The sequence below is a fragment of the Zingiber officinale genome, chromosome 8B (assembly GCF_018446385.1).
Source record: "Zingiber officinale cultivar Zhangliang chromosome 8B, Zo_v1.1, whole genome shotgun sequence".
Taxonomy (NCBI): domain Eukaryota; kingdom Viridiplantae; phylum Streptophyta; class Magnoliopsida; order Zingiberales; family Zingiberaceae; genus Zingiber; species Zingiber officinale.
The window spans coordinates 18,120,204-18,181,151 of record NC_056001.1 but is presented as its reverse complement, the minus strand read 5'-3'; the positions used below and the strand labels follow the sequence as shown (position 1 = coordinate 18,181,151).

Sequence of the window (60,948 nt, the reverse complement as noted above, 5' to 3'; positions counted from 1 at the left end):
AATTTACTAGTGGAAGTCTAGTGGTTGTTTATGAGAAACATCTTTGGGCTCAATACTCCATTATGTTACAGGAGAAATTATCTGCCAATTACTTCTAAACCCTAAATTGTTTCTCCTCATCAACTGTCTTATCTAGATTTGCAATGGTGTTTAATTAAAATTTTGAAGTTGTATTATAAACTACATTATTCTTTTGATAGATAAGTTCCTTCAGATTCAGCTAACAACAAGATCAACAGGAACTACGGAAACTTGTTCGAAGAGTACAATCAGCTGGAGGCATTCTAGTGAATGGCAGTGTGGTGGCGAACGACGTTGAGTTGACCAGTGCAAAGAAGCCTCTCATTCGCTTTTTGCATACACTGGCAAAGAAAGCATATTCTCAATAAAGGTTCAGCTTTTAGCTTAAACATTAGCTCTAAATTCTTATTACTGTCAAGTTCATCTTACTATTGGAACATATTACGAGCAGAAAACAGAGTTACTGATGAAGAGTAACTGATACTCTTCTACAGGTTCTGAGGTTCGGACCAGTGTGGTCATCTTTTGTGGATGAAGTGGAGGCTTTGGTGGTTCGACGAGTTTCATTACGAATTACCATCAACAACGATTGTCTACACCACCAACAGGCGATAGCTGGTACATGATGGCATGCTTTCTCCTAGTTGGTTGAATTCCAAATTTGCCATGGCACTGCCAGTTCCGTACTTCCATCAGCCTAACACCAGTACTGTGGCTCATGTAACAATAACAGCAATTGAATTTGCCCATGGTAAAATGCTCTGAAAAGACTTCCATTTTTCTTGATTTTTAATAAACTGTTGCATGATTTAGGAAGAAGCCGACAAAATTCGTGCATCACGAGGCTGCGGGAGATAAGCATTACGACGTTCTATGATGGGCCACCGCGAGTAGTCCACTAATACGTTCGTCATGCTCCACGTGGACCACGGTTGCTGTTCAACACTGCCAAGTTCCCGACGTCCAGTCCACTAACCAGTCACTGGCCCACTGAGCAAAACGCAAAGTACGGAACTACCCCTACTTGCGATTCTCTCAATGACAGCCAACATTTTTGTCATTTCGATTGACTACCGAGTCCCGACCTCCGCCGCTGCCTCCGCTGCCCCGCTTCATCGGCCCTTTGCTTCTCTGCCTCGTTCTGCCACTCTAGTCCCGGCTACAGTTGGAACCGCCGTCTCATGGCAAGTCGCGATGAATCCCTGGCCTCCGACCTCGAAGATCCTGCCTCCGTTGCCGCCCAGCCCCTCCTACTGCCGCGCCCCGTCGCTGCCGCTGCGGGAGGCGATGCCTCCGTTACCGGGCTAAGCCCATCGACCAACGAGTCCTACTCTCCCATCTCCTACCACTACGGTCGACGCCCTCCCCGAGACATCCCGGCTCTACTCCTCTTCCTCTTCTTCTGCATCGCGACTTTCGCCCTCGGCATCACCGCCCTAGCCCGTCGGAACGCTGCCGCCTCCCGTGTCTCCTTCTATGTTTTCGACCGCAATACCTCCTCCTGCGTCCTCCCTTCCTCGAATTCCTTCTCCTCTTCCTTCTCTTCTTCCCCGTTCTTGAAGGATCTCATCTGGACCCTCGTCGTCACCTTTCTGCTCTCCGGCCCCATCGCCCTCGCAGTCCTCTGGATCCTTCGGCGTTACGCCAAGCAAGTGGTATACGCGGCCATTCCTTTCTTTATTCTCATCCCATCCTTTCTCAATATCTATTGGTTTGTCGCCTGCACCATCGGCCGCGACTGCAGCAACGCATTCCCGCTCGGCTACCGCATTATCGTCCTTATCTTTGTCTTCCTTCTTATCGGTGTGTTCATCTGGATTATCGTCGCCAACTGGCGCCGTGTCGAACTGACTGTTCAAATTGTCCGAGTGGCCGCGAATGCGCTCGCGAGCAACATCGCGCTCCTTGCCGTCCTTCCAGCAATGGGGCTCGCGCTGCTCGTCTACTTCTCTCCGATATGTGTGTTCCTAATATTCTCGACCTGGAACGGAAGGGTAGTCCCGAGGGAGGTCAAGGGAACGAGTGGGGAGTATTATAAATGCGTTTGGAAACAGGAGAGTTGGGTTCCTGCTTATTTTGCGCTAGCAATCATTACTATGATCTGGTCTGCAGCAACGTTGGTGGAGGCGAATGTATATGTAATTGGTGACACTGTTGCGCAGTGGTACTTCAACAAGGAGGGATCGAAGCCTGCAAAGAGCTTAAGGAGTTCATTAAGGTATTGATGCATCTTGTTTTGCCTACCTTGTTGCTGTTGTTGGGTGTTCTATTAGCAAACCACACACAAATTCTGGCCAAGATTTTACTGAATGACCACTTACCTAACAGGTTAAGCTATTATGAAAAAAAATCAGATTTACAACTTTACAATCTCACAAGACAAAATTATAATTTAACACTTCTCTAAGGGTAAAAGCAACTTAGTCTGAGTGTGTAACTGAATCATGGCGGACTCAAGAGAGCATAACAATGACAGTCAGTTTTTAAGAGTAAAATCAAAGAAAAAAATGAATGGGAGGTTTCCAGCTTATGATCTTGGTTTTGTCATTGTGTTAAGATATGATTGGGCAACAATTCACTAAAAAGGCTTAAGTTGTTTCAAAGGCCCAATTTATATATTTATTGATCATAGAGAAGCAAGGCCTAGAATGTAGCATATATCACCTTAATTTAAGTCCATACTTATATTGTTTAAATCAGTGCCAACTCTTGTACTTCAGTTCCTGCTGAGAATACATAGCTGTACACGAAATTCCTTCCACTACTTACAGATCTTACATATCCAATTTTTGTCCACAAAAATTTGTTAATTGTTATGTTCTTAGATAATATAGGTCTACATTTAATAGGCCTTCTATATTGTATTCAACTACCAATAGAGCTCTTTAATAGCTTTAAGTTCATGGTTCATAAAACCTCACCAATCCTTCTAATTTTCTATTATATCTTTCAGGATTTGCAATACGTTGTGGTTGTTCATTGATTTTGTTTTGCATTTGTACTTGAATACTCAAACTTAAAAGCCACATCATAAGCTACTTTCTGATGGCATACCTTTATTTCGTTGAATTGGTAGACTACAAGTCATGAGTAGGTCTTTTGAGAATGGATATAAGTATTTTATATGGTTTGATTTGGTAAAATTCTTTGGTAAATGAATTAAGAGAATTTGTAGGGTATCATTTTGTGAAGCTCGTTCCCCATAATTTAGATACCATTATATTTAAGAGCTCCTTCCAATGAGCAAGGTAACATTGCAAGTCACCATGAGGAAGGAACAATGTTTATCTTATTTTCCATCGGAAATGATATCACTGACACTAAAATTGTTTCAACATGAATATTGAAGACTCCTCAAATATCTCCCACTAAGGTAGCAAAATTTTCATTCTGAAAATTAGAACGATACTTGAGTTAATTGGTAAGTCAAACATACATTTTTTTGCTAATATATTGGACCAAAGGTAAAGTTTGGAGTTGATATGATGTGAATGAATCTCCCTATACTTTAGGTAAACCAGTCTACCTATATGTACTTAAATTTTGGTCCATTTAAACAAGTTTGCTAATGAGTGTTAGAGTTGGATTGATTATTCTACGGAAGCAGTTCATGCTTGCTGTTGCTTTCTTTTGTTCCTGAATCTTTTCTGCACCTATGCAGGAATGCCTTTGGCCCATCCTTTGGTACAGTGTGTTTTTCAGGAATGGTGATGGGTGCTGTACGTTTTGTACGTAGTATTGTAGATAGTGCAAGGCAAGATGAAGATGCTCGTGGTTTTGTGAATCTAATTTTCAAGTGCTGTGCTGAATTCTTGCTGGCAGCATTTGACTTTGTCAACAAATTTACCATAATTTTTGCCGCAATAACTGGTGAAAGCTACTGCTCTTCAGCTAAGATGACTTATGAACTTCTTAGAAGGAATCTTCTCTCAGCTGTTTTTGTTGAAACTGTTTCGACACGGATCCTTATTGGCATAATTTTTGTCCTCTCAGCATTATATGCTATAGTGGTATGTAGCCAATCTTTCTATTTATCTGTTATACAAATTTTCAATTTTGCTGATACCTAGTGATTAAGTTATATTGTTGATGGTATTTACCAAGAGTTTTATTGAATTGGGATCCCATTAATCCAACAATATAAGTAGCTAGGTAGGAATGCCCCTCACACCACCATGAACATTTTAAGAATGATGACACCTTATGTTATTAGTTGTTATTTCTTTTCATGTGTGTCGTATGCCATATTTCAATTTGGAGTGGAGGGAATTGCAGAATAATTTTTTTCAAAACTGTTACTAGTTTATATTAAAGGGACCGCATATAAAACTAAATTTATTATGTAAGTTTAGCTTTGTTACCTATAGAAGAAAGTTCCTCTCTAACAAGAATTGTCTACATGAAAAGGTCTTCTATGTCGAAGTTCCTTATGATAGTGAATCACCATAGAATAGATGAAGGTTGTGTTGCAAACCTCATGACTTTCCTAGGAACTATTGCTTAAGGCATAGACTATATTGTCCTTAATGTGTGAAGTGAAGAAGCACAATAGTAGCACAGCTTGAACATAGTTCCTATGTGGTAGAGTAGGGCATCCTAGGTAGCATGAACTCTAATAGCACCAGAAGGATTAGTTTAGGGTGGAGGCCCTTGTGTATGATCAAATAGACACTAGATATGCACCCAATGGATTGTCAAGTTGGGAATCCATGTATCATCGCTGAGATCAAATTTTACCCACTGATTAAAGACAATCTAAAATAATTTAATTATTGTCTGAAATTGATTCTTAATGTTTAGAATTGGAATCAAAATATTAATTCTTAACTAGTTGAAAAGCCCCACTATAAATATGCCAACTATTTGTCACTTCTCAGTCCCAAATAGTTGGGACACAGTTTATAATTTATCTCTTTTTCAACACTTGACAATCCAAATGTGTCAACAGTTTACCTTAGCTCATATAAATTTGCTCTACATAGACCATATTTGAGCTTAGTCGATCTAATTTACTTAAATTTCCTACTTCCTTGGAATAGCCAACTCCTTGTATGTGTAACTTTTTTGGTATCACTTTTGCTAGCACTAAGATCATAAGCTCTTATGTATCTCTGAGTTAATCATCACTTAAACACTTATATATGATGTATATCATAATTTATCCATAGTTACTTTAAAATATGTACATATAATGATTGGCCACTGGTAATCCTCAGTAAAGAATTGTAAAAAAAAGACAGTCCGGTGCACGAAGCTTCCGCCATGCGGGATCCTGGGGAAGGATCCATTGTACGTAGTCTTACCCTGCTTTTTGCAAGAGGCTGTTTTCAGGATTCGAACCCGTGACCTTTTGGTCAGCAACAACTTTACCGTTGCGCCAAGGCTCCCCTTCTCAGTAAAGAATTGTGCTAGACGAAATTTTTTGAAATTATTTTATTCAGTGATGTTCCTTCACTTGAAGCTGTCTCGACTGAACCTAGATGTTGATGAGTAGGAATTTCTATTTCCATTAACTATGTATATATTCCTATGGTTCATAATCAATTTAACCAATCCTGAAACTCTTTTATCGATCACTTCTCATCTTGGCTAAGGATTTGCTTTTAAACCAATCAATGCCCCTTAATGATTCTTTAGGATCAAAATATTGCCTCTTGCAGTTTTACCATAACGCTGCTTGTCAAAGAACCAGTCAACACTACTGTAACATAGAAATCTCTATCTGGCTACATTCATTTGGGGTTGTTGAGCAAGTCTATTATTCACTAATGAGCATCCACAGAGTTCCATAGTTTTCCCGGAAGCTATTACCTCAGTGCTGCTGGTCATGCTAATGTTCAAGCACGATTGCCAAACTGTTGTTGCTTCTTGAATTTGTCAATTTATTCAATCAAATCAATGCCTTAACTTGCACGAGTAGCTGTGAAATTAGCAGATTTTGACTCAAATTTGTTGTTTCTCCTTTCTGATCAGTTAATTGAATGCAGTAGGTCTGTTTTGCTCCATGTTTGTAGTTTATTGGATTCTTATCCTTTCTCATCGGTGCTCGATTTACTTATTGGAATAGGTCTGTGCAATTCTAAGGGCTATCAGTGCTCTGGGGGAGAACATGTATTATGTAGCAGCTCTTGCATGGCTTCTTCTCATTGTGGTGTTGGGCTGCTTCATCAACGTACTGGACAATGTTATCGACACTGTCTACGTCTGCTATGCGATCGACAGGGACAAAGGGGAAGTCTCCAAGTCGGAGGTCCATGAGGTTTATATGCATCTACCAATTAGTAGAAACCACAGGTCAGCCCTTGGCAGGCCCTCCCAGATTGCTTGACATTTTTGTCATCACACCCCTGTAAAAAGAACAGCCCTTGTGAGGACATACTGTTGCGGCTACCTGATGTTTTTCTAGTTTAAGTAGTCTTCTTCCGCTTGTATCATATGTATTTGTTTCCCAGTCTTTGACGGATCTATGCAACTTAAACATTGCGATCTTTTCCATCATTCTGATAATAATATTCTTTTTTTTTTTTCGTTTCAGCATTGTTAAATTCTTCATATTTTTGTGAAATGGTTTCAGCATCGCTAAATTCCGAGAGCAGGTAGATTCTGGCAGAAGTGAAATTTGTGTGTTTGCGTCTGTTTCGATATTATCTACAGGAGTTTTGGGAGTAAGTAATAACTCACTGCTATCGTTTGTTTCACTTGGATAACAATTATACTAACACCATTATTTAACTAAAAATTCAAAAAAAAAAAAACGAGGAAAAGTGATAAAAAATAATTTAAAAAATTATGTATCAAAAGTTAATTTAAATTGATAAGATTTGCTTTATGTATCAATTATCATATATTTTTTATCACTCTTTTTATGTAAATTTTTTTACTCCATGTATATGAAATTCATTTTTTTTTCAGATATATTACATTAAAAAGATAATCTGTTGATTTATTTTATGTTTGAAGATTGATAAAATTAAAATTTACATCTTACAATGGCTGAACTGAAATCAACTTGCAAACATCAGATGAAGTTTAGACATGAATCTACATTTTTTCCCTCATTTTGCTCTTTTCTAATTTCTCAAAATTAGTCTTTAAATTTACTTTTTAAGATAAAAAATATATTTTATTAATTTTTATTTCAAATATATAGTAAAATGAATATGCAACATATCAAATAAATATAACAAAACATTCCTGAATTAATTTAACAATTTTTTTTGCCTGTCCGAAATTGACTGTCGCTCTCGAAGATTTGTTCTCTCAGATATCATTATCAGGCCATGAGCTGTCGAGCAGAGAGAGGAAGAGGTTGACCGATCTAAATTGGTTCGCTCTTCCCACGCGTCGTCTATAAGCTTCCTTCTTCGTCTCCACCTTCCCGGCGCTCTCTCTTCCAGATTCCCCTCTGTTTCCCCCTCGCACCAGTCCAGCGATGGCTGGGGTTTTCCTATCTCGCTCCTCCTCTCGCCTCTCCTCCTGTTCATCTCTCACCAGGTCGGCCTGCCTCTTACCATCGATCTCCCCCTCGTCTCCCCCGCCTCCTCAGCCCTCGCGCCCTCCTGTCTCCTTGCCTCCCACCCGCCACCTCGCCGATCGGCGGTCTCCAATCAGCCAACGCGCCATCGTCCGCTCCTACGCCTCCATCGTCGATCGATTTGAGCGCCGGTTCGCCACCATGGGTATTCTTCTTTAAAATTGTCTGTTACTTTCCTTGACCAGATCTGATGTCCATCTGGGTGTTGTAGCGACGAGAAATTCATATGAGAGCATCTTAACGGCGCTGCCGAAGCCGGGAGGTGGGGAGTTTGGGAAGTACTACAGCTTGCCAGCGCTCACTGACTCCAGGATTGGTAAGGCTTTCTCTGGGGCTATTCTGTTTTCTTGTGTTATTGTTGGTGTATTAATTTGGACTGTTGTGGTGTTTTTTTAGATCGGCTGCCGTACTCAATAAGGATTCTTTTGGAATCAGCAATTCGGAATTGTGACGAGTTCCAGGTGACTGGTAAGGACGTAGAAAAGATCTTGGACTGGGAGAACACCTCGCCCAAGCAAGTTGAGATCCCTTTCAAACCTGCTCGTGTTCTCCTTCAGGTTTGTTCTATACGTTCGTCATCCTTGATATTTGGAAACTATTGTAATTACCGAATTTTACTAGAATTTACAGAAACTTTGGGGTTTTTTTTTGGATTATTGAGAACCTTTCACAGCAGAAGAAGTCAAATTGATATCAATTGCCTTTCTTGTATTAAGCCTGTAAGGAGGACAGCTAGGTAAATTAGAAAATAAGCCAAGAGATTGTTATCATGTTATCCAATTGAACCTATCCTGGATCCAGGATTTTTCACACATTGATGGGATTTGGACAGGTTGTTGACCAATTCATCATATTTATTACAAAAGATTAAACTTACAAGATTCATCTTTTACTTGGGCATGCTTATTATTCTCATATTTGGATCTCATGCATCCATCGCTTAATCTCCTATTCTTCCACCTATTAAGAAGTTCTAAATCTAAATCCAAAGTGGGCCTCAAAACATGTGTATGCACACACATTTGCCACACGTAGTTTGAGGAGGATTGTATTGGAAACTATAATACTAAGGAAGACACATCTTGCTTGCTAATTTGACGAGTAAGCAGATTTATCTTGCTTCCTAATCAATTGATGGACTTGCTGCTCATTTTATGTTTGTTTCAAAGTGTTTAAAAGCGGCGTGTTCATCCACAACTTTTATGTAATATAAATGACATCAGTTAATGGATTTTTTTCTTCTTCTTGTAAGTCAATACACTTAAAGAGAGATGATTGGATAGATAACAAATACTTTAATCTGTTCTTGAAAGTTCTCAGATTGTACTGATAAACTATGCTAGCTTTACTTCGGAAGTATCAAAGCTACTTGGTCTAATATTGCAGATAGGATAGATGATGATTGAGGTGATCTTGTTTTGTTTCCTGCTTATTGTAGTAAATTTCTTTGCTTTACCATGTTAGCTGACAATTGAAAGAGAACATGTATGCCACAACTTTTGTTTTAAAAATGTCTGTCAATGCAATTGGGAAATTAAAGAAACATAATTTATTTAACATTTTCATTTGTTAATATGATCTATATCTTTATGGATCTTGAATTTGTTTGTGGCAGGATTTCACTGGAGTTCCAGCTGTTGTTGACCTTGCCTGCATGCGAGATGCTATGAAGAAGCTCGGAAGTGATCCAAAGAAAATCAATCCTTTAGTAAGTGCATCTACTATTACTTAGATAATTCCTTGCATGGATCCCTTTTGTGTGGGGTATGTTTGTCTTCTTTGTTGTTAACTTCCAAAATTTATTTTGATATTCTTTTCTAGCATTCAATGGTTACTATTCCTTTTTCAAAAAAAAAAAGAGGGTAGATCCGCTACCTTAGCGGCCCTCCTAGTGTCGGCACCACGGATATGGAGGGAGGTAAATGCAGGTACACAGGTCATAGGCGCATGGTGGGGTAAACCCCAGGTCGTCAGTTCCTGAGAATCGATCCCTGACTATTACGCTAGAGATGTCATGCTCCCATTGCCTGCACTACGCCCTGGGGCAACTATTCCTTTTTCAAGAACCTACGGCATAAGATGCCAAGTTTGTACTGAATTTCCACTTTCTGAATTGAAGATATGTACCTCAGATGAGGTGCATTCATTTCTTTAGTTGACTGGTTGACTTACACAAACCAATTGAATTGAGAGCTTTGCAGTCATTTCTTTCTGATTTATAGCCTCTAAAAATGAAGAGCAAAATCATTGCATTTTAGGAATAGTAACCCCTTCTCAATATTGCCAGATTATTCTTTGAGAACTCTGGAATAAGTTTTAAGTGTAAAGTTAACATCTTTTGCTCAAATTTAACATCTACTCCTAGCAACAGTCAAACTAGGGCATGGTTGACTTGAATATTTTTTCGGTCAGAAAACTTCTCCTGCAACTGATAACGTGGACATTTGATTTATCTTCATAGCTAAAAGAAATTTTTTACTCTTTATTTTTTGGTCCATCCAATTGGTAACAACAGAATGCACAAGCATCAATGTTTTCTGAACTGCGGAATACTAACGTTATACTTGTGGCGTATGGGACAACATCATTATCATTGTATTTCTCACAACTATTTGAGGTTGACTGCATGAACCTTTAGTCCTTTGCAAACAATATCACTAGTAATATTAAAATTGATTATATCTTTTTTATCATATTGATTAATATTTTGTTTGGTCCTCATATACCCCTTACATCATCTGCACCATTAGATTCAACTGTCTATTGAGAGAAGATATTTGTCATCTTTGAACATGTTAGCATCTCAACCTATTTTCTCTCATTTTGTCTCAATTAAAATCACACCTAATTCCTTTCAAATATTAGTATTTTGTATTTTATTCTTTCAAGTACTCTACATTACCATCTTACCAACTTAGGATTCTCATCTTTGCGACACGATATTTTGTACATGTATCCTAAATCTAATAGCCCAATAGCCCAACCCATAATTTATAGCCCACCACCGTCTTACAGGATCTTTGCTACACAGCTTTTGTACATGTATCCTAATAGCCCAACAGTCCAATCCATAATTTATGGCATCTTATATTACAATCTTATGAAATTTTTTATTTTGCCTAGGGGCATGACAATCAATCACATGAGACTCTAGAAGCTCCTGTCTTTTTCAACTACTCATTTTCTATGCTATTAATTAATGATTTCTTCATCAGCATACCCTTAGTATCATTTGAAATAAGAAAACAAAATACATGAAACTATTACAACTAGTAGATAGCAATGCCCTCTATCATCCTTTATGCTTTTCCATTGTGGTCAAGCCATTCAACATATATGCCATTTTTCATGCAGATTCCTGTGGATCTTGTTATTGATCACTCAGTGCAAGTTGATGTGGCACGATCAGAAAATGCAGTGCAAGCAAACATGGAACTTGAATTCCAACGCAACAAGGAAAGATTTGGTTTTCTAAAGTGGGGTTCCCATGCATTCCAAAACATGCTTGTAGTTCCACCAGGGTCTGGTATTGTCCATCAGGTGAATGGATTGTTTTGACCATGAAAACACTATGTTAACTCTGTATTCTGTACATTATTACTCAATAATTTTCTCTTATTCCATTAATCATTATATATCTTACTAATTTTGAGTTTGGAAATGCCTTCTACAGGTAAACTTAGAATATCTTGGTCGAGTTGTCCTCAACACTGGAGGAATCCTTTACCCAGACAGTGTTGTTGGTACTGATTCCCACACAACAATGATAGATGGATTAGGTGTTGCTGGCTGGGGTGTAGGTGGAATAGAGGCAGAAGCTGCAATGCTTGGCCAGGTAAGTTTACTATGTTAGCAATGTGACACAAATATTATACACCTTCATTTTCTATCACCCTTTCTTTTCTATTCTTTTTATGTACTGCCTAGTGCCTAGGACATTCATGTTTGCATGATTCTTTGACAGATGATTTTGTTTTTATCTATGGCAAACTTGCCACAATGTACACGGTGTAAATTTCTAAATTTCAGTATCTAATGGGATAATTGGTATTTCATAGACGTTTAGTGTTTATGCATATATCTTTAAGTACTTTCTGAGATCACAGAACTATTTGAATTGCAACCAACAAAACACAAAAGGGTCTCTAGAGTGGCATTAAAGGACATGGAAAAGGGAAAAAAAATAATACTATTGTCAACTACTTCCTCTGGAATTGGGTTTTATGCTTGAAAAAGATATACGTCATCTGCATATAGGCAATTCATGATATATGTCAAAGCCTTAGAAACTTATATGGGCCTTGTTTTGGTTTCAAGATTGACTATGATTCGTCCTTCCTATAGTTGTAAGTTTCCATAGTAAGTGTATGGGTTGGATAAATTTCCCAAATATCAGCCATCTTGTTGGGACTTGGAAAACCTTTTAACTTTTTACTTGGAGTGTCTTAGCGGATGTCAATCCTTTTTGACATCCATTTTTTCCTTGATTATAGGAATATCAAACCAACCAGGCCATTGCTTGTCTGGAACCTTGATAGAGCAGCTTTAGCTGTGGAGGCCACTATTCTTTGACAACATAACAGGTTAAAGTTGAACCTTACTCTTTAGTTTCTAAGTTGCTGCAATAGTGCGATAGTGAAGAAGCTGGAGTGGTGTCTTTGAGTCTGCATAGTTAACTTGTTTTGATGGGACTTAATTATCTGCTATCCCATCCTCATGAACCTAAAAATGGATGTCTCTTAAATTTATCATTCTTTATCTAGAGTGATATAAATTGATGCATGGTTAAAGCAACTACATTTTCATATAGCTAGGGTCTTACATGTAATATTTGCTACCTAGTTGTAAATATATTTTAGGGCTTTCTTGCAGATATACCATACTTACAGGTAATATACATAAAGGCAGAAGGGATTATCCTTGAAGATAACCTTTAAGATTTTCACCTCTAACAGGCTATCAAAGTCTGAGGTTCTGAATAACCCTCTCTTCCTCTCTCTCTTAATCCTTGGTGCAATTTCCAACTGCAAGCTGCAGATTTGATCTCCATGGCACAATTCATTAAGAAACATGTTCAACTGTAGTTCTTGATTTTTTTTTTTTTTTGGCAAGAAGAATGTCGTAACTGCAACATTGATGGTGCTAATGTTTGATCTCCATGGGACAATTCATTAAGAAAATTCTCATTACCATGGTGAGGCAACAACAGGTGATAGGGCAACAGTAGGGAGAAATATGCAAGAATAAGTTGGAGAGCTTCAATTGATGCTTGATTTTCCCAGGGTCATTTGAAAGAGAGAGACAAACTTGCCACTGTATGAAGTCGTGTGGGATAAAATTCTATTATTTTAATCATAAAGAGACACCCATATCTATATGGACTTGGACATAGAACCTAATAACAAAATACCTAATATGGGGCTAAGCTATTGACTAATGCCAGCTGATAACTATTAATTCTAACGCCATGTAGATCATTTTCTTGTTTCTATTTTTGCTGACTGAAATTGCAGTTCTATGGTAGTGACATGGTTTGTTCTGCATTATGATCTATTTATACATATAAAATCACTGAAAAAAAATCTTGGAAGTGCTCACATGGTTTGTCAATGTAACAAATTTTCAGCCAATGAGTATGGTGCTTCCTGGAGTTGTTGGTTTCAAGCTCACAGGAAAGTTGAGGAGCGGTGTAACAGCTACAGATTTGGTGTTGACTGTGACCCAGATATTACGAAAGCATGGGGTTGTTGGGAAGTTCGTCGAGTTTTATGGTAATGGATTGATGTGTCCCATGACCTTTAATTTGCCTTTTCAATATTTCTAGGGTTTACTTTTCCTCCTAGTCACTCTTTTTATCCTTTATCCTACTTCACTTTTTGCTAATAATTGTAATATATGTTTTTGATACAGGAGAAGGAATGAGTGAACTTTCTTTGGCAGACCGTGCTACTATTGCAAATATGTCGCCAGAGTATGGAGCAACTATGGGCTTCTTCCCAGTTGATCATGTCACACTGCAATATTTGAAATTGACTGGACGAAGTGATGAAACGGTAATTTCCTTTTAATTTTTGTTCGAGAAGTTTTAAATGCATTCAATAATCATCTTTGTTTTTAGGTTGCTATGATAGAATCCTACTTGCGCGCAAATAAGATGTTTGTTGACTATAGCCAGGTAACTTGCTCTTGACAGTGTTAACTTTAGATGATAATATTATAGTTTGTTGTTCTGACTCAAGGTCACTTCCAGCCTCAAATTGAAAGAGCATATTCATCCTATTTGGAGTTGAAACTAGAACACGTTGAACCATGTGTATCAGGACCTAAAAGGTAACATATCTTGGAAACAAATTGAACTATTGTACTATATTGTATCTGAATATATCCTTTGTTTTTCTAACAAAATAACTTGCAGGCCTCACGATCGAGTCCCTTTGAAGGAAATGAAAGCAGATTGGCAGTCATGTTTGGATAACAAAGTTGGTTTCAAGGTATAAAAGAACAATTTTATTGTACTTTCCTGTGACCAGATTTGCCAAATCACCAATGCTGATCCCAAGTTCATATGAAAAAGATTGACGATTGAGTTATGGCCAGACAGTCGATGCAGAAATTTATATAATCTGTTCAGATAGGCTTTCCTGCATTTGTTGTTTGGTTATGTTGTCACCTAATAAGGGATATAACCTTTGCTTAGTGTCCAATTGAGAAATAAAAACCACATAGCTGACGCTAATAACTGGGAGCCTGATATTGTTGTTGCTTAGTGTTGTACTATATGCAATCTTACTTGCAAACGATAAACTTTTCTTTCAATTACTTAATCAGATAACTCATTTCAATAAAGGTTTGTGATCAGCTGAACTCTTCATCCGTGATCATGCCCTTTTCATTGATACAATGTAATGTAGTAACTAAGCATGTGACAGGGAGGGTTTTAAAGTTCTAAAGCAGACATGCAATATGATTCTTCTTGCAGATCCCCTTAATAATGCTTTCTCCACAACTAACAATATTTTTTGCGAAGAATGAATTCACATGCTTCCTTTACAATTTATCTGAGTTCTTCTTAAGAGTGGTATATTGACATCATCCTACATTTCCCTTCATGTTATAGATAATATTTCTTATTTATTCGTTAGCTATCAGACTATTCAAACCCACTAGGAAGTCTTTCATTTAAGTAACAGAAGAAAGTCATCAGCAGAATGCACATCTGTATGTCATACATGATGTTGTTCATCTTATTATTCTTCACTGTTCACTTTTTGTAGGGGCAGTCTTATTTTGCAATACCGGTTTTTATGAATTTTTATAATGTCTAGATTGAATATTCTTCTTTGGTTTTCTCTTTCATCGTATACCTACTTTCTAGGGTTTTGCTGTTCCAAAAGACTCCCAGAATAAAGTTGCAGAATTCGATTTCCATGGTACACCTGCCCAGATAAAGCATGGTGATGTTGTCATTGCTGCAATTACTAGTTGCACAAACACATCAAATCCTAGTGTAATGCTTGGAGCTGCTCTGGTTGCAAAGAAAGCTTGTGAGCTAGGCCTGGAGGTTGGCATACATTAATTATTGCATTCTATTTCGATATATGAATAATGCATACTTTCAGTTTTCCTCTCTCGTATTTGATTATGGTCTTACTTATAATCTGACTGCAGAATTATGTAATAAAATTCCAAACAAATGTCTGCTACAATTAATTTCTTGGTTTGAAAATAAGACTAGTTGATAGTCTGACACATTAGTTAATTATCATGTTTATATCACCATTGCATGAATCATGAAATGTTTTTTTGCTGCTCGGTGGGGATATCCTTTTACAAATAGCTGTCTGCTACAAGCTAGTTTGTTTTAGTTGAACATGCAACCTTTTTTAATGATGAACAAAATGTAATGCATTCATGAAATTCTTAGTTACCAGATACTTTTACTGATTTTCCTCTGCAATTTTTTTGCTAAGCAACTTAGCATGCTTCTAAAACCTCAGATTGATGTCCTAGAGACTGGGATGACTAAGATAAAATTGCATTTTTCTCTCCTTACCTTTTTTCATATTGGATTTCTGGTAGTAGTTGGTCCCAGGGTTATAGCCAAGTAATCAAAAGTATGTTTGCAGAGACTGCTTGGATTTACATCTAAGTCGACTATAAATGATTCTTTGCATTTGGTGCATTTATTTCCTGGATAGATTGAAGGAGATTGTCTTTTGTGCCCAATCCATATGATTTATTTTTTTTGTGTTATGCCGTCAGCACAGTGAAAATGCTTTATCCTTATCTTAGAAGTAAAAAAATCAAGTGGAGGGATTGGAAGAGTAAGACTCATAAATTCATTGTAGCGCTCTTCAAAGTTAAATTAAATTGATCATCTAAATATTATTGTCATTTTTTTAGAATAAAATGAAATAAATGGACAGAGATTGAATGTGTAAAAAAGTTTTGAATTCATCTCCGCACGTTTTTATGCGTACCAAAGCATTCTGAATATTTGAATAATATACTACTGAAATTATATTCAATGCAGCTGTTGATTAACCAAGGTATGGAACATTACTTTAAACCTTGGACTGACCTGACCTATGGAATTTTTCATCTCATTGACCTTCTTGTACCATTTGCACTGCCAAGTTGTCATGCTTCCCTGTTTTGGGATCTTTGTGCACATGAAGCATTCAAGTTTGTTCATAGGTACCAATACAACAAATATGACATAGAGTCATGCTTCTCAAACTATTTGGGATTCATAAATGGATTTGTTATCATCATTAACATCTCTCTGAAACGTCGTCAATATGAGCCATTAAATGTTCAACCTATAACTTGTAAAAATACAATCCTTGTGGGTAAAGTTCAGAGCATATGTAAACATGCAAAAAAAAAAATTTGTTTCCTTAATATAATGGATTCTGTCATGTTTTATTAGGTAAAGCCATGGATTAAGACAAGTCTTGCTCCTGGTTCTGGAGTTGTAACCAGATACCTTGAAAAGAGGTAGTTTCAATGATGATGCAATATGCCCGGATATAACTTCCTTGACTCCTCAAATTTGAATCTTCGATATTTGTTTCAGTGGTCTTCAGAAGTACTTAAACCAACTTGGCTTCAATATAGTTGGGTATGGTTGCACTACCTGCATTGGAAATTCTGGTGACCTTGATGCATCAGTGTCAACTGCAATATCAGAGAATGGTGATATTTTTAGTTCTCTTATTTTATATTCCACTTATTTTTCTCTTTGAGAGTAATTCTGAAGTCCCCTCCACTTCAGACATAGTTGCAGCTGCCGTCCTATCTGGAAACAGGAACTTTGAGGGACGTGTACATCCTTTGACCAGAGCCAATTATCTTGCATCACCACCCCTTGTTGTAGCATATGCTCTTGCTGGCACGGTATGCATGACTGCTAATTTCTGTCCTATTTCTGCAAAATGACGAACAATATTAATATAATGTTGGAAGCAATAATTTTTAGTTTAACCTTCATGGTGGCATTTTCTTATGTCTGTCAAATATCCCATATATATAAAGGAGAGCCTAAAGAAAGTCGCCCATAAATTCTAAATTCACAATAATCTGTGTACACAGGAAAAACAATGTTAACCATGAATAGCTTAAAGTCGGACCATTTAGGGATTTCCAATTTTTTGTTTTTCTATTTTTTTTAGGAAGCATGTAAACCCGTTTTGTGACATTCTTTCCAAAGCTGTTGAAACAAATTTTGTTATTTCATAGTGTCTCATAACATTTGTAATTTATATAGTAAAACCACCTCACACAAAATATATTTAATGATGACATAGTTGAGAAAAGTTATGAATATGAATAGCTTACCATAAATTGCATGATTATATAGAATTTTTATACTAGTGGGATAAATTTTTCAATATTAGCACTGTATTATAATTTTGATTGTATATATATATATATATATATATATATTAGTAAGAAAATTTTCAAATTATAAGTTCACATAATTTTCAAAATTTTAGATAATTTTTTAATTTAAGATTCAAATTAACCTTCAAATAAATAAAAATAAAAAGATATGATATCTAATATTAAACTTGAACTAAAGTTATCTTACGAAAAATTAAAAGATTTCAAAACCTCAAGTCATCTACTTGGAATTAAAATTAATCTCCACAAATATTGACTAAGATTTGAAAAAAAAAAAGATTTTTTAAGTAGTACAATTCACAAACAAGAAGTGAAATTTTACTGATATCATTTATCAAATTCATAAAAAATATTTAAATCGACATTTTATAATTTTATAATTTTATTAATGAATTAATTAATAAATACTATACAGAAAAACTTATCAAATAATTATTATCTTTTAAAAAAATTAATATTTAAAGAAATTTTAAATCCAAAAGGATAGTTTATTTCTGAAAGCTAAAATGTGAAACTATTCAATCAATATAAAGTTTAATAAATATAATGACTCTCAGGTAATATTTTATTTTCACTTAATAAGTGATAAATGTTGAAACAATAACAAAAAAAAAAAAAAATTGAATTCATAATTATTCCTTAATTACAAAAACTAAGTTTCAAGTATCTAAATTTCCAAAACTAATTTTTGAAAAATTATTAGATTTGAAAAATAACAAAAATTAGAATTATCTATAAATTTAAAATAAAATTGTCTCCTTTAAATTTCGATTGTTGTGCAGCATTAATAATTTTAAAACTAATTTGAGAATTTAGTATGTTTTTTATAAAATTAATTTGTAGGAATACTCATTGAATGAGTCAATAAGTAATGTAATAAAGTTAAGTTTCTAAAGTAACTTGTGTAGTGGAACTGATGTTGCAAAAAAATAAATTGTTTTATGTTTTTCATAATGCCAAATTTGAATTGAACAAAAAGCAAGCATAGAACAATTATTGTACCCTTAAAGATTTAGATGCAATTTATGGAACTGTATGGACTGCAGTATATATTTTTTTGTGCTTTGTGATTTGGGAATCCTTGAGTTGGATCAATTGGATTTGGATTGAAGATATTACCTGTCAATTTTGAATGCCAATTATATATAATTTTTTCTAATTAAATCTTTTTCTTCGCCATGATTATCCTGCTCTTGTGATTTATTTCACGTACATTATGTCCAATGGGACCTGTTTGCGAGGATCCAATAGTTTCTTCTTTTTCCCCCCTTTTCAAGGATCCAATGCATTTATTTGATATAATCATGCAAAAAGTTGTGTAAAGCAATCGTTTACTTTTGCTGGGGACATGAAACAATTTGCATTTGCTTGCTCAATGAGAATGATCTTGCAGGTTGACATTGACTTTGAAAAAGAACCCATAGGGACTTCCAAGGATGGCAAGAAGGTTTACTTCAGAGATATTTGGCCTACTTCTGAAGAGATAGCAGATGTGAGATGCTTGGTCCTGGTCCCTTTTTCCATATATAAATTCATCAGAAAGGCTTGGTGAAAATTTTGCTCTTTTGTTACTTCAGGTTGTACAATCTAGTGTGTTGCCAGACATGTTTAAGAATACTTATGAGGCAATAACCAAAGGCAATCCCATGTGGAATCAGCTCTCTGTTCCAGCAAGCACAGAGTACACTTGGGATTCCACATCAACATACATTCATGAACCTCCCTACTTCAAGGACATGACGAAATCACCTCCTGGCCCATACCCTGTTAAAGATGCTTATTGCTTGCTTAACTTTGGTGATAGTATTACAACAGATCACATTTCACCAGCCGGAAGCATTCACAAGGATAGTCCAGCTGCCAAATTCTTGGTGGAGCGTGGTGTCAACCCAAAAGACTTCAACTCCTATGGGAGTCGCCGTGGAAATGATGAGGTGATGGCAAGGGGAACATTTGCCAACATTCGCATAGTTAACAAGCTCTTGAAAGGAGAAGTTGGTCCTAAAACAATTCACATCCCCACAGGGGAGAAACTGCCTGTGTTCGATGTTGCTATGGTAAGCTATTGATTCAATGTTGTTTAAAGCCCAATCTGCACCTTAACATATTTTGCTGGATGTTACATGAATCTGTCTGTACATATGGCAATTGGTTCTATTTGCTGATGTTTTGTACTTTGCCTGCAGAGATATAAAAGTCAAGGCCACGATACCATAATATTGGCAGGTGAAGAATATGGAAGTGGAAGTTCTCGTGACTGGGCTGCTAAAGGGCCGATGCTTCAGGTACTTAATCTCATAGCTAGTCATTACTGTCAAACTGTGCATCCTCATTGCAGGTGAGGATTTTTCGTTACCACAAATGTTGTCATAACATGTGCATTGTTGCAGGGTGTCAAAGCGGTTATAGCAAAGAGCTTCGAGAGAATACATCGTAGCAATCTGGTGGGCATGGGAATTGTCCCCTTGTGTTTCAAGCTTGGAGAGGATGCAGACACCCTCGGATTGACAGGCCATGAACGTTACACTATCCACCTTCCAGACAATGTGACTAATATTAAACCTGGCCAGGATGTCACAGTCACCACAGACACTGGCAAGTCGTTCGCGTGCATTGTTCGCTTCGACACTGAGGTATAAACAAGAGTTCTAATTATTTCTTACACTCAAACAGGTTTTTGGTAGCACTCAGTAGTTGTTTCTGCTTGATGGCACAGGTGGAGCTTGCATACTACAACCATGGTGGAATACTTCCGTATGTCCTTAGGAGCTTGATCAACACCCAGAATTAGTCTATATTTACACGCGATACTAATGAGGAGCTGTTGCGGCACAATGGCATTTTTTTGGTTTTGTCATTCAATTGGTAACAATTGATCTTGCGGTTTTATCAACGCTGCCCAAGAAATAAAAAGAAAGCGGAATAGCGAGCTCAGTGCTTGAATTTATAGCACTCACGATAACTGTGTGATCATTCATTCTTTCCGATGGCTAAATTATGCATTTTACACTGGGTCAATAACCAGCAGCGGGGATAATGGTACCCGTGCGTGGGTAAACTCGATGACTGTGCTTGATTGCCTCATTAATTCCATAGCAAAAGAATTAGTCGGTCATTATTCATTGCAGTTGCAGCAAGAAAATTAGCTTAGATAAATTATCATTGTTTAAAATTAGTCATGTTCTCAGTAGCTCCAAATTTAAGTGCGAAGTTGGTTGCTTAAGCTAATATTTGGTGCAATCTTTTCTGCTGTTTTGGATCAAACTTTTGGGGTTTCTATTTACAGATTTCCTCCCATCTTTCCATGTAGTCATCAGATTCTATGATAATAAAACAATCATCAGGGGGAAGATCCAAATCAGGGAGTTGAGTAATTAAACTTTTTATTTTATGGACCAAGGTTCAATCTTGAGAATTTATTCTCTTTTCTCCGGTTGGGTTGGTTTACCCATTTCAGAAATATAACTTCTAGCATAATTAAATAGACCTAATCAGGATCGAAGATCTTTTGTGGTTTTTTGTTCATCTTTGAAGTCAGTAATTTTTCGAGTAATATGTTCTTGTAGCTTTATTTTTGAATTCCCAATAGTTTTCAGAAATTTTATTGTAGGGCTTCCAACCTTTATTTTGGTAGGACTGAGAATAAGCCCATGCTTTTTGCAAATGTTGAGCATTATATTGAGGTGACTTTCATAATCTTCAGCTGTTTGGGAAAATACAAGAATGTCATCAATATAAACAACAATAAACTGTTTCTTACCTTTGAAATAGAAATCCATTTTGCGTTGGAATATGACTGGAGCATTTTTAAGCCCAAAGGGCATGACAAGTCATCCATACAGTCCATCAGGAACCCAAAAAGCGGTCCATTCTATAGATTCTGGGCTCATAGTTACTTGATGGAAGCCACTTTTGAGATCAAACTTTGAATATATTTTGCTTCGTCCAACTCTTTTGATGATGGTATTGATTCCAGGGAGACTATACTGATCTTTGTGTATGTTGTCATTAAATTTTTTGTAGTTAAACACCATGCGTTCCTTTCCTTTCGTCTCCTTCTTAGTTATCGGGTTAATTGTGGTGCCCGAATACACTATAATGGCTATTGTCCTGTGGCAGCTCTTGCTTGGTATGATTACCTTTAGATCTAATAACACCTTTACATGTCTTCTGAATGAGTCTTGCATTACTGGAGTTACATGCTTGAGAGATCTATCCTCAATAGTTAGATCAGGGTTCTTTATTTCTAAAGAGCATTTGATTTGGTTTTGATACCAGAATTTCATAGGATCCTCTCCAATGTGACTTGTTTCAGTAAGGTCCTTTAATAATCTATTAAAACGTGTACATTGTGCCGGTGCCTCAATAATGTGAACTTGTTCCTATATTTGAATATATTCTTCTTCTTCCAGGCTTAGCTCTTCCAGTGTTGGTACTACAGCTATTTATTGCTGAGTTTTAATAGTAGTAACATTTTTGTAGAATGTTACCTCATTTCCTTCTATCCTTAAGTCACCATACATTGGTCTTATAAAGTTGCAGCCAAGTATCATTGAGATATTACATAATGATAATGGAAAGACGTATGTATAAGGAATACGAAATACATGATCACTTATCTTCATACCTCCATTTCTCAACTTCTTAGTGGCCTTGGTTTGTGAATTTATACCACTGAAGTTTACTACAAAGGTATTGTCTTCAACAGCTACTTTTGGAATTGTTTGTTGATCAATACATCAAGTTGTTGCTCCTGTATCAAGTATAGCATTGACCTTGAATTTTTCAACTCCAGGTATATCTATTTCAACTGTCATATTATATAGCCCATTCATTCTTCTTTTGGGATTAGCAACTTCTTCAGCAGAAAATACCTTTTCTTTTTCTTCAATGATAACATTGATTTCTTCCTCAACTGCTGCTGTATAATCCTTTCGGAGATCATGGATTTCTAATTCCAAAGCATTATTTTTGTATTTTAGTTCTTCAATTTCTGTGTCCAGCTCCATGCGTTCAGAAGATATGTTTCTTAATAATGCTTCCTTTTTTTCAGCTAATTCTTGTTGAAGATTTTCTAATTGCACAGTAGCTAATATTTTTAAGGAATCTAATTCTTGTCTTAACTTTGTACTTCCTGCTTCTAACCATACGATATAGTCTTGCTGTTCATGAATAAGTGAGGTTGGGTTGAAAGGAATGTGTTGCTCCTTTTCTACAAGAATTCTGATATCAAAATAATTAGGAGAGCACATACCACATGATGTAAGGGTGCATTTTTCACAATACATCCGATGTTTCTTCATGGAATCTCTTCTGCAACAGTGACATTTAAGAAATTCAAGAGAAACTTCTTGATTCATCTTCCATATGTGGTTGCAGTCATGTTGTTCCTTGGTTACTTTGACCAACGGTTGCCAACCACCAGTTTTCTCAATCATATAACAATTCTTTTGTTCAATGAAAACACATAGGTATTCATTAGTTGGCATGGAATTAATGTGTACCTGTTGATCTTCCCCTTCTGAAATGCTATAAATAGCATCAGATTGTTCATCTCCTTCTTGCACTGACATAATTTCATAATCCTCAAGGAGTTCAAGACCTTCAAACATTGCTACTCTTTTCATATTTTTATATTCTTTTGGGCAATCTCTAGCAAAGTGTCCTTCTTCTCCGCACAGGAAATATTTGCATTTCTTATTTTGTATTAAATGCTTATTCTTTTCTATACGAGCATGCGAATCATGAGGCTTTCCCTTGTAGGTTGTTGATCTTCTGATACCGAATCTTCTACGAGGATTTTGATAATATCCAGGAATTGGAATTTGATTGTAGAAAGATAAATCTTTGAGAGATCTATTGAAAGCAGTCTTTTTGTATTCTTTCTCTAGGCATTTATAAGTGAATAATATCCTTGGATGTATGCCAATTGTGTTTCCTTGATATTTTTTCTTCAAAAGCCATTTTAACTCTTCGGCCAAGATCCCCAAGTAATTTGAACCAAAATTTTTCAGTAAGTTCAGGGTCGGTGAAAAGTCTTCCAGTTTTTACTGCTAAATGCATATAATCATTCATAAAATGAATTATATCTTTTATTTGTGAGCAAGATAACCGTTCTAAATCACGATAAGCATGGTCCTGCATATCTATGGATCCTTGGAAAGGATCTTCTAGCATAAAAACTCTTCTAATTTGGGAAATTATATTTTGATTACCATTTCGTCCTTCAGTAGCATTAACAAGTTCTTGATATTCTGTAGGAAACGTCATTCTCCATTGCATCCAGGTTAGCCTTTCTGTTTCTCCAAGTAAATTTTCGATAAAATCCACTTTATCCTGCGTATCAGTAAAATTTTGAAGGACTGCAACATTTTTAATTATACCTTCCCATCTAAGAAATACGTCCTCTATTTTACCAAGCTGTGTTGGTAGAGTGAGTAATACACCTGTTTGTTTGTAGGCTACAGGTAGGTTCCACCATTCATTTACATCTTTATGTTTAAATCACCCTCCTTTTAGTTCTACAGGTAAGTTGGTATTACTTACTGGTTCTACTTTAAAACTTCTAGTGGGAGGGTAGCCCACAGGATTCATAGTTGTATCTGGAGGTAATCGATAGTGAGAGGTCGCTTCTTGAGAATAGACTTGTTCTTCTATTTTCTGAAGTTGAGGATAGTCTACTAGCCAATTATCATCTAGTTGTTGAGCCTCCTCCTCATGCCCTACTGCAATAGTAGGTATCCCACCATCTTCTGCTGTAGAGGCAAATGGATTAATAAAATCTTGATCCAGTTGAGTGTTATTGTATGATATATCCTGAAGTGCTAAGTATTGTAGATAATCAATATAATCTTCAAAATTGTCTTCAAAACCAGCAGTGACAATGTTTGAAAGAGTTTGTAGTTCCTCTTGCAATTCTTGTATATGATTGCGTGTGTGCTCCTGGATATGTATAGTATCTTGAAAGGCTTCTGTAAGATTATAATATTTTGGATGATCTAATGCTTCTTGAATAAGCATTGCTTCTTTTGCCTTGTATCTACCACTTTCATCAGGATGATATTCAATATATTCATCTTTATCTTCACAAATTATACAATCACAACATTTCTGACAACCTAGGCAAACGTTGTTAGCCATTGTTGGGGTGCATATATTTTTGCTAGTAGAGTCGAAGCCATGTATTCCTCGTTGAGTTGTGGTATCAAATTCTTGATAATCGGAGTCTATGACTCCTCCCCCAATAAGAATTTCTCGAAGTGATGCTCTAGATCGTGGTGCAATTCGTCCATATGTCCCTTGTGGTAACTGTAAACATATCCCAGTGTGAAGAATAGTCATTCCTTTAGCAGGGATCATTTGTTATTTGTACACTGATAAGTCATATCCAGCGGCTCCTGAAGTTTTTCTTTCTGGAAGTAGCGTATCTGGATAAATTTTCTTGACTAAAAGTGGTGCTTCTTTTATAAGGACAGCTGCAACATGAGTTCTCAATTCATCTTCATCACTTTGTACTTCTTTATCTCTGCTATTGTATCTTGGCGGAATACTTGCAGAAGCAGTTTGATAACTTTCAAAGTGTAAAGAAATGATTCCATCTAATAAATTTCTTGTATTTACTTCAGTAGGCTGCATGGGAATGTTGATTACATATTGCCATATAATCCAGTTTTGTCCTAAGACATCCCTGGTGTTGTATCTTCGTCTTGGAAGAGCTCGGACTCCATGACTGGCGAGGTAGTCAACTACATTTTCTACTTCGTATGCAAATCCAACATTGGGTGTGTTGGATAATCTGCCCACTAATCCTCTCGTGATTAGAAGATTAACTTCACCATGCTGGCAATTTTCATAACCACGGACCAAGATAGAGAGTTACACATTTCTATAAAAATCAGAAATTATTAGCATTGTGTCAGGAATAACATATATCAGTTGACTCCCGTGAGAAAGTTCTATTTCCATAGCTGCACAAATTGCCTGGTCATCTTGCCATATGTTATCTCGGAACACTACTAAAGCTAGCGTTCTTTCTTCTTGTCGGCGAAGAATTTGAATACGGTCCTGAATTACTCCAATATGAATGAATTGCATACCGTTTCTTAGTAGTTGATTAAAGCTTTCTGGTTGGATGAAGGCACGATCCACTTGATTTGTAGTAACCAGGATTGCTTCTTAAGAGCGGTGCACATAAACACGATGATTGATATCATCATTCCGTGATTGGTATAATATTTTAGTAGGAACTATGGATGCCCGTTCTTACATAGAAAACCTTAGCTGTACTTGAGGGTCCATCTGCTGTTCTAGTGCTTGATTATATGGACTTCTTCCAGTAATTTGTCTAGCTACTCTTTGTAGAGTGCGTTGAGTATTATATCTTCTTCGTTGCCTTTGACGATAACTTCTAATTTGGTCCTCAAATAGGAGGGCTGCTTCAATTATTGTTCTTGTGATTATAATGACAGGAGAATCCGAAGTTGAATGTCTAGCCACCATAATTACTTTTTAACTTTTTCTTCCTTAAAGGACTTTTGACCAACAATTTTGATAAAGCTATTGAAAACTAAATGAGAAAAATAAACGAACACCTTTACGATAAAAAAAAATAAAGAACACTTATTCAATTATTTTCTCAAGATATTTTCCTAAAACTAATCTTTTATTTCAACCAGTGAATGAAATTTTTTTATTGACATTGATCCTGTCCGAACGCTGAGCCGATGGACGCTGGGTACGTGGCGCTCTCCTAATTGATGATGTGGATCTCTGACCGGCCGTATGGATCTCCGGAGAACCTGCAAGGAAGTCAAGCTGGGAAGGGGTTCTCGGCGACGACCCTTCGACGCTCAAGTCAGGCAAGAGGAAAACGATGAAGTGGCTCCAATGATGAGAGATCGCGTACCTCCGACGAAGTCTGAGGGCTCTTATGTAGAGCTGTGGGGAGGCTTATGCATACCTACCGAGGCGTACATGTGTCCTTTACCCTACCTTAGTATGGGCTTACCAGAGGAGCATGCCTGACACCATACTGCTACAGTCCGAGCACCTCTCTGATGGGACAGCAGAACCTTCCGTCGTAAGATTCTGCGTATGGCTTAGTCGTCGAACATGTCTGTTGTCAGAATATGTTCCCCAATGTCCCCCTGTCCTTGTCTCTTTTTGCCCCGAGCCGAGCGTCCATCCGCTCGGCAGGCATCGGTCCGACCGGGCGTCGGTCCGACCGGGAAGATTTCACTCCATCGCGTGCTCGGCTGAGACTGTTCCTTCACAGCATTGCTGCTTCACGCCTCGGCCGAGCGGACTATCCGCTCGGCCCGGTGACCCTGTTCACCATGAGCGTCGGAAACCCAACTCCCCGTCGGGTTGTCTTTGATTCCGCCCGGACCCGTTCGGCTGATCGGATGGACCTCATGCGGACCCTTTTGACTTCTGACCTCCACGTGTCATTGGCTCCCCACAAAGGGGGTCCCCCGTCCTTACTGCCGGATCAATGTACATCACCCCTTCGGGTAAGAATTTGTTGATGTCGAACTTCAGACCGGCTAGCATGTTGGCAGCGTGAAGATAGTCCGATCGGGTCTTGAACCTCTTTAGCTCAGGGGAGGTTGGCGGTCTGATCTGCCACTGGGTTCGGAAGGAGGCCCGTTCGGGAAGACGAAGATAGAAGTAGTACTCTTTCCAATGTTTATTGGAAGATGACAGTTTATTAAAGAAGACTAAACTAGACCGAGCCTGGAAGGGGAGGCAAGTGATCCGGTAGTAAGGACGGAGGACCCCCTTTGTGGGGAGCCAATGACATGTGAAGGTCAGAAGTCAAAAGGGTCAGCATGAGGTCCATCCGATCAGCCGAACGGGTCCAGGCGGAATCAAAGACAACCCGACGGGAATTGGGTTTCCGACGCTCATGGTGAACAGGGTCACCGGGCCGAGCGGATAGTCCGCTCGGCCGAGACGTGAAGCAGCAATGGTGTGAAGGAACAGTCTCAGCTGAGCACGCGATGGAGTGAAATCTTCCCGGTCGGACCGATACCTACGCCCGATCGGACCGATGCCTGCCGAGCGGATGGACGCTCGGCTCGGGGCAAAAAGAGACAAGGACAGGGGGACATTGGGGAACATCTTCTGACAACAGGCATGTTCGACGGCTAAACCATACACAGAATCTTACGACGGAAGGTTCTGCTGTCCCATCAGAGAGGTGCTCGGACTGTAGCAGTATGGTGTCAGGCATGCTCCTCTGGTAAGCCCATACTAAGGTAGGGTAAAGGACACGTGTACGCCTCGGTAGGTGTACATAAGCCTCCCCACAGCTCTATATAAGAGCCCTCAGACTTCGTCGGAGGTACGCGATCTCTCATCTTTGGAGCCACTTCATCGTTTTCCTCTTGCCTGACTTGAGCGTCGGAGGATCGTCGCCGGGAACCCCTTCCCGGCTCGACTTCCTTGCAGGTTCTCCGGAGATCCATACGGCCGGTCAGAGATCCACACCATCAATTGAGAGAGCGCCACGTACCCAACATCCATCGACTTAGCGTTCAGACAGGATCAGACATAATTTGCATCTTCCTCGACACTAATATTTTTTTATATATAAAAAAAGTTACTTATAAGCAAATATTTTACACGATAGAAACAAGCCTACTACTTAAAATGATGGATAGCTTTCAAGCAAATATAAATTCGGTCAATATTTGTAAATTCAGCATGAGAATTCAGATGAAAAGATGAGAAACGAGAACATGTATCAATCTGAATTTTTCTGTGGTGCAACAAATAATGCTAGTATTCACATATTTAGTATCGGCAAACACTAATCAAGTAACTTTCATCTTCAAAACTATGTTAATGTACACATTGCCATCTCCATAAGCTACAATACAATGAAAGACAATTGGTACATATTTAGATGCTTACTCTAATAGGTTTTGAGATCAATCCCCAATAAATATAAAATATCTCACTAGATATCTAACTTCCTCCATACAAAGGACCGTTGCACTACGACAAATGTTTCCCGTAATTTATCCTCTTTCAAAGTGTAAAACTAAACTGCCCTAGAGGAATCATCAAGGGGATGACTTCACCTTATACTCTAATATAACGAAAGACAGCATCAATAAATACAAAGATTATTCACCAGTATAGATAAACCAATATTAAGAAAGTCGATACTCACAATCACTTGTAAGCATCTTAGTTGAAAACCAGATTTTTTTTTCTTTTTCTATTAATGTACAAATTTCAACTGCAGCAATTAGGAGGTTCATTAATTAACTATACAGTCCCCAGGATTCGCTGAGGTATCCCCATCCTCGCTATCCCCATCTGAATGATCTCTGTTCCTAAGATGCATTATAGCATCCCTTAAGTCTGGATCATGATTGTCATCTGCCCTAGATTGCATCCTCTGAAGTGCAAAGATTTGAGCTATCATATCTTCTGGAAGAGCAAAGCGAAGAAATCTAGTCTTTTGGTTCTTGCACTCTAACTGATAATTCCAGAATCACCATACGATTGTAGAAGGGTCATGATGATTGTTTGTCATGATCAACGTCGACAACAGCAAATCCATCGTCAGTTCACCGCATCATAGTAGTCATAATAAACAAGAGCAAAAGAATTAGTCAGTCTATCATTATTCATTGCAATTGCAGCAAGTAAATTAGCTTATAGATAAATTATCATTGTTTAAAATTAGTCATGTTCAAGCACTCGTCAATAGCTTCAAATTTGAGTGTGAATGTGCTTACTTAAGCTTCTATGGGTAAACAAACCTTACTGTCAGTTAAGTCGATGGCATGTTTAGTTTCACATAGCTCAAATATAAAAGAACACTAGATAACCTAATTATCTAAATTGAACACGCAAAGTAACATCATGGTATGGAGTTCAAGGCTGAGTACTTGGATGGAAAGACAGGAGTGAGAAGGTAGCGGCAAAACAGCACATAAATGTACATTATTGATCTATCATCGATATGAACACTGATAATATCTTCCCTCTACCTCACCCTCCTGTCATATTTCCATCCAAGTAAACCCAGTCTAATAGGTGAAAATGGAAGAAAAGATTTACCTCCTCTAATTTAACAGGTGAAGATTGTTCAAGAGCAGTTGGTGTCCAAATCTTTACATCATTCTCAATGCCGCTAGTTGCAATGACAGGAGTACATGGATGAGCCTCAATACAATTGACCGCATATTTATCTCCTTTCATTGCCCGTAAAAGTTTCCCATCCCTCTTCCTCCAAATAAAAACTCGCCCACAGTCTGAACCACTGGTAACATACTCACAATTTGGACCAAAAAAACCCACACCTTTCACAGTCTCACAATTAGTGTGTCCTTTGAAGATCTGAGGTACAATCTGATTTCCAGATTGAGACAGAGGTGAAGCCAAGCTAGGTCCAACTCCAGTATCAACATCCAAACTAGATTCCGGAAACACTCTGTCTGCACGTGGCCCAAGCCCATGATCTTTTGTGAAAAGATATATATGCTCATCACTGTACGATGTCAGCAGCTCACCCTGATCTGAGAATGCCACGCCTGTAATTCCAGTATCATGATCACCATCAATGAGGTGAAGTGGACAAAACATATTACTAGGATATCCACAATCAGTTGATCCATCAGACTTATATTTGCGAATGTCATAAACTCGTGCATAGACATCTGTTCCAGCAATTGCAAATAGATTTGGGCTGCTTGGATTTATTGCAATAGCATTTAGATGATTGACTTCACCATCATCCAATGTGCATGTAAATAGCTTGGTAGCATTTTTTGTTCTCAAATCAATCTGTACAAATAGAGAAATTAATGACTTAAGCCACAAAATCTCAGATGAGAAAGGAAAGAGGAAAGGATAAGATACCCACATGCTGGACTACTCCGTCTTCACCACAGCTATAAAACGTATGGGGGCTCCCTGGCTCAATACCTAACTTATGAGCTCGACCAACATGATTAGTTAGCAATGTGGTAGCCACCTTTCCACCTTGTAGTATCTCAGCATGTCTAACCTAATTACATGAACAGAAATTACCATTGTTTGATGAGAACATGAAGAAAAAGAAAAGAAACGTCCAGAACATAAACAACATGGTGGCAATTGTCATCGACTATACCTGACCATCTGCAGCGCATGTAACAATGGTCCGATCATCTGTGTACGGCATGAATCGAGCATGGAAAACATTGTTTGAATGACCTGAATCAAAGGATAATTTGATATATCCAGCATCCCAATCCCACAGAATCACCTTTTGATCATCAGACCCAGAAATGAGAATGTCACCATCTGCATTGAAGCTCACGGTGTTGACACAGCCTCTATGATTGTCTAACTTTCTATAGATCCGGAAACGCATAACAAGGTCCTATGAAAAAAAGAAGAGATCAAACTAGAAAAAATATAGGTTAAGCAGATTAAATTCTAACTGGTTCATAAGAAAAAGTCAGCATAACGGAGAATTTCACCCCATATTCCTGGTTTTGAAATTTTGAAGTAATGCTGTTACCATTTTCAGGAACTAAGTAAAAAAAATGGAATTAGAGAATGATAAGAAAAGTATGAAATTTTATTTGCAATGCTAGCCTACAGTTTGACTGTGTTGATTATTGTGTTTCATGACAAAAAAAATTAACAGATGAGACTTTTATTATTGATAACCTCAGGCCTCCAATATAGAACTAATGTAACAAAAAAAATAGCTAAATCAAACTAGAATTTCAGTGTGCATGATGTTTTAGGCTTTAGGAATTTAGCTAGGACAGGGGCTCTTGCATTGAATTATGCTGAGGCATTTTTCATATTTGTTATGTTAATTATTTTCAAATTCCGTAAATGCCAACTCCTACAATATTTAGGACAGCATAACAAATTCACCAGCATCCCCAGAAAAAGAAAACAAATCAACAAAAAGAAGACATTTGAGGGTAAAGTACAACCAAAATAAATTGCACTAGACAAATTCTTTCACTCTCTGACCCTTCCAACAAGTGCCCATGTTCTCTCACAAAAGTTCATTTTGCAATTACTAAGCATTTTGAACCTAGCATAAGTAATAATAAAAAGTTTTCAGAACCATAGTAAATCAAGATCTGTCCTCAGCTCAACTAACACTGCCGTGAACCTGATTAGATGAGAGAGCTGTCCAACAATTTGTCACACTCAACTAATGTCACAAAAGGCTCAAACTAGGTCGTCATAAATACTTTGGACAATCAGCTTCCTAAGATGTCCAATATGCTAGATCCCTTAGCATTGCCAGCATAATCAAGTATATCCAAAACATTTTTGATGCACTCATGATAATCAAATTTCCAATTGCAAAAGCATTTGAGATGTTTCAGGTTATAGGGCATACTATTCAAGGATGCACTGGGACTTGATGGATCCTTTTAAAATTTATTCAAGGGTTTTCTCTTCAGCCTTGTTGATCAATCCCTTTTATGTGCAAGAATCCAGAAAGCATTCAGATAGAAAAGAAATTGCACAAGTATATTGGGCAATATTTAGAGATTGAATTTTAATTGAAAGAATTATCTGGCATCAAATAGAAATGAACAAATAAAAAATGGCACAACATGAACGATATAACTATCACGGATTACTCGCACCCTCAAATCCTCAATCTATCCAAATCAGAAGTGAAATTTCACAATCAATCTAATTCCAAATGTAGGAAACCACTAAATTTAATGTGAATGGAATGCAAGAACCAAAACCCCTAGAGAGTGGAAGAAAGGCTTTGTATTCTTGAAAATAAATTTGAGAGGTTTTTGCTAACTTAAATTGCACATTCCAAGTAAAACTTGTAATCCGAGTAACAGAAAATCCGATCCATCTCTTAGATACATAAATCGAACGAGCAATCACAGTACTCAGCTTCTAAAAAAAACAACCAGAAACCAAAAGAAGCGAAAAACGACTAATGGATTATAGACCTCCGAAGCGCCAAAGCGGCGGGCGAAGGCTTGGGGAGTGAAGCCGCCGAGTTCCCGGTGCCAGAGATCGAGGACGCCCGGGCTGAAGTCCGCCGCTCTTGTGGGAATTTTCTTCATCTTTTATTTCTTTTCTCTTTGTCCGATCGAAGACCGACGGTTAACTCGGAGAAGATGAGGCTTAGGATTCAGATAGGCGGCGGCGGAGGAACGCTGAGAGCATGGGAATGCGACGGGTCTGCCTTGCCCTGGCGATTATTATAAATCAAAAAGAAAAAACATAAATAAAAAAAGAGATTGAAACAAATTTATTAATTGACGAGGGTATTTTTTCCAGCTGTCATGATCGAGAAAGTCGATATTCTGTTTATTCACTCACTCTCAATTTTTATAACTATTTAATATATTGAAATATTATGAATAAGTATAAAAAATCAAACCTTCAAATTGGTTCATTTAGTTATTAACCTTCTTTAAGCGTAAACTTTTTATTAAAATTTTTATAGAGCTCAAGCTCAGCTAGACCTTTTTTATCGAGCTCGAGTTAAAATTTTATATATTTAAATAAAAAAATTAGATTCATAGTGAAATTTTATTTAAATTGGTTAGATTATATTATTATTATTATTATTAATCTTTTTTTCTTAGTATTTAATCTAACTATATAAATATTTTATTGTATAACTTTTAATAATTAACATACATAATAAAGTAAGTCCTAATTTTCTTCTCTCTTGATTTCTATATGGTATTAGAGCATTCATCTTTAAAATTTTGATAGTTTGATTGAAGAATTGTTAATCACATTCACAATTTCATGGTTTGTTTGATGCATTCGTACAATTTTTCATTCTAAGCCTATTGATTGGTTTTTTTTTTAAATTTTTCTATCAACTTAGTTTTGTTTACTGTTTGGTTATTCGTGAGCATTATTCGTTCTATTACCATGATTGGTCGTATAGATGATTCGCTTCAATCGATTAGTGTCCAACTCGATGGAAAAAAATATTCGTATTGGGGATATGTTATGAAAAACTTCCTACGGGAAAAATCTATGTGAGAATATGTTTCAGGTGTGTGAGTTAAACCTGTGGACAACAAAGTTACTGATTATACAAAGTCATTGGATGTTTGAGAGGTCGATAATGCAAAGATTATTACGTAGATCAATAATTTTATTACACACTCCATTGATGCTCAGTTGGTCAAGTATGAGACTACTCAAGAGGTTTGGGATCATCTGACAAGATTATACATGCAGTCTAAATTTATTAAACAATATCAATTGAAAATAGATATTCGTGCACTTCGATAGAGAGAAATGGGCGTCCAATATTTTTTAGAGAAGAACGTGTTGGAGCAGCAGGGCCGGCAAGAGGGGGGTGAATTGCTTGCAAAATAAAAATTGACCTTTCCCGATCTTCCAACTCGAATTAGTAACACAATTATAACAAAAGAAATTGAACAACTATAAATAGAATAGGCTAAAAATTAACTTGGTTACAATTTAGATGATTGTTAATCCAAGGCAGTGATGTAATGACCCGACCCCTCGGTTCCTTGGGCGGTCCAACTGGCGGCCCATTTGGCGACCCCTTGGTGGTCTCTTGGGCGGCCCAACTGGCGACCCCTTATGTCGTCGACCGATAACCCTCGACCGTGTCGTTACTCACTAGGTCTTCCCACCCAGGATTCGAACTCTAGACTTTCCTGTGTCATCCTTCTAACTGGCTACGTCTTCCACTCGACTTCTTGTGTTCCTAAACTTCTGCACACTTAGACACAAGGATCAAACACAACAGGACCTAACTGAACTTGGTTGACCACATTAAAACTACTCCGGGATACTTACAGTCTCTTCCTTTTTGATATGCATCAACCCAAGTTCAAGTTAGGGTAAACATTGTAAAAAAATAAAAGTGATAACAAATTGCTTGCAAAATAAGTAAAAAAATAATAAATTGCTTGCAAACAAATAAGTAAAAATTTTAAATTTTACCTCCTCTTGAACTTGTACATATTTCTCCCCCTTTGATCATATCAAAAAAATTTTAGGAAATAAAATACTTTTTAGAAATTTAAAATATTTCTCTAGGGGTACTTCCGTACTTAACAAAAATTATCAGTAAGTTAACATGGTTTAGAAATAATCAGTATAAATATTTTCATAAAAAAAGATTTTTCAACTCTAAAAATTCTTCTAAACTTTTATAAAAAAAAATTCAAAAATAATTTGTAATAATTCCAATAAAATTTGAAAAATATTAAAGAATTTTATAATGATAGTGAATCATCATGTTCTATTATATAAAAAATAAAAGTTTTCAAAAATAAGTTTGTGAAATATTTTAAATTTTTAAAATACTGTTAAAAAAAACTCAACGAAAGATAATTTTGAGAATATTTCATTTTGTATGGATAAAATTTTGAGCAAAAAGTTTGACGAGAAAGTTAACAAAAATAATTGATTTTATCGACAAGAATAAATCAGATAAATTAAATTTCTAGCATGTAAATAAAAAATGTATTTAATTATCTAAGCAAGATTTAGAGACCCAAAATAAATTATGTCCTATTGGGTAAACTAAATATTTGGGAGGTACATAATTTTAGAAAATTTTCAGATTTATCCCTGGTGATTTCTAATGTACCAGTTGATTTTGCCATAATTTCTAAATCTTAGTTTTTTGATAGTAATTAGAACATGCATAGTTATGTTTCAATTTCTCTATTTGTATTTTCAATTTTTCATTTTCTAATTTCAAATTATCAAACAATTTTAGTAGACATACATCGACTAATTGTCTTTTCAATTTCATATTTTCTTTTTCTAATTTGCACATGTTTTTAGAAAGCATTTTGATAATTTCAAAATATTGTTTGGAAGATAGTGTATGTACCTCCCTTATCTTGTATTCTGATGCTCCCCTTCATCATAGCTTTCCTTTGATGATCCTTCTCCTTTATCGATGCTCATCTCTGAGCTGCTTTCATCTTCTTTTTGATGGTCTACCATTACGGCTAGTCCGATGTAGGCTTTGACCTTGAACTCAGAGGATGATGATTCATCCCATGTGACTATCAAGTTCTTGTGCTTCAGTCTGTTGCCCTTGTCTTTCTCCTTCTTCTTTAGTTTAGGGCAGTCATCCTTGATGTGTCCTTCTTCGTTACAGTTGTAGCTCCGACCTTCCTTTTATTTCGACAGTGTTTTTTTGTCTGCGACTTAAATTTATTATTTTTAATGAACTTATTAAAATTTCTTACTAATAACACCGCTTCATCTTCATCAATTGACACTTCTAAGTTTGGATCGTCCGTTCTTGCCTTCAAGGCAATATTCTGATTAGATTCCTTTTTTAATGTTGCACATCTAGATTAGTAAAGTTCAAAGGTGGAAAATAGATTTTCTAATCAACTAACTTTGAGATCTTTAGATATATAAAATGAGTTGAGTATAGAGGTCCATTCGAGTGTCCTAGGTGTTAGGACCTTCGGACGCGGCTAGAGAGGGGGGGTGTGAATAGCCGACCCCAAATTCTCGTTTCTTCCTACAATTTGAGTTAGCGCAACGGAAATAAAAAGTAGAAACGAAAATGGAGAAGATCAAACCTCAAACACGACGATATAACGAGGTTCGGAGATGATACTCCTACTCCTCAGCGTGTCCGTAGGGTGGACGAATCCTATCAATCCGTCGGTGGATGAGACCCCGGAAAACCGGCTAATAAAAACTCCTTCTGGGTGGAGAAACCTCGCCACAATCTCTCTTGCAACAGCAAGATCAGAGTACAAGAAATACAACAAGAAGCCAAGAACAATATGAATGTAAAAACACTGGTTTGCTTGCCTTCTCGTCGACTGTTGATGAAGCAGCAACTTCACGGATGCCAACCACAGCAGCAACTGATCAGTTGGAGACCCAGCCGAGGGAAGCTCACACGAAGCTTCAGGAATGAAGATCTCAGCAAAGCTCAGATCGCAGGAGCAAGAAGAAGTCCACACTTTTTTTTTTTTCAACAAAGCTCCACATCTTGTTTTATATGAACCTGCGAAGAAGAAGACATAGAAATCTAGCCGTTGTGACTCAACGGCTAGACCTGGACCGATCAGGCTCCACCCTGATCGGTCCAGGATGGATCTGATCGGTCAGGGGACCGATCAGGCCCTACGTTGATCGGTCCCCAGACTGATCCCAACTCTCACAGAGAGTTGGTTGTGATCCCTGATCAGTCTGTGGACCGATCAGGCCCTAGGCTGATCGGTCCACAGACCGATCCCCTCTCCTTTCTTTGAAGACCGAACGCTACTGTTTGGTTACTGATCGGTCTGGTGACCGATCAGATAACCACAGTGTATCACTGGATCGGTCAGTAGACCGATCCAATTTCCCAACCTTAAACCCTAAAGCCTTTCCTGATCTAGAGAACGAGCTACCGAGCCCTCTCTGACCTAGTCCGAAGAACGAGCTACCGAGCCCTCTCCGACTTCCACGTCCGGTCCAGAGAACGAGCTACCGAGCCCTCTCCGACTTCCAAGTCCGGTCCAGAGAACGAGCTACCGAGCCCTCTCTGACCTAGTCTGGAGAACGAGCTACCGAGCCCTCTCCGACTTCCACGTCCAGTCCAGAGAACGAGCTACCGATCCCTCTCTGACCTAGTCCAGAGAACGAGCTACCGAGCCCTCTCCAACTTCGTCCGGTCCAGAGAACGAGCTACCGAGCCCTCTCTAACTTCCCATGCCAAGCTTCCATACTTGGACTTTTCCCCCGTGCCAAGCTCCCTGCTTGGACTTTTCCGTGCCAAGTCTCCATACTTGGACTTTTCCCCGTGCCAAGCTCCTTGCTTGGACTTTTCCATGCCAAGTCTCCATACTTGGACTTTTCCCGTGCCAAGCTCCCTGCTTGGACTTTTCCGTGCCAAGTCTCCCTACTTGGACTTTTCCCGTGCCAAGCTCCCTGCTTCGACTTTTCCGTGCCAAGTCTCCATACTTGGACTTTTCCCGAATCAGGTCAACTCAAGTCAGGTCAACCAGGTCAACCTTGACCAATGGTTACACCCACAATCCCCCAAGTTCCTATTCTTGTCAAACATCAAACTATAACTTCTCTTCTCTATTCTTGTCAAACATCAAAATATACCTCGAGTCGGGTCAACTCGAGTCGGGTCACCCAGGTCAACCTTGACCTAAGATTGCACCAACAATCTCCCCCTTTTTGATGTTTGACAAAAACCATAATCAAGTTAGGTTAACCCGATAACCTAACTTAGGTTTTCCAATAGTTCTCCAATGTTCTTCCTTGAACATTATCTGAACATTCTCCCCAATCTCCAATGTTCTTCCTTGAACATTGTCTGGACATTCTCCGCCTTTTTGACACATATCAAAAAGAGTGAATCAAGGTTAAGAGTTTCTTCCTAATGAAAGTCTCATACCTTTCATTGAAACCCTTAATTTCCCCCTTGATACTAAAGACAACATTCTCCTTAGTGATAATCCCATATCACTCATCCTCAGAAAACTTGACGAGTGAAAACTCTCCCTAAAAGTCAACTCCCCCTAAAGGTCAACTCCTCCTTGACCATTGCACCAACAATGTCTTGGAGAGTTTCAACCCTTTAGAAATCTAAAACACCAACTTCCATAGTTGAAATTTCAGACAACAGTCGAAAATCAACATTTTGGCACGCTCTGATCGGTCACAGACCGATCAGGACTCCACTGGATCGGTCCCCAGACCGATCCACACTTCCCTGGATCGGTCCAGTGATCGATCTAGACTTCCCTGGACCGATCAGAATCTTCTCTGATCGGTCCACAATGCTCTGATAAGAATTTCTGATTTTTCTCCCGAAATTCAGAAACCCCTAAAAAATTATAGAAAATTCCAAAAATTGTAAAATTTTGAGGATACATTCCTCATAACATATATTATCATGGAAAAATAGTTTTCTATGAAAATAACTCCCATTTTTAAATCTTGATACAAAGTTTGAAAGACTTTGAAATAGCTCAAGGTTAATCCATCTTTGTATCAACTTGCTCAATGATGAATGTTATCACTAGAAAAGCTTTATCAAGGTTTTTCAAATCAATTTTGAAATGATCTTAAACCATTCAATTTAGGACCACAATTTTAGGGCTAAATGTACATGACTTGTACACAAGTTTTCCCTATGGTCCTCAAATTCGAATTAGGCTCATCTAGGTACAAGAACTATGCACCTTGATCCTAACTCATAATCCTAATATCTCACACACATCTAAGGTGTATCAAACACATCCAAGTCAATTTTGATGTGAGATATGGGTTTAGGTCATCTTAAGCTAAGTTCTCATGTATTTTCTAAATAACAATTTGATCTCCATATCAAATTGTGTTTTTATCCTTAAATCAATTTAATTGATCATGAATGCAAGAGATGATGACATGGCATAAAATAATATCATAAGTGGAAACATGTGCCAATGTCATGATGTCATGGCATAAAGTATGAAACTTAAATAAGGCATGACATATAACTAACCTAAGCATTATCATGACATTTCAAATGATAATAAAATAAATATGATGTCATGACATGGCATATGACAAACAATGTATGACAAATAACATATAAAGGTATAGAAAATACCTAATTTTAGCCTTAGTTGTCATTTTTGATAATTTTGATCATTTTACCATAAATTCTATATTCCTAAGTGTAATAGACATAAAATCATATACTAAAGATTTTTAGATCACTATGTGCCAATTAGATTGACCCTAGAAAACTCCTCAAATGTGGTTGGCACATCCTAATCACCTTAGGAATAATTTTTAATTTCATTTTCAAGGCTTGATTACACCTTGAAAATTCCTAAAATGCCACCTTTTGCCATGAGTAGGTTAACTACCTATCCAATTAAGGTTGGCACACCCTAAATCATCTAGTGTGAAGGAATCACGCTCCTAGGAACCCAATACCTATTTGAGCTCATTGGGTTCACTAAATATTCACTAGGGATGACTTCCCTAGCAACCCTCCTAATGACCCTCCTATGCTTTAAAGCCTTGGTCATTTGGGACTCATCAAGATCAACTCTAGGGGTGACTCCCCTTGTGACCTTGGTGATGGTCTTCTTAGCCCTAGGTCTTGTTCCATAATCGAATGAAACATTATGATAAGCGGGCTTGACCACTTGAGACTTAGGTTTGTGACCCAAACCTCTCATGTCCTTGGGCTTTGATTTTTGACCCTTAGACCCTAGAGTTGACTTCTCCAAATTCTTAAGAGTCTTTTCTAAAGTGTCAAGTCTTGACCTCAAGACTTGATTTTCCTTCTTTAATACCTCAAGCTTTAATTTTTAAATTTTCTTTGAGGTATTCCTAGGCATATGTCTAGTTGTTTTGGGATTCCTATCTAGGTTTTCCTTAACCTTAGATGAGTTAACTCTAGGGTTGGCATTTCTAGCATTGTCCTTATCTAGGCTAACATGTTTGGCACCTAAGCACATGTATCGGTTTCTATGATTATCATGCTTATCATTATTGACAATTGCAATAAAACTACTAGCATGTGTCTTATTAGAATTGCAAGAATGTTCCTTAAAGGATACCTTAGGGTTTGCCTTAGCTCCCCCCATAGATGTGCTTGGTCTCTTGTCCTTGTGAGGTTGTCTCCCCCTTGGACATTGACTCCTATAATGTCCCCTTTGCTTGCATTGGAAGCACACCACGTGCTCCTTGCCGTTGCGTATCGGGACTCCGGCTTCCTTGACTTTTGATGCCGGTGGAGTCTTCCTAATCCTCTTTGGACATTTACTTTTGTAATGCCCATATTCCCTACACTCAAAGCACATTATATGTAATTTTCTTGAAATTAAGTTGCTTGAGTTACCTAGGGTTGAGGATGGATATAAGCTCTCTCCTTCATCCCTTCCGGAGGTAGAGGCTTCTTCTTCTTGCTCCAGTCTTGAAGAAGAACTCTCCTCCTCTTCTTCCTTAGATGTTGAGTAGCCCTCAACTTCTAATTCCTTACCTCCATGATGTGAGCTACTTGACTCACTTGACTCCTCTTCATGACCTGAATTGGAGCTCTCCTTATGGAACTTAGCCAAGTTGTTCCACAACTCCTTGACATTGTTGTATCCACCTATCTTACACAAGATATCATTAGGTAATGAAAATTCAAAGATTTTCGTTACCTCGTCGTTGATTATGGATTGGTGGATTTGTTCCTTCGTCCACTTCTTCTTCTCGAGAGGTTCTCCTTCTTTATCCACCGGAGGAATAAAACCTACCTGTACACAATTCCAATTTACTAGGTTAGTCATAAGAAAATACTTCATTCTTACCTTCCAATATGTGAAGTCGTTGCGATCGTAGAAGGGTGGAATCGTGATGTCTTCTCCAAGTTGATCCATTCTCTAGCTCGTGCTCCCCCGGGTGTTAATCCGACAAAGAGCGACATCGCTCTGATACCACTTGTTAGGACCTTCGAACGCGGCTAGAGAGGGGGGGTGTGAATAGCTGACCCCAAATTCTCGTTTCTTCCTACAATTTGAGTTAGCGCAGCAGAAATAAAAAGTAGAAACGAAAATGGAGAAGATCAAACCTCAAACGCGATGATATAACGAGGTTCGGAGATGATACTCCTACTCCTCAGCGTGTCTGTAAGGTGGACGAATCCTATCAATCCGTCGGTGGATGAGACCCCGGAAAATCGGCTAATAAAAACTCCTTCTGGGTGGAGAAACCTCGCCACAATCTCTCTTGCAACAGCAAGATCAGAGTACAAGAAATACAGCAAGAAGCCAAGAACAATATGAATGTTAAAACACTGGTTTGCTTGCCTTCTCGTCGACTGTTGATGAAGTAGCAACTTCACGGATGCCAACCACAGCAGCAACTGATCAGTTGGAGACCCAGCCGAGGGAAGCTCACACGAAGCTTCAGGAATGAAGAGCTCAGCAAAGCTCAGATCGCAGGAGCAAGAAGAAGTCCACACTTTTTCTTTTTTCTTTTTTTTTTCAAGAAAGCTCCACATCTTGTTTTATATGAACCTGCGAAGAAGAAGACACAGAAATCTAGCTGTTGTGACTCAACGGCTAGACCTGGACCGATCAGGCTCCACCCTGATCGATCCCTCATATTCGATCTCCGACCGATTAGGCCCTACGCTAATCGGTCCCCAGACCGATCCCAACTCTCACAGAGAGTTGGTTGCGATCCCTGATCGGTCTGTGGACCGATCAGGCCCTAGGCTGATCGGTCCACAGACTGATCCCCTCTCCTTTCTTTGAAGACCGAACGCTACTGTTTGGTTACTGATCGGTCTGGTGACCGATCAGATAACCACAGTGTATCACTGGATCGGTCAGCAGACCGATCCAATTTTCCAGCCTTAAACCCTAAAGCCTTTCCTGATCTAGAGAATGAGCTACCGAGCCCTCTTTGACCTAGTCCGGAGAACGAGCTACCGAGCCCTCTCCGACTTCCACATCCGGTCCAAAGAACGAGCTACCGAGCCCTCTCTGACCTAGTCCGGAGAACGAGCTACCGAGCCCTCTCCGACTTCCACGTCCGGTCCAGAGAACGAGCTACTGAGCCCTCTCCAACTTCGTCCGGTCCAGAGAACAAGCTACCAAGCCCTCTCTAACTTCCCATGCCAAGCTTCCATACTTAGACTTTTCCCCCGTGCCAAGCTCCCTGCTTGGACTTTTCCGTGCCAAGTCTCCATACTTGGACTTTTCCCCGTGCCAAGCTCCCTGCTTGGACTTTTCCGTGCCAAGTCTCCATACTTGGACTTTTCCCGTGCCAAGCTCCCTGCTTCGACTTTTCCGTGCCAAGCTCCCTGCTTGGACTTTTCCGTGCCAAGTCTCCATACTTGGACTTTTCCCGAATCAGGTCAACTCAAGTCAGGTCAACCAGGTCAACCTTGACCAATGGTTGCACCCACAATTCCCCAAGTTCCTATTCTTGTCAAACATCAAACTATAACTTCTCTTCTCTATTCTTGTCAAACATCAAAATATACCTCGAGTCGGGTCAACTCGAGTCGGGTCACCCAGGTCAACCTTGACCTAAGGTTGCACCAACACTAGGAAATGTATTTAAAGCGTACCTTAAGGAATCTCGATTCGTTACCTTTTCTCTGAGATTTGTGAGTCTAGTGATGAGTTCTTTGATTCTCGAGTGTAGATATGCGACTGTTTCGCTTTCTTCCATCTGGAGGTTCATCAGTTGGTTTTGGAGCAGGTCCCGTCTCACCAACTTTGCTTCAGAAGTTCCTTCATGTAGCTCCAGGAACTTCTCCCAGAGTTCATTTTCTGATTCATAATCTTTAATTTGATTGACTTCCAGGGCCGAAAGTACGCTGAGTAAGTGAAACTCAGCTCATTCGTTCACTACGAAATCTGCTTGCTCCTTCTTGGTCCATTAGTATTCTTCTTTTTCATTTCCTTGTGAGTCTTTGGGAGTTACAAAATCATATTTTATAATTAAAAGAATCTCAAAATCTATTTTAAAAAAAATACCTCCATGCGTTTCTTTCATATCGCGAATTCTCCCTCAAACTTCAATGGATAGATGTTCGGTCTGGCCATCGTCTCGGTGCTTTAGTCGGCGGTTAGTTCTTCTGAGGCATTCTGACTCTAATACCAATTGTTGGAGCAACGGAGTCGACAAGAGAGGGGGGGGGGGTGAATTGCCTGTAAAATAAAAATTAACCTTTCTCGATCTTCCAACTCGAATTAGTAGTACAATTATAATAAAAAAAATTGAACAACTATAAATAGAAGCGGCTAAAAATTAATTTGGTTACAATCTAGATGGTTGTTAATCCAAGGTGTAGGACCCTTGGCAGTCAGCTAAGGGGGTGAATAGCTCTGCAAAGGAAAATGAACTTTCCTCAAACTTTATAGCTTTATATTAAACTAACACTTGCAAAAAATAAATATGAGTCTGAAAAAGAAAAGGCACGAAAGGGTTTACTTGGTTACAACCGGGGAGGTTGTTAATCCAAGAAAGTTGAAAGTTCACTAAAGTCTCCTTCAGGCGGAGAAACCTCTTTACAACAATTAAAGCATTCGATTACAGAACAAAACTAAAGAACAATCACAAGTGTTGTTCTGAACCATTGGGACTAGGGTTATATTTATAGCCTGGTTGGGGCGCCTGGAAGGGTTCCAGGCGCCTCTAGGGGGTAAAACTTTATCTTCATCGCAACAGATTGCATCAAATGCGATCCGGATAAAATTCATGGTCCGGGCGCCCGGACCTAAGTTAACTTTATGTTAACTGTTTGGTCTGGGTTCTTGCTCCGACTCTGCTAGCTTGGGTTCGGGTCTTCCGCTCCGGGTCTAGATATGCTTGTTTGAGTGATTTCGATCATCCGGAATGGGGCTCACCCGAATCCATTTTTTTTGCCTTCGAGCAGTCTTTCGCTCTGGCTTCTTGTCCCTCAAAAACGTCGCGCGTCTCCTTCTCGTTTGCCCGCGTACTCTTCCGCAGCACCTCGTCCCTTGGACGCACCTAGCCCGTCGGCTCTCTCCTATGTCATCCTTCTTGCTAGCCATGTCTCTATCTCGACTTCATGTGCTCCTAAGTTCTTACACACTTAGACACAGGGGTTAAAACTAACAGAACCTAACTTGACTTGGTTGATCACATCAAAACTACTTTGTGGTACTAACAATCTCCCCCTTTTTAATGTGAACAACCCAAGTTAAGTTAGAGTAAACAAACATAAAAAAGAAATAACAAGGTAATAAATTTGCAACTCATAATGTGAAAAAATTAAATTACCCTCCCCTAAACTTAATTTCCCTTCTCCCCCTTTGATTACATTAAATAGGGTACTTTGAATTGACTTTGGAAAATCTAAATTTAAAGTCTAAGGGGGAAAACTATGAAAGGTTAAGCTTAAAAACTTTGGTTTAATACATTTTGAAAAAAAAAAAAAACTCCTTTAATTGTTGAAAATTTTTGACAAGGGTTAAAAAAAATATATTTGGATAACTAATTTATATAAAAAAAATTTGTTTAGATAAAGTTTCACAGAAAAATAAATTTACTAAAATAATTCTAACAAATATGATTTTTAATAAATTTAAGCATTAGAATTTTTCTAACAGCAATTTTGACAAATAATTTAAAACATTAGTTAAATATTTCACAGTAAGTCAATTAAACATTTATTTTAGTAATTGACTTCCAGGTTGTGGCGAGGCACTAGACCTTCTTGGATATTGGAACAACAACAACTTTTTAGATAAAACCTTTTAAAGAAATTAAATATTTAATTTTTCTCTCTGAAAACCTTTAGTCCAAAAAATAATCAATCTAAATATGATTTTGGATCCCAAAATAGATTCCTTCCTACAGGATTAATCAAGAATTTTTTAGGAATATATTTCTATGATATTTTTCTAATTTGACCCTTATGATATTTGAGATAGCAGTTAAGTCCTGAATAATTTCTAAAATGAGAAGGAATAAAAGTTGAGCATGCACTACTTTTCAAATTTTCTATTTCATTTTTCAATTTTTCATTTTCTATTTTTACTTTGTCGAAATCTTTTAATCGGCAAGAACCAACTAAGGTTGATTTTAACTCCTTATTTTCTTTTTCTAACTTGTTGTAATTTTTCGATAATATTTTTACAAACTGAAACAACTTGTCAGGAGGAAAAGACCGTACCTAACTTACCTTGTCAATCCCATAATCTGAAGCTCTCCCTGAAGTATTGCTTTCTTCTAATATCGCTCCCCCTTCATCGATGCTCTCGATGATCATTTCGGATGAGCATGCTTCATCTTCGTCTTCTTGGTGACTTACCACTAGCGCAAGTCTGGCGAGGGCTTCTATCTCTGATTCGGATGACATGTCATCCCACGTCACCTTTAGAATATACTTGATCTGAGATGACTTCTTGTTCTTTTCCTTGTCCTTGTCCTTGTCCTTGTCCTTGTCCTTGTTCTTGCTTTCAAATTTGGGCAATTGTCTTTCACGTGCCCTTCTTCATTGCAGTGGTAGCATCTTACTTTTCTTTTTCTTCTTATACCCTGCACTTGATTAAATTTTTTAGTTTTAAATAACTTTTTAAATTTCCTGCATACTTAGTAAGGTGGTTAGATCACACCTGTTAGGATGTATACTAAAAGCCTAGCTTTTGGTATAATATTTATCTAGAAATAAGAATCACATTGGTCAAATGTCTACATTTATGATAAATGTAGTTGTTCAATTAATTTATATTGTAGATAACATGGTGTGTGGTGTCACACACAGAGGATCATGTTATCAGTACCTTATAAATTATAAACAGTAGCTCACGACCATGATGGAAAGGAACAAACCATTGGAAGGCCGTAGTGTAATTAGGTATTAGTTTATCTTAACTATATAATTACACTAGTACACTTAGAGTGTATTGAGTAGGACCATTAGAGGTCGTTTCTTTTATACTGACTTTATAAAGGAACAAAGACCTCAGTTATTATGGAAGTGTGAGCTCTTAATCCTAATATAATAACAAGCACATATATTTGATATTTATTTCTTTAATTTATCAATGGGTGAGATTTAGTTCGATAAATCAATAAGCCCGATAAGTTGAGAAATGATATCACTTATAGTGTGTGTTGTTGATTATAGAAGGAAACTGTGTTCTAGTGATCTAGGTTGAGAATGCCCCCAAGAGGAGCTCATAAGGATTGTCATGTTAAACCCTGCAGGTGGACTTAGTCTGACATGACGATGAAGTTGAGTGGTACTACTCTTGGAGCTAGATATAATTAAGTGAGTTGTCAGTAACTTACTTAATTAGTGGACATTTGTTATCTTAAACACAGGGAGACTAACACACTCATAATAAGAAGGAGCCCAAAAATGTAATTTGGGATTGGTGCGGTAGTTCAATAATAATTCTTTAGTGGAATGAATTATTATTGATGAAATTAAGTTGTGTATTCGGGGTGAACACGAGATGCTTAATTTCATCGGGAGACCAAAACCAATTCCTCCTCTCGGTCCCTATCGTAGCCTCTTAATTATAGAGTACTATACCCACCTATACCCACCTTCTTACCCATCCTATAGGAGCCGACCAAGCTAGCTTGGAGACCAAGCTAGGGCCGGCTATGGTTTGGTTCATGGGTGAATTCATGTGGCCGACCCTAACTTAAACTCAAGCTTAGGTGGCCGACCCTATTAAAATAAAAAGGAATTTTAATTTTAAAATTTTTCTTATGTGGATAACATGATTTAAAAGAGAGTTTAAAAATTTAAATATTTCCTTTTACAAGATTCTACAAAAGATTAAGAGAAGAGTTAAAATCTCTTTCATTATTTGTAGATTAAAAGGTTGATTTTAATTTTGGTAAAAACTTTCCTTTTAATTATGTTCATGATTTAAAAGAAAGTTTAAAAATTAAAAATTCTCTTTTATTAGTTTCTACAAAAGATTAAGAAAAGATTAATATCTTTCCTTATTTGTAGATTGAAAGGAGACTTTAATTTTTAGAGATAATTTTCTTTTTAGAAATTATCCACATGTTTAAAAGAAAGATTTTAATTTATAAAATTTCTTTTTATTAACCAATCATGAAGGGATAAAATTATTGGAGAAATTTTTATAAATTTCTAGAAACAAATTAGGAAATTTTAATTTTTGTTTTAATTAAAACTCTCCTTGTTTTGGAGAAAGAGGTGGCCGGCCAAATAAATTGGAGAAGAGAAAATTATTTTTAATTAAATAAATTTTCCTTTTCATGGCAAAAGAATTAAGGAAGTTTTTATTTAAATTTCCTTATTTGCCAAGACTAAGGATTATAAAAGAGGGGGTAGAAGAGGCTTCATAAAAAAACGACTCTATTCTTTTTCTTCCTCTCTTTTCTTCCTTGGTGTGGCCGGCCCCTAGAGGTTCCCCTTCTCCTTCTCTCTTCTCCTTCTTGTGGCCGAGACTTCATCATCTCTTGGAGGCATAGAAGTGGCCGGATCTAGCTTGGAGAAAATGAGAGAAAGGAGTCTTTTTTCTTGCATCCCTTGGAGCTTGGTTGGTGGAAAAAGATCTTCATCTTTTGGAAGCTTTGTGCTTGGCCGAAACTTGAAGAAAGGAGAAGAAGGTGTTTTGGTGGTTTCTCATCTCGGAAGATCGTTGCCCACACAACGTCTGAGGTTAGAAGAGGAATACGGTAGAAGACCTAGAGGTTTTTGTTTGCAAAAGAAAAGGTATACTAGTATTTAATTTCCGCATCATACTAGTTTTATTTTTTTTGTAAAAATACCAAATACAAGAGGCATGCGATTCTAGTATTTCGAATTTGTTTTCAATGTTGTGTTCTTTGTTTTTTCTTTTCCTTGTGATTTGATTGTTCTTTTCGGTTGACCTAAAGTTATTTAAGGAAATTAAATATTAGCTTTCCTTAAAAGGCTTTGTCTAGGCGGTGGTGATTGTTCCCATATCCAAGAAGGCCATGTGCCTCGCCATGCAGTCCTGGAAGCCAATTTTAGAAATTAATATTTAATGGAATTAATAACCTAGGTGATTTGGATTGAATGTGTTAAGTTCCGCAGGAGATCCAAGTCTAAACCTAAAAGAACAAATAGATTAAACTTTGAATCAAATGTGTTAAGTTCCGCAGGCGATCCAAGTTTAATTTAAAAGAACACATGGTAGCTAGGAAAAGGTTCAGACATTTGTACAAAATTTTTGTACAGTGGAACCATTAGGCTTTCCGAGTAGCAACCAACAATTGGTATCAGAGCTAGGGTTTTGCCTCTGTGTATTTGGTATTAGTTTAATTATGCACATATCATACATAATTTAGGCAGGATAATAGTAGGATGTGCTAACTTTGTGGATGCAGGATCCAACTATTATGGCATATAGTTATTTTGTGTGTGATTGGACCCTTGGACATGTCAAGGGCATTTATTATGTGTGCATGATTGTATTATAAAATACAGCAGGAGCTGTATTTAGTTTTATTAGGTTTTATTTTTTTATCTAGTTATATGTACATTCCTTTTATGGAATATAGGATCGATGGATGTAAATTTTATTTTATGTTCGATCTAGTTTACATGTACATTCCTTCGAGGAATATAGGATCGAAAAATGTAAAATTCTATTTATGTCGCGGATCGAATCTTGCAAGGCGTGGAACCTTTTGGGGACCAGAGGCGCAGTGGAACAAGGAGCAAGATGGATGCGACAACTAGACCCAGTGGCGGTGGCCAAAGATGGCAGCAGCTAGGGTTGGCGACACACGGAGGACAGCAATAGATAAAAGCCATAATAGTTGAAAATTAGTTTTTCTATTTATTGCTTTTTATGCTGTGTTGTGTGTGCTTGTTAGTATGCATGTTAGGTAGACTAGTATAGGCAAAATTCCTCACTTTAAATAACTAAGTGGGAGAGGGATTTATTTTAAATAAATTCCACGGTCTCCATTACTGGTTTATAAGTGATGCAACAAGCTTGCGCGTTGGCTCTGAGTGCCTTCCTCCATATCGGATGAGCTTGTTTGCGGATAACTAGATTAAACTTCCATTTTGGATGACTATAGAAAGTTAATTAAGAGCGTGTGATCTTCCCCATCGGAAAGGGCACAATCTTATTAATGGACTTAGTGTCAAGTAATGGTATACACTTAGGCACGTCTAATAGTATCCTCCCCATCAGAGTCACTGCTATTATTTGTGTGACCAAAGAAAACCAACTATTAATTTGTCAAATAAATAGGTTGACAAGATAATAAAATTAAAAACCCCTCTTACAAATGTTTGATTTTGTATACGTCCACACTATCGTGGCATACAAAATTCACGGTGTTTGAGGTAATTTTATTTGTCATAAAGATTTATTGACAAGATAATTAATGGGTAAACCCCTCCTCTTACAAATGTTTAATTTTGTATACGTCCACACTATCGTGGCATGCAAAATTCAAGGTGTTTGAGGTATTGGTGAATTTAAATAATATTGTTTGAGGAATCAATGTTATTTTAAATTCAAAAGTTTTGACCAAATATTTGATCAAAGACAGATCAACTATTAATTTTATTCGTCATAAAGTAAAGTTGACGAGATAATAAAATTAATGAATAAAATCTCCTCTTTGATTTTGTATACGTCCACACTATCGTGGCATACAAAATTCATGGGGATTTTAAGGAATTGATTTTGACCAAATATTTTTGTGATTCTTAGAATTTAAAATATTTGTCAATTCCCTAGTTGTTATACTATAGAAAAGACTTAGTAGTCCCAATTGTAATGATTGAAAATATGACTTGGACATTAAGGTAGACTGTCTTCTTAGAACTGAGAGCAATATGAGTGTTTTCATTTGTTGTTGAAACATATTTAGTGGTGTTATCCACCCGTACCTGGAGTGTAGATACATATACCACTAATCATATCTGCAATTCATTGCAGGGTTCCAAGAAATCCGACAACTATATGAAAAGGAAAACACTGTCTGCATGAGCACTACTGTAAAAGTAGCAGCTGTTGCAGTGGGAGAGGTTTATTCTCTAATAGGAATAAAATATGAAAATTGTCTTTACGTACTAAGTTTAGAAAGAACTTGTTTTCAGTTTCTAAAGAATAGATATTGTGTCTATTTTTGATAACATAGTTGTTATCAAGAAAATAGAAAAGATATCTATTCTGGTACGTTAGTTGACAATTTATAAACTCTCACGATGCAATAAATGAAAATTTATAACACATCCTCTAACTTTAATAAGAGAAGCAACCTTCGGATATGAACCAATTATATCTTTGGCATCTAAAGCTAGGTTATATTAACTTGAGTAGGATTTAAAGGATAATAATCGATGAACTCTTGGGTTCATTGGTAGAGGAAAATTTTCCAACCTGCGAGTCTTACTTGGAAGGAAAAATAACCAAGAAGCTTTTAAATCTAAGGGGTATGGAGCCAAAGATATGTTGGAATTGGTTCATTCTGATTTGTGTGATCCTATGACTATCCAGATAAGAGGTAGTATCAAATATTTCGTCTATTTTATAAGCAACTATTTGAGATAAGGATACATTTACTTGACGCACCGCAAGTCTAAAGTGCTTTGATTAGTTTAAAGAGTACTAGGCCAATGAGGAGTAATGTCAAGGTAAAAGTATCAAGACACTACGGTTAGATCGTAGTGGCAAGTACCTCTTGGAAGAATTTAGGAGTCACTTATCAGAAGTAGGGATTCAATCCCAACTAACTACACCTGGTATACCCCAACAGAATGGTGTAGAAAAAGAAAGGTATAGGACTCTTATGGAAATAAGTAGATTGATGATGAGTTATTACCAAATTCATTTTAAGGATATACTCTGGAAATGGAAGTGAACATTGTACCTTCCAAAATCAGAACTCTCTACTCATATAGAATTGCTGAATAGGCGTAAGCCTATTTTGAAGCATATTCGGATTCGGGTAGTCCAGCACATATGCTGAAGAGAGACAATGATAATTTGGACAGGAATTCACTTGTTTGTGGGTTATCCTAGAGAAATGAAAGTAGGTTTATAGTCTTAAAAATCAGAAGGTTATTGTTAGCATCAATGATCGATTTTTAGAAAAGGACTATGTAATAAACCACGTGCCCATAAGTAAATTTGTTCTTACGGAAATAATAAAAGACATGTCTAATCTAGTACCAACTGTACAAGATGAGATACCACAAGGAAACTGCAACACGTATCACAAATGATACACAATTACAGAAAGTGCCTCGTCGTGGTGGGAGGGTTGTTAGGCAACCTAAAAAGATTCATGTTTTGGGAGAGTTTTTGGACTCAATCCCTAGAGGACATGAACCTGATCTTCAGACATATGACGAAGCACTATAAGATAAAGATGTAGCATCTTGGCAAAGAGTAATGAATAATCTAATTAGAATATATATTCTAATAAAATCTGGAAGCTTGTAGAACCACCAAATGGTGTAAAAGCCTTTGGGTGTAAAAAGGTCTATAATAGGAAAAGAGGGATAGACAGGAAGGTAGAAACTTTTAAAGCAAGGCTTGATGAAAAAGGAAACTTTTTCACTGGTAGCCATGCTTAAGTCTATCCGGATTCTTTTATCTATTTGGCAAGTGAATGTCAAGACAGCATTCCTTAATGGAAGTCTTGAAGAAAGCATCCATATAAAGCAACCAGAAGGGTTCATTGCAAAGGGCTAAGAGCATCTTGTGTGCAACCTCAATCAGTCTATGGACTGAGGCAAAACTTCAAGGTCTTGGAACATCCGGTTTATCAAAGTAATCTAGACCTATGGATTTATTTAGTAACCGGATAAGTCTTGTGTATACAAAAGGTGTGATGGAAACGTGGTGGTATTTCTTGTACTATACGTAGATAACATTTTTGGTAGTTGGAAACAATATCAAAATGTTGTCAGAAGTAAGGGTATGGTTGTCCAAACAATTCGATATAAAGGACTTGGGAGAATGTATATATTCTTGAGATCAAACTAATAAGGGATCGCAAGAAAAAAATATTTTACTTATCCCAAGCTTCATATATCGAAAAAATCCTTGCTCATTTTAAGCATGCAAAACTCCAAGAAAGGTTTCTTACCTTTTTAGCATGGAGTAACTTTATCTAAAGAAATGTCTCCGTAGACATCAAAGGAGATAGAGGAAATGAAGGCAGTTCTTTATGCTTCGGCTGTCGGAAGCCAAAAGTATGCTATGCACGAGATCAGAAATCTGTTTTGCCAAGGGCATAGTTAGCAGATATCAAAGTAACCCTGGACAAGGATAGTGGACTGCAGTAAAGCATATATTGAAGTACCTTAGAGGCACTAGAGATTATATGCTAGCTTACAAGGCAGTTAATTTAGTCCCTGTGGGTTGTATGAATTTTGACTTCCAATCAAATATGGACAATAATAAGTCAACCTCGGAGTTTTGTGTTTACTTTAGGAGGTAAAGTCATAACTATGGAAGAGTGATAAGCATAGGTGTTTTTCTGGACTCCACCATAGAAGCTTAGTATATGGCAAGCCTCTGAGGTAGCCATAAAAGCTGAATGACTCAATAACCTCAAGATAGACTTAGATATGATTTCTAGTTTGTCCAAAGATTATTATAATTTATTGTAATAATATTGGTGCAGTAGCAAACTCGAAGAAACTATAAGTCTATAAGGCAAGTAAACACAATAGAGCGCAAGTACCACCCAATACGAGAAATCGTATAAACGAGGAGAAGTTGTTGCCGCCTAGATTGCATCAGGTGATGACCTATAGATCCTTTCACTAAGGTCCTTAAAGCAAGAGCTTTTGATGGGCATGTTGAAGGGTTGGGAATCAGATGTATGACAGTAGATATAGCAGCTTAGTCTTTTAGTATAAGTGGGATATTGTTAGGATGTATACTAAAAGCCTAGCTTTTGGTATAAACATTTATCTAGAAATAAGAATCACATTGGTCAAATGTCTACATTTATGATAAATGTAGTTGTTCAATTAATTTATATTGTAGATAACATGGTGTGTGGTGTCACACACAGAGGATCATGTTATCAGTACCTTATAAATTATAAACAGTAGTTCACGACCATGATGGAAAGGAACAAACCATTGGAAGGTCGTAGTGTAATTAGGTATTAGTTTATCTTAACTATATAATTACACTAGTACGTATTGAGTAGGACCATTAGAAGTCGTTTCTTTTATACTGACTTTATAAAGGAACAAAGATCTCAGTTATTATGGAAGTGTGAGCTCTTAATCCTAATATAATAACAAGCACATATATTTGATATTTATTTCTTTAATTTATCAATGGGTGAGATTTAGTTCGATAAATCAATAAGCCTGATAAGTTGGGAAATGATATCACTTATAGTGTGTGTTGTTGATTATAGAAGGAAACTGTGTCCTAGTGATCTAGGTTGAGAATGTACCCAAGAGGAGCTCATAAGGATTGTCATGTTAAACCCTGCAGGTGGACTTAGTCCGACATGACGATAAAGTTGAGTGGTACTACTCTTGGAGCTAGATATTAATTAAGTGAGTTGTCAGTAACTTACTTAATTAGTGGATATTTGTTATCTTAAAAATAGGGAGACTAACACACTCATAATAAGAAGGAGCCCAAAAATGTAATTTGGGATTGGTGCGGTAGTTCAATAATAATTCTTTAGTGGAATGAATTATTATTGATGAAATTAAGTTGTGTGTTCGGGGCGAACACTGTTGGTGCAATATCCCTCAGGTCAAGGTTGACCTGGGTAACCAAGCTGAGTCTTGGTTTGGGTTTAGATGTTTGACAATAAGATATTGATTGAAGAAGAGTCAAGTAGGTCAAGGTTGACTGGATACTTGACTGGGAAGTCCTAACTGGGATGTTAGGCAAAATGAAAGTCCTGGTGAGTGAAGCCAGGCAGAAGGAAGTCCTAGTAAGTGAAGCTAGGCAGATGGAAATCCTGGTGAGTGAAGCCAGGTGAAAGTCCTGGTGAGTGAAGCCAGGCAGAAGGAAGTCCTAGTAAGTGAAGCTAGGCAGATGGAAATCCTGGTGAGTGAAGCCAGGTGAAAGTCCTAGTGAGTGAAGCCAGGCAGAAGGAAGTCCTAGTAAGTGAAGCTAGGCAGATGGAAATCCTGGTGAGTGAAGCCAGGTGAAAGTCCTAGTGAGTGAAGCTAGGCAGATGGAAATCCTGGTGAGTGAAGCCAGGTGAAAGTCCTAGTGAGTGAAGCTAGGCAGAGGGAAAACCCTAGTGAGTGAAGCTAGGTGAAAGTCCTAGTGAGTGAAGCTAGGCAGATGGAAAACCCTAGTGAGTGAAGCTAGGTAAAAGCCCTGGTGAGTGAAGTCAGGCAAGGGAAAATCCAGATGGATCAAGGATGATCGGACATCTGGTGCTGGGAAGTCCAAGTAGGTCAAAGGGATTGACCGGATACTTGGCACAGAGAAAAGTCCAAGTGGGTCAAAGGGATTGACCGGACACTTGGTAAGGGAGTCCTAGCAGGTCAAGGGAGTGACTAGATGCTAGGCATGACATACCAACAGGTCAAGGTTGACCGGATGTTGGTTTGGGAGGTTTGGGACTTGGTTTTGGACAAAAATCAAGTGCTGGATCGATCAGTGGATCGATCCAGCCCTGTCCCAGCGAACAGAGAGCCTCTGGATCGATCCGTGGATCGATCCCGCGGTCCCAATCGATCGCTGGATCGATTGGCTGCTTCGCGCGATAAGCGCTGGATCGATCCGTGGATCGATCCAGGCGCGTTTCCAGAGCATAGAGGCGCTCTGGATCGATCCGTGGATCGATCCAAAGCCTCCCCGATCGATTGGGAACATTCGAATCGATCGGGATCCGACCGTTGACATCGTTTATAGCTGCAGGCGTTCGATGGCTGCGGAAGAACTTCACCGATTCATTCCAGATTTCTCGCCAGCTCCTCCACAGCACTCACAAAGCTCAGATCGCCAGTTCTTGAAGGATCTTGGAAGTTTTCCAAGTCAAGAGGCGGATCAAAGCCAAGAAGAGAAGCTAGGGTTAGGGTTTATACTCATTGTAAGCTTGTAAGCTTGTATTTCTTGTATCCTTTCCCTCTCTTCTTGTATTGAGTCTTGTAGGGCTTCTCCGCCCTCGGTAGTTACCGAAAAGGAGTGCTTTCATAGTGGAGGGTGCGTGCGTGGTGTGGATCCTTGGACTAGTCACCTCTTGTGAGGTGGATACCAAGTAAACCAACCGTGTTAGCGTTGTTGTATTTGTTTCTGTATTTTCCGCTGCATATTCTTGAAGAAACAAGCAACGCCGAGCACCGAGCGAACGCGACGAGCTATTCACCCCCCCTCCCTCTAGCTACTTTTGGTCCTAACAAGTGGTATCAGAGCAAGGTTGCTCTTCACCGGAATCATCGCCGGAAGGGTCAAGTATAACAAGAAAAGCTAGAGGGTGAAGAAGTTGAAGCAAATTCTTCAAGTTCAAGACTTTGTCAAGCTCAACTTCAAGATGCAATTCCAAGATGGACTTGGATTTGACACAAGGGTGGCTCCACCATATTCATCTACAAGCTTCGATTCTTGGAAATCAAGAATCGAGAATTTTCTTATGATGGAGATAGAGCAATGGTTTGCTCTCATGGAAGGTTTTGAAGCTCCCACAAATTCCAAGGGCAAAGTACTCAAAAGGAGCAAGTGGAGCAAAGACCAAATCCAAAGATGTGAGGCCAATGACAAAGTGACCAAGCTTTTGGTCAATTTATTGCCAAGCAACATCTTGGAACAAATTGGAGAGTTTGAAGATGCCAAGGAGCTTTGGAGCAAATTGGCAAGAATTCATGAGATCCCCTCCACTGTATCAAATCAAGGAGAATCCAAAGAGGGCGACTCATTGGATCAAGACCAAGAGGAGGACTCCGAGGTTGAGAGATGCTCAACCTCCGAAGAAGAGGAAATCCAAGAAGCTTCATCTTCAAGGGAATGCAATGAAGGGAACAAGGAGGGAGCATACTCCTTGTTTCATATTCAAGATGATGAAGCCTCCACCTCTAGGATTGAGGGGGAGCAATCCTTGGTGACACCGGATCAAGAAGAAGGAGAAGCTTCTACATCCGGGTCAAGAGATGAAGAGATGGAAGAAGCTTCTACCTCCACGAGTCAAAAAAAATCAAATGGAGGAGAATCAAGATCGGATCAAGAGGAAGCTTCTACCTCCGGATCCAAAGGGAAAGATGCCACCCCTACAAGCAAAGGTATAAATATTTCAATTAAAAATAAAAATCATATTATATGCTTTGAGTGTAGGGAACATGGGCACTACAAGAGCAAGTGCCCTAAATTGGCCAAGAAGAAGGGCCAAGTGGCACAAAAGGGCAAGGAGAAGCTCAAGGAGACCACTCCCGGGACAAAGAAGAGTAAAGAGCACATTGTGTGCTTCTTGTGTCAACAAAAAGGGCATTACCGAAGTCAATGCCCCAAGGGGAAGAAGATGGTCAAGGCTCAAGGAGGCACTAGTCAAGGGGGAGCCTCCAAGGTAAAAAGGAAGGTAACTTTCATTGAGCCTATTCCCTTGCAAAATGGTAAAAAGCATGCTAGGTCAAATTTTTATCATTTTAATGCGATTTACCATAAGAATAGGAAGCATGAGGGCTTTAAGGAAAAGCATGTGGCCCTACATGCCAAAACTACTATCCCTAAGGCTAGGAATGTAGGTAAAAACCTAGGCGATAACTCTAAGGATTTAAGATACAAGCCTAGTAACAAAAATGCTCATGGAACAAATACTAAGGACTTAGTGAGAGAAAATCAAGTCTTGAGGTCAAGACTTGATAAAATGGAGAAGACCCTAAAAATGATGGAAAATATCCTATTAGGGCAAAGTGAGCATAACTTAGGTTTAGGAAAATCAAAGCCATCCAATGGCCATAAAGGTTTGGGATACAAACCAAAAGCTAAGAAGGATGTGCCTAGTTATCATAGGGTTCCATATAGTTATGGAACGAACCCTAAGTCTAGAGGTCAAGTCAAGGATACAAGGGAAGATATCCCTAGAAGTATCTTTGCAACCAAAGTGACTAAGACTTCTAAGAAGTCTAAGAAAGTCATGAACAAGGTTACAAGGGAGGCTATCCCTAGAATTGACCTAGAAAATGTGACCAAGGATTCTAAGAAGCCCAACAAGGTCACTAGGAAGGTATCTAGGGAAGTTATCCCTAGTGAGTACCTAGAGCATCCAAGGAGCACCAATAGGTGTTGGGTTCCTAGGAGCATTTTCTCTACCCCATAGATGGGTTAGAGAGTGTCAACTCCGATTAGAAGTGTAGTTAACCCAACTTTGAAGAAATTGACACTCAAGGAGCATTTTCAAGGTTGTTGTTAACCTTTGAAAATGAAATGGAATTATTATTTACTCCTTGAAAGAGTAAAATGTGCCAAATTGGAGAAGTATTGATTTTATTTTAAAGTGGCACAAATTTGAGAAAACATAAGAACTACCAAGTTGGGGTTTTGGTATGTTCTTAGGAAATTAAAGGCAAACTAAGCCTTAATTTAAAAAGTGCTACTCTTGTGGAAAAATGAAATATGCCAACATTTGAGGACATATTTATTTTCAATTGGCATACATTAATCAAGGAAATTAGAAATGCCAATTTAGGTTTTGGCATTTTCTTGAAGCACTTTAGGGCAATCTAGGTTTAAGTCATAAGTTTAGCTAAGATTTTAAGGATACTTAGATAGTTAATCTAGGTATATTTTATTTATGCTAAACCTTGCCATGATTGTTTGCCCATCATATGCCATGACATCATGTCTATTTTTGCATTCATGTTTTATTATGAAAAATCTAAAAATATCATGTCATGACATTCATACATCATGTAGCAATAGGATATTTTCTTTTGAAAATTATTTTCTTTTGATGTATGCCATAACATAATCATGCATTAAGTTTAATTCCTTGTAATTAAGGACGAATGGCATTTAACGACAATTATTGACAAGTGACATCCAAGGGTGGATGTCTAATATCTCTAAAATGCCTAGATAGATATGCATGATCCCTAGAATAGGGCAAAACCAAATTTTACATCTCACAAAGACCTCTAAGATGACGTGTATGTGTTTTGTCCACAATAGATACAAGTGAGATGTTAGGAAGATGAACAAAACTCAAGATGTTGATTTAGTGCATTCCTTTGAGTTTTAAATTCATCAAAACACATAGTTATGTGTCTTCCCATCATTGGGAAAGCTAATGTACAAGTCATGTGCATTAAGCCCAAGGAATGTGATGGGATATTAGTTTTGAAAATGTTTTTAAAATGTTTTTGGAAAACCTTGGTGAAGGCTATCTTTTGATAGTAATCACCATTGAATAGTTAGACACAAACTTGAAGAGAAACACTAAAGTTTTTGCAAGTTTTCAAGTTTGTGTCAATCTTTGAAAATATGAAGTATTTTCATAGAAAACTATTTTTCCATGATAGTAAACGCCCTAAATAATGTCTACACGAAATTTCATAATTTTTGGATTTTTGTAGAATTTTCTAGGGGTTTCTGATGACCGAAATGGAATTTCAGCAACTATCGAGCTCGATCGATCCATGGATCGATTGAGTTCTGAATCGATCCATGGATCGATTCAACGGCAATTGCGAGCAGAAGCTCGCTGGATCGATCAGCCGATCGATCCAGGGAGTCTGAATCGATCAGTGGATCGATTCAGAAAGGTTCAATCGATTGGAACCCAACTCCAATCGATCCAAGTTGCTGATTTTGGCTGGGAAGGCTTGATTTCAACATCTTTGAACCCCTTTGAGTCTAGGTAACCATTCCAAACCCCTTAAATACATTTGTATACATACAAAGGGTGTTTTCATGTTGAAAACAAGGATGGATTGGTTAACGAAGACTAAGTAGAAGTTTAGGTTGAGATTGTTTCAAATTTTGAATATTTGAACCTCAAAACTTCTAAATTTGGGTTTCCTAATGGTTTAGGGATTCCAAGTCATTGTTGGTGCAATGACAGAAGTTACCACCATGTCTTTAGGGGGAGGGACTCTTTAAAGACATGAAAATTATTTTTCATGAACCTTGGAAGGTGGTTAACCTTCTGTTGTGAACTTGCTCAAGGTTGAGTATTTAAACTTGAAATGGGGAGAAATGGGGAGTGAATATCCTCATTATTTCAAGTGGACATTCAAGTGGTGGATAATGCTCAAGGTTGAGTAGTTGTCTACATTGAGGGAGAAGTTAAGGATAAATGAAGGGTATGGGACCTTCATTATCGTGTTGATCACAACGAGTGATGTTGTGAACAACGATGAGCAACTCTTCAGGGGGAGAGTCTTCAACAAATGGATTTGTTGAAGTGTGCCCAGAATTGGAGCATGGGTTGATGTGTGTCCAACGATGGGTTGATGTGTGCCAATAGGGGGAGAATGTATGGTTATGCTTTCATTACCTAGTGGCATGAAGAAGGAGGCTATGGGATTAGCCTAACTTACATATGGGATTGTAAGTGTTATTGTGGTATTGTCAAAATGTATGGTTATGCTTTCATTACCTAGTGGCATGAAGAAGGAGGCTATGAGATTAGCCTAACTTACATATGGGATTGTAAGTGTTATTGTGGTATTGTCAAACATCAAAAAGGGGGAGATTGTTGGTGCAATATCCCTCAGGTCAAGGTTGACCTGGGTAACCAAGCTGAGTCTTGGTTTGAGTTTAGATGTTTGACAATAAGATATTGATTGAAGAAGAGTCAAGTAGGTCAAGGTTGACTGGATACTTGACTGGGAAGTCCTAACTGGGATGTTAGGCAAAATGAAAGTCCTGGTGAGTGAAGCCAGGCAGAAGGAAGTCCTAGTAAGTGAAGCTAGGCAGATGGAAATCCTGGTGAGTGAAGCCAGGTGAAAGTCCTGGTGAGTGAAGCCAGGCAGAAGGAAGTCCTAGTAAGTGAAGCTAGGCAGATGGAAATCCTGGTGAGTGAAGCCAGGTGAAAGTCCTGGTGAGTGAAGCCAGGCAGAAGGAAGTCCTAGTAAGTGAAGCTAGGCAGATGGAAATCCTGGTGAGTGAAGCCAGGTGAAAGTCCTAGTGAGTGAAGCTAGGCAGATGGAAATCCTGGTGAGTGAAGCCAGGTGAAAGTCCTAGTGAGTGAAGCTAGGCAGAGGGAAAACCCTAGTGAGTGAAGCTAGGTGAAAGTCCTAGTGAGTGAAGCTAGGCAGATGGAAAACCCTAGTGAGTGAAGCTAGGTGAAAGCCACGGTGAGTGAAGCCAGGAGGAAAATCCAGATGGATCAGGATGATCGGACATCAGTGTTTGGGAAGTCCAAGTAGGTCAAAGGATTGGCTACTTGCAGAGAAAAGTCCAAGTGGGTCAAAGGTTGACCGGACACTTGGTAAGGAGTCCTAGCGGTCAAGGGAGTGACTAGATGCTGGGCATGACATACCAACAGTCGAGGTTGACCGGATGTTGGTTTGGGAGGTTTAGGACTTGGTTTTGGACAAAAACAAAATCTTGGATCGATCGGTGGATCGATCCAGCTCTGAATCGATCGGTGGATCGATCCGGACATTCCAAGATCGAGCCACGGATCGATCCGTGGATCGATCGAGGTCCCAATCGATCGATGGATCGATTGGGGGTTCCCACGATACACGGATCGATCCGTGGATCGATCCGCCGCTCGATCATCAGAGGCTCGGATCGATCCGTGGATCGATCCAAAGCCTCCGATCGATTGGGAACATTCGAATCGATCGGGATCCGACCGTTGACATCGTTTATAGCTTCATGGCTGCGGAAGAACTTCACCGATTCATTCCAGATTCTCACAGCTCCTCACTCAGGCTCAGATCGCCAGTTCTTGAAGGATCTTGGAAGTTTTCCAAGTCAAGAGGCGGATCAAAGCCAAGAAGAGAAGCTAGGGTTAGGGTTTATACTCATTGTAAGCTTGTAAGCTTGTATTTCTTGTATCCTTTCCCTCTCTTCTTGTATTGAGTCTTGTAGGGCTTCTCCGCCCTCGGTAGTTACCGAAAAGGAGTGCTTTCATAGTGGAGGGTGCGTGCGTGGTGTGGATCC

General features: G+C 38.1%; 3 protein-coding genes across 3 annotated transcripts; 2 read left to right on the top strand and 1 right to left on the bottom strand.

The window, feature by feature from the left end:
- Positions 1-236: 236 nt before the first annotated feature.
- LOC122014386 (choline transporter-like protein 3) lies at positions 237-6,519 on the top strand. The gene is made up of 5 exons (XM_042570610.1): positions 237-391; positions 516-639; positions 835-2,239; positions 3,683-4,031; positions 6,089-6,519. Exons 3-5 carry the CDS (start codon positions 1,203-1,205, stop codon positions 6,347-6,349), a joined length of 1,647 nt encoding a protein of 548 aa, XP_042426544.1. The 5' UTR covers positions 237-391; positions 516-639; positions 835-1,202; the 3' UTR covers positions 6,350-6,519.
- A 786-nt stretch (positions 6,520-7,305) lies between these two features.
- LOC122016472 (aconitate hydratase, cytoplasmic-like) lies at positions 7,306-20,576 on the top strand. Its single transcript, XM_042573768.1, has 20 exons — positions 7,306-7,700; positions 7,767-7,871; positions 7,952-8,112; positions 9,171-9,263; positions 10,910-11,095; positions 11,229-11,390; positions 13,182-13,326; positions 13,466-13,608; positions 13,674-13,730; positions 13,806-13,885; positions 13,971-14,046; positions 14,931-15,116; positions 16,488-16,555; positions 16,635-16,753; positions 16,833-16,954; positions 18,855-18,953; positions 19,039-19,518; positions 19,648-19,746; positions 19,852-20,094; positions 20,178-20,576. Exons 1-20 carry the CDS (start codon positions 7,454-7,456, stop codon positions 20,250-20,252), a joined length of 2,946 nt encoding a protein of 981 aa, XP_042429702.1. The 5' UTR covers positions 7,306-7,453; the 3' UTR covers positions 20,253-20,576.
- Positions 20,577-28,287: 7,711 nt separating this feature from the next.
- On the bottom strand, positions 28,288-32,677 carry LOC122015035 (DDB1- and CUL4-associated factor 8-like). Its single transcript, XM_042571672.1, has 5 exons — positions 32,416-32,677; positions 30,594-30,845; positions 30,345-30,488; positions 29,540-30,265; positions 28,288-28,952 (listed from the first exon to the last, which is right to left on the bottom strand). Exons 1-5 carry the CDS (start codon positions 32,530-32,532, stop codon positions 28,731-28,733), a joined length of 1,461 nt encoding a protein of 486 aa, XP_042427606.1. The 5' UTR covers positions 32,533-32,677; the 3' UTR covers positions 28,288-28,730.
- Positions 32,678-60,948: the final 28,271 nt, after the last annotated feature.

Coding starts and splice junctions, on each gene's coding strand:
- LOC122014386 (XM_042570610.1), top strand. CDS start 1,203: ATGGCAAGTCGCGATGAATCCCTGGCCTCCGACCTCGAAGATCCTGCC. Junction 2,240..3,682: donor AGCTTAAGGAGTTCATTAAG/GTATTGATGCAT, acceptor GCACCTATGCAG/GAATGCCTTTGGCCCATCCT. Junction 4,032..6,088: donor CAGCATTATATGCTATAGTG/GTATGTAGCCAA, acceptor TTATTGGAATAG/GTCTGTGCAATTCTAAGGGC.
- LOC122016472 (XM_042573768.1), top strand. CDS start 7,454: ATGGCTGGGGTTTTCCTATCTCGCTCCTCCTCTCGCCTCTCCTCCTGT. Junction 8,113..9,170: donor CTGCTCGTGTTCTCCTTCAG/GTTTGTTCTATA, acceptor TGTTTGTGGCAG/GATTTCACTGGAGTTCCAGC. Junction 13,609..13,673: donor CTGGACGAAGTGATGAAACG/GTAATTTCCTTT, acceptor CTTTGTTTTTAG/GTTGCTATGATAGAATCCTA.
- LOC122015035 (XM_042571672.1), bottom strand. CDS start 32,532: ATGAAGAAAATTCCCACAAGAGCGGCGGACTTCAGCCCGGGCGTCCTC. Junction 30,846..32,415: donor GCCGCTTTGGCGCTTCGGAG/GTCTATAATCCA, acceptor TTTTTTTCATAG/GACCTTGTTATGCGTTTCCG. Junction 30,489..30,593: donor CATGCGCTGCAGATGGTCAG/GTATAGTCGATG, acceptor TCATGTAATTAG/GTTAGACATGCTGAGATACT.